Source organism: Oncorhynchus nerka, linkage group LG17 (genome assembly GCF_034236695.1).
Source record: "Oncorhynchus nerka isolate Pitt River linkage group LG17, Oner_Uvic_2.0, whole genome shotgun sequence".
In the NCBI taxonomy this organism is placed as follows: Eukaryota; Metazoa; Chordata; class Actinopteri; order Salmoniformes; family Salmonidae; genus Oncorhynchus; species Oncorhynchus nerka.
The window spans coordinates 11,164,254-11,230,055 of record NC_088412.1 but is presented as its reverse complement, the minus strand read 5'-3'; the positions used below and the strand labels follow the sequence as shown (position 1 = coordinate 11,230,055).

Sequence of the window (65,802 nt, the reverse complement as noted above, 5' to 3'; positions counted from 1 at the left end):
TATATATTAGTACCAGTCAAAAGTTTGGACACAACTACTCATTCAAAGTTTTTCTACATTGTAGAATAATAGTGAAGACATCAAAACTATGAAATAACACATATGGAATCATGTAGTAACCAAAAATTGTTTAACAAATCAAAATATATTCTATATTTGAGATTCTTCAAAGTAGCCACCCTTTGCCTTGATGACAGCTTTGCACACTCTTAAATCTCGGTAATCACTCTTAAATCTATTGATTTAGTGTGAGTTCAAGCCCTGGTCAGGATGGAATATGAATTTTGTCAGATAGGGTAATTTGGGGCTTGAACCCAAGAGGTTGGTACCCTGGGTGCTGGTACCCAAAATCATGCAGGGTTTCTGTGCAAAACAGTCCTGTAGTTTAGCATCTTCTTCCTCTGACCACTTTTTTATTGATCTAGTCACTGGTGCTTCCTGCTGAATTTTTAAATTTTTTTGCTTGTAAGTTGTAAGCAGGAATCAGGAGAATACAATTATGGTCAGATTTGCCAAATGGAGGATGAGGGAGAGCATTGTATGTGTCTCTGTGTGTGGAGTATAGGTGGTCCAGAGTTCCTTTTCCTCTAGCTGCACATTTAACATGCTGATAGAAATTTGGTAAAACGGATTTAATTTTCCCTGCATTAAAGTCTCCGGCTACTAGGAGTGCCGCCTCTGGGTGAGCGTTTTCTTTTTTGCTTATGGTGGAATACAGCTCATTCAATGCTGTCTTAGTGCCAGCCTCTGACTGTGGTGGTATGTAAACAGCTACGAAAAATACAGATATTAACTCTAGGTAGATAGAATATCTCATGATAAGCTGTAGTCCGTGGTGAGTAATCGCAGTCCTGATGTCTAGAAGTTATTTTTCTGGTCATAAGAGACGGTAGAGGCAACATTATTAACATTACATTAAGTTATGGTCTCGGTAATCCCCTTGCCTGACCCGGTAAAACTACCTGACTCACTCTAAGCCCTGTGCGGTTCAGACGATCACCATGATTCCCTGTCCTTGCCTAAGTCCCACCAGGATTGTACCTCCATCCAAGAATCCTTTTCCCCGCATCAAATCAAATCAAATCAAAGTGTATTTGTCACGTGCGCTGAATACAACAGGTATTTTAATTACAGTGAAATGCCTACTTACAGGCTCTAACCAATAGTGCAAAGTAGGTATTAGATGAACAATAGGTAAGTAAAGAAATAAAACAACAGTAAAAAGACAGGCTATATACAGTAGTGAGGCTATATACAGTAGTGAGGCTACATACAGACAGCGGTTAGTCAGGCTGATTGAGGTAGTATGTACGTGTAGATATGGTTAAGGTGACTATGCATATATAATGAACAGAGAGTAGTGAGGCTACATACAGACACCGGTGAGTCAGGCTGATTGAGGTAGTATGTACGTGTAGATATGGTTAAGGTGACTATGCATATATGATGAACAGAGAGTAGCAGTAGCGTAAAAGAGGGGTTGGCAGGTGGTGGGTGGGACACAATGCAGATCTCCCGCACATTGGCTAACCGGGCTCACTGGTTGGTCGGCCCAATTGAGGTAGTATGTACATGAATGTATAGTTAAAGTGACTATGCATATATGATTAACAGAGAGTAGCAGCCTTCGGCCTTGTCGTCCGACCACTGTCCAAGAGTCCCTCTTCCTCTCCCTGCCCTCAGCCATGTCGTCTGACCACTGTCCAAGAGTCCCTCTTCCTCTCCCAGCCCTCAGCCATGTTGTCTGACCACTGTCCAAGAGTCCCTCTTCCTCTCCCTGCCCTCATCCTTGTCGTCTGACCACTGTCCAAGAGTCCCTCTTCCTCTCCCTGCCCTCAGCCTTGTCGCCTGACCACTGTCCAAGAGTCCCTCTTCCTCTCCCAGCCCTCAGCTATGTCGTCTGACCACTGTCCAAGAGTCCCTTTTCCTCTCCCAGCCCTCAGCCATGTCGTCTGACCACTGTCCAAGAGTCCCTCTTCCTCTCCCAGCCCTCAGCCATGTCGTCTGACCACTGTCCAAGAGTCCCTCTTCTTCTCCCTGCCCTCAGCCTTGTCGTCTGACCTCTGTCCAAGAGTCCCTCTTCCTCTCCCTGCCCTCAGCCATGTCGTCTGACCTCTGTCCAAGAGTCCCTCTTCCTCTCCCAGCCCTCAGCCATGTCGTCTGACCACTGTCCAAGAGTCCCTCTTCCTCTCCCAGCCCTCAGCCATGTCGTCTGACCTCTGTCCAAGAGTCCCTCTTCCTCTCCCTGCCCTCAGCCATGTTGTCTGACCACTGTCCAAGAGTCCCTCTTCTTCTCCCTGCCCTCAGCCATGTTGTCTGACCTCTGTCCAAGAGTCCCTCTTCCTCTCCCAGCCCTCAGCCATGTTGTCTGACCTCTGTCCAAGAGTCCCTCTTCTTCTCCCTGCCCTCAGCCATGTTGTCTGACCTCTGTCCAAGAGTCCCTCTTCTTCTCCCTGCCCTCAGCCATGTTGTCTGACCTCTGTCCAAGAGTCCCTCTTCTTCTCCCTGCATGTGAGCCATGTTGTCTGACCTCTGTCCAAGAGTCCCTCTTCCTCTCCCAGCCCTCAGCCATGTCGTCTGACCTCTGTCCAAGAGTCCCTCTTCCTCTCCCTCCCCTCAGCCTTGTCGTCTGACCACTGTCCAAGAGTCCCTCTTCTTCTCCCTGCATGTGAGCCATGTCGTCTGACCACTGTCCAAGAGTCCCTCTTCTTCTCCCTGCATGTGAGCCATGTTGTCTGACCTCTGTCCATGAGTCCCTCTTCTTCTCCCTGCATGTGAGCCATGGCGAATCCCAAGAAGTTTCAGAACTCCCCTCCTTCACTCGCATTTCAAGAACGCCTGCTGCCAGTCTAGGGATTGTACCTCGTCATTTATTACAAAGTCTCTCAAACGGGGCGTCAAAAGATATGCACAGACACCTGGCTGGAGGAACCTGAAATTGAGTAGTTAAAGGCAAGTTCAGAGAGGCATTGTGTATTTCCTTTTCACAGGTTTGGCAGCAAGATAACATAAGATCATTTTGGATTTAGACAACATTTTGTATCGAGGCCATTATTAATATCAACAGCCCACATAGCCTATGGCTCGTAGGTCTACTTGTCTCCTGAGAGAGGGCCATCTGGTGTTGGGGAAATGGCTGTCTGGAGGCTGTGTTTTTGAGGGGAGCGGGACGCAAGGTGAGCGTGGTGAACAACTCAGCAGTCCCCATCCTCATCACACCTCATGTCCCTCACTGTGTGAGTGACCCAGAAAAGGAAAGGGATTTGGCACATTATCAATTAGTAAGATGATTGTACTCAAGTTCTTCATTTTACTTGGTTAGTAGTAACATACTGGAAAAACGTAGTTTGATATTTGTCAGAACATACGAGTCTTTCATCTTTCTCTTTTCTGGTGAGGAACCACACTCTTAGAAATAAAAGGTACTAAGTAGAACCATACAGGGTTCTTCAGTTTGTACCCATAGGGGACCTCTTTTTGGTGCTGGGTAGAACCCTTTGCACAGGGTTCTATCTAGAACCGTCTATGTAGGGTTCTTCAAATAACCCCCTGTATATGGTTCTTCCCAGAACCCTCTATGTAGGGTTCTACCGGAAAAACCTTTAATCTTTGGAGGGTTCTTCCTAGAACCTTTTTCCCCCTAAGAGTTCACCTATCACTTCACCTTTAATAAAGGCACTGTTCTAGTTCAGCTATCACTTCACCTTTAATGGCACTGTTTTGTTCAGCTATCACTTCACCTTTAAGGGCACTGTTCTAGTTCAGCTATCACTTCACCTTTAAGGGCACTGTTCTAGTTCAGTTATCACTTCACCTTTAAGGGCACTGTTCTATAGCACAGCCAGAAAATTCATAGATATGAATGTCTCCACTTACAACCCATTTGATGTCTTTATCTACAATATAGCCAAGCTATTGTTCTGCTTCCTTATCCAATAGTATGCAATACTCGCTAGAGTAGTAGAGTGATTTGACATGAAGCAGTTGCTGTGGCCCTCATATGGAAAAGGTACAGTGTTATAATGCTGAAATTATTCCTCACAGAATACACACACACACACACACACACACACACACACACACACACACACACACACACACACACACACACACACACACACACACACACACACACACACACACACACAGACACACATACACACAGACACACACACACACACATACACACGGCTAACTACGTGTCTGTATCTCCTCCTTGTGGACATTGATGACACTCCACTGTCCTGTGAAATGGGAGCACCTGGTATATGGCACGTACTGTACACTATCTCCATGACAGCCTGCAGTGCTGAGCATCCCCACCTTGTGGCAGAGCACTGAAATGGTTCAGTCCGTAGGTTAGAGAGACTGGGTCTCAGTAGTGATTAAATGGTTCAGTCCGTAGGTTAGAGAGACTGGGTCTGAGTAGTGATTAAATGGTTCAGTCCGTAGGTTAGAGAGACTGGGTCTGAGTAGTGATTAAATGGTTCAGTCCGTAGGTTAGAGAGACTGGGTCTGAGTAGTGATTAAATGGTTCAGTCCGTAGGTTAGAGAGACTGGGTCTGAGTAGTGATTAAATGGTTCAGTCCGTAGGTTAGAGAGACTGGGTCTGAGATTAAATGATTAAATGGTTCAGTCCGTAGGTTAGAGAGACTGGGTCTGAGTAGTGATTAAATGGTTCAGTCCGTAGGTTAGAGAGACTGGGTCTGAGTAGTGATTAAATGGTTCAGTCCGTAGGTTAGAGAGACTGGGTCTGAGTAGTGATTAAATGGTTCAGTCCGTAGGTTAGAGAGACTGGGTCTGAGTAGTGATTAAATGGTTCAGTCCGTAGGTTAGAGAGACTGGGTCTGAGTAGTGATTAAATGGTTCAGTCCGTAGGTTAGAGAGACTGGGTAGTGTATATGGATTTTCACTGATTTAACAAGTAATGGTTAAACAATCCGCCAAATTTTAATACAAAAAATATGGTCATAAGAAATGATTATAAAAGTTTTGCACAAGAATAGTCATGTTCTGATACAAACCACTGTTCGCTGTATTGTGATATATGTCAAATCCATTGTTTTGTTTTTTTAGAGGCAGTTGCATGATGACCAATGTGCAAAGCCTAATCGTGTTATAATCACATTATAATATTCATAATGGAAAATCCCTCCACATCTGTCACATAGCAAATCCTATTGCCTCTAATGACAATGAAATATGACATTCCCTTGGAGGTCAATAGTGATCAGGTCTCCATGTGAAATTGTGTGACTGCCTTTTGTAAGGACACCTTTCTTTCTTTCTTTCTGTGTGGAGCTCCCTATTGGTCCATGCAGTCCGTAGGTTACTGGGTCTGATTAAATGGTTTCCCCATTGGTCCCGTAGGTTAGAGAGACTGGGTCGATAAATTCCAAGTTAGAGAGACTGGGTCTGAGTAGTGATTTGGTTCATATGATATTCTGAGTAGTGATTAAAGAGTTCCCCATTGGTTCATATGATATTCAGAGTTCCCCATTGGTTCATATGATATTCAGAGTTCCCCATTGGTCCATGTGATATTCAGGGTTGGTCCATACGATGTTCCAAGTTCCCCATTGGTTCATATGATATTCAGAGTTCCCCATTGGTTCACATGATATTCAGAGCTCCCCATTGGTTCATATGATATTCAGAGTTCCCCATTGGTTCATGTGATATTCAGGGTTGGTCCATACGATGTTCCAAGTTCCCCATTGGACCATATATGATATTCAAAGTACCTCATTGGTCCATACGATATTCAGATACCTGATTTATGTGGTCCATGTGTAACCAGGCCAGTGCAGCACAGCTCTGCGGCATTGTAGTAGTGTTTCAGTAGTGTTTAAATGGCAAGAGTCCCCTATTCTCCCTGGGTCCATCTGTGTATCCCCAGCCAGACCCATACTGTACATATAGCTGTGTATCTCCTGACAGATCTATACTTTACATATAGCTGTGTATCCCTGGCCAGAGCTTTACTCTACATATAGCTGTCTCCAGCCATACTGTACTTAAAGCTTTGTCTCACATGTCCTCCTCAGATAGGCTTAGTCTCAATCGCCCGTATTATGTCTTGCTCAATCCTTATGTCCTGGGTGTTGATGTCGGCATCTCCCACCTGGCCGTTCTCATACCTAAAGAGAGAGAGAGAAAAAGAGAGAAAGAGAGAGAGCGAGATAGAGAGAGAGAGAGATTTTGGGTTGTGTTCATTAGGGCACGAAACATTTTTAAACAGAAAATGTGTTTTTGGACAAGTCCATGGTAGTCGCTCCCTGTTTCAGTCTGTTTTCTTTAATTTGGTGTCTAATAAACACAACCCTGATGTATGTAGTCCTAATAGCTGTGTTGTGTTTCAGTGAAAGGGGATTGAAAGGTCAGTGAATTTTTGTTTTCGTGTTTAGTTTACTGAAGCTCCATGCTCACACAAAGAAGAATCGTGTACAGACGTGGTCGGATATTGGACACACCCACGTGTCCCCATGTTTCTGAAGGTCCTTTGATGTTATCACTGAGGAAACAATAATCAATCTATAAGTCAATCGACTGCTTTATGCATTTTATAGACCGGGGGGGGGGGGGGGGGGACTCCACGACAGACAATTGGGAAAAACCTGATTCATAGACCAATCAAATAAGCTTCAGGCTACAAATGCAGGACAGTCGTGTCTGTTTATTTTGATGTCATAATGATAAGTTGTACTGGAAGGTGAAAGGATTGTTTTCTGTACCTTCACAAAGTGCAATGCAGTTTAAATTCCTGCTCTGAAGAAACCTGGACTGGCCCTGTCTTTCCTGGAAGGACAAAGAGTTACTGTAAAAACACATTCAATATAACTTGGAACAAAATCGATTCTTTACTTAGATGTGCCTGTATGTAATTCTGTTCCAGTAGTGTGTTTTGTTGTGCAGTATGTCAATGTCTTCAGATGTACCTGTTGTACGGTGTTGATACGGTTGTAACGTTTGCCCAGCTCCTGTTTGGTGGTCACGTGGTGCTGTCCTTTACCCATTCCTGAGTATCCATATGAGACGCTAGAGACAGGACTCAGGTAGATACCCCTCCCGTACGCAGCACCATGCAGCTTGTACAGGACATTTGAACAAAGGGTGAACTGAAGGACATTTGAACAAAGGGTGTACTGAAGGACATTTGAACAAAGGGTGAACTGAAGGACATTTGAACAAAGGGTGAACTGAAGGACATTTGAACAAAGGGTGAACTGAAAGACATTTGAACAAAGGGTGAACTGAAGGACATTTGAACAAAGGGTGAACTGAAGAACATTTGAACAAAGGGTGAACTGAAGGACATTTGAACAAAGGGTGAACTGAAGGACATTTGAACAAAGGGTGAACTGAAGAACATTTGAACAAAGGGTGAACTGAAGGACATTTGAACAAAGGGTGTACTGAAGAACATTTGAACAAAAGGTGAACTGAAGGACATTTGAACAAAGGGTGAACTGAAGGACATTTGAACAAAGGGTGAACTGAAGAACATTTGAACAAAGGGTGAACTGAAGGACATTTGAACAAAGGGTGAACTGAAGGACATTTAAACAAAGGGTGAACTGAAGAACATTTGAACAAAGGGTGAACTGAAGGTAACCATTTTATCAGAGTTGAAGGAAAAATAGCTTCTTTTTACTTTTCTTTTTTTAACGTTTTAAAAGATAGACAGGAGATTTAGAATTGTCGTCCCTTGGTACAATTATCTAAGATTACATTTTTAGAAATGATTGTTACTTTGAGTGTTACATACCTGCAGTTTTGTGCATGAGGCGTTGACAAGTCCATTTCTCAGAATAGAATGCCAGTTCTCTATGTGGGAACCACTGGATAAACAGAATGACAGAGATGTTCGAGTGACTATAAAATGGTGTGTGTATCTGAGCAGCTAACCGATCGCTGCAGCTGTACATAGTCTATCGGTAAATAGCCCACCCATTTTTACCTACCTCATCCCCATACTGTTTTTATTTATTTACTTTTCTGCTCTTTTGCACACCAATATCTCTACCTGTACATGACCATCTGATCATTTATCACTCCAGTGTTAATCTGCAAAATTGTAATTATTCGCCTACCTCCTCATGCCTTTTGCACACAATGTATATAGACTCCCCTTTTTTTTCCTACTGTGTTATTGACTTGTTAATTGTTTACTCCATGTGTAACTCTGTGTTGTCTGTTCACACTGCTATGCTTTATCTTGGCCAGGTCGCAGTTGCAAATGAGAACTTGTTCTCAACTAGCCTACCTGGTTAAATAAAGGTGAAATAAAAATAAATAAATAAATAAATGTGTGTGTGTGTGTGTGAGTGAGAGACTTACTGGAATGCGAAGGTGCTGCCATATAGTTTCCTAGCGACCCGGAAGCGTGCTTCTTTAGCAGGAGGGCTACTGGTCAACAGGAACTGATGTGGAGTGTGCATGAACTTCAGTTGCTATGTAGGAGGCAGAATGAAAATAATTAGGGAAAAGAAAAACGCACGAGAGAATGTCCGGTGTATAAGGGTGAAGCTGGACATGTGGCTGACACTTTGAGCAGAACAAAATGTGACTGGAGTACAGTCAGGGGAGCAACTTTCACTGGGGACATGTCCCCCCCCCCACCCAACATTCTGAAATTGCATTTTTTGTCCCACCCCCCAGTTTTATCATAGGAATGTGATACAAAACGAGGCAACGGTGTGCTTTAGGACCATGCGGACGCCTCCGAGCGGTCGGGTAGGCTGTTTGGAGTGTTTATCCGATCGGATAAAATAAAAATAAAAATTATTTTTTTAAAGTTATGTCCCCCTCACTTCTAAAATCAAAGTTGCGCCCCTGGGTACACACAACCAAAAAGTTGAGTATTGTCCCCGCGTACCCTGTTCAGCGGGAGCTTGACAATATGCGATCTGTTGCTTGATGTGATCCATTGAAGCAGAGGGTGAGCAAGAGGATCTATGGTGTCCATCTGTTTCTTGATTGATGAATACGGACCCTGAAAAACAGTTTGTGATCATACATAGTAAAGTGAATGAGTCGGTAGATGAAGAGACATTTGAAAACGTTTGAATGTGTGATTTCGTTGGTTGCGTTAGTCACCTGGGTCATCTCCCTGATGGTCATGATGCTGTCCAGAGCTTTCTGCAGTCGATCGTAGCTCTTCTTCTGTGACAGAAGAAAACACGTTATACAGGTTAGTTTCAGTAAAAAGGAAGACCTGTAAGATATACTTTTAATGGTCAGACATTCGGTGCGTACTGTAAAGTCTGATTTATCAGCCAGGTCTCACACCACTGTAAAGTCTGATTTATCAGCCAGGTCTCACACCACTGTAAAGTCTGATTCATCAGCCAGGTCTCACACCACTGTAACGTCTGCTTCATCAGCCAGGTCTCACACCACTGTAAAGTCTGATTTATCAGCCAGGTCTCACACCACTGTAAAGTCTGCTTCATCAGCCAGGTCTCACACCACTGTAAAGTCTGATTTATCAGCCAGGTCTCACACCAATCAGCCAGGTCTCACACCACTGTAATGTCTGATTTATCAGCCAGGTCTCACACCACTGTAAAGTCTGATTTATCAGCCAGGTCTCACACCACTGTAAAGTCTGATTTATCAGCCAGGTCTCACACCAATCAGCCAGGTCTCACACCACTGTAATGTCTGATTTATCAGCCAGGTCTCACACCACTGTAAAGTCTGCTTCATCAGCCAGGTCTCACACCACTGTAAAGTCTGCTTCATCAGCCAGGTCTCACACCACTGTAACGTCTGATTTATCAGCCAGGTCTCACACCACTGTAACGTCTGATTTATCAGCCAGGTCTCACACCACTGTAAAGTCTGCTTTATCAGCCAGGTCTCACACCACTGTAAAGTCTGCTTCATCAGCCAGGTCTCACACCACTGTAAAGTCTGATTTATCAGCCAGGTCTGCAGTGAGATGATGAGGTCATGTGGCCTGAACAGTGTGCTAGTCAAGTACCTTGGGACTGAAGGCCAGAGACTTGGGGTTTTATGGGTCGACCTCAATACCTTGGGACTGAAGGACCAGAGACTTGGGGTTGAATGGGGTCGACAACAGTACCTTGGGACTGAAGGCCAGAGACTTGGGGTTGTATGGGTCGTCCCTCAATACCTTGGGACTGAAGGCCAGAGACTTGGGGTTGTATGGGTCGACCTCAGTACCTTGGGACTGAAGGCCAGAGACTTGGGGTTGAATGGGGTCGACATCAGTACCTTGGGACTGAAGGCCAGAGACTTGGGGTTGTATGGGTCGACCCTCAATACCTTGGGACTGAAGGCCAGAGACTTGGGGTTTTATGGGTCGATCTCAATACCTTGGGACTGAAGGCCAGAGACTTGGGGTTGTATGGGTCGACAACAGTACCTTGGGACTGAAGGCCAGAGACTTGGGTTTGTATGGGTCGACCTCAGTACCTTGGGACTGAAGGCCAGAGACTTGGGGTTGTATGGGTCGACCTCAATAACTTGGGACTGAAGGCCAGAGACTTGGGGTTGTATGGGTCGACCTCAATACCTTGGGACTGAAGGCCAGAGACTTGGGGTTGTATGGGGTCGACCTCAGTACCTTGGGACTGAAGGCCAGAGACTTGGGGTTGAATGGGTCGACCACAGAGGGGTATGGCTCGAAGATGATGCTCTTCCGGGAGGACTCCAGAGCTGCCCGGCACATGGCTACCAACAAGTCCACTACCTGGAGGTCAAAACCCAGTACGGTAGTTATAATCACTGATGTGTGTGTGTGTATGTGTGTGTGTGTGTATTTGTCTTACCTCTGCTCCATTCGACACCTCCTCTGCAGCTCCTGCCATCACTCCCAAGGTGTAGAAAGAAAACACGCACAGTTCCCTGCTACACACTGCAGGCTGTAAACACACACAGTTCCCTGCTACACACTGCAGGCTGTAAACACACACAGTTCCCTGCTACACACTGCAGGCTGTAAACACACACAGTTCCCTGCTACACACTGCAGGCTGTAAACACACACAGTTCCCTGCTACACACTGCAGGCTGTAAACACACACAGTTCCCTGCTACACACTGCAGGCTGTAAACACACACAGTTCCCTGCTACACACTGCAGGCTGTAAACACACACAGTTCCCTGCTACACACTGCAGGCTGTAAACACAGACAGTTCCCTGCTACACACTGCAGGCTGTAAACACACACAGTTCCCTGCTACACAATGCAGGCTGTAAACACACACAGCTCCCTGCTACACAATGCAGGCTGTAAACACTCAGATAAAATCCAACTATTATAGTAACTACTATATTTCTGTAGTAAAGCCATCCAGTTAACAGAATATTTGAATTCACTTTACTTATATATACTGCATGTATAATTCCTTGTTATGTGGTTGTAGTAAGCATGTATTGTCCCCCAATAATGTCTCAGAATTACCCGGACTAAATAACAGACGTTTTAAGAGAGCGTACCTTCAACATAGAGGCGTATTGAAAGATGTGTCGTTCGTCACAGACCACACAGTATTCATTCAGAGTGGGGATTCTCTGTTCTGCGTATTTCATTACCTACAATCCACACAGAAAGGAATCAGTCAATGTTATGACGCATTACTATAGCAGATGAGAAAATGATAATATCCCCCGTTACTGTGGTTATATTTCTGCCTCAGTAAACACATCGGAAAAATTGCCTTGCCTCAAGCCGTTCAAGGGTTTGTTTTGCCGTCTGGCAACATGAGATTAACCTGGATACTGTATGAAACCTGAGATTAACCTGGATACTGTATAAAACTAATCTGGATACTGTATAAAACATGAGATTAACCTGGATACTGTATGAAACCTGAGATTAACCTGGATACTGTATAAAACTAACCTGGATACTGTATAAAACATGAGATTAACCTGAATACTGTATAAAACATGAGATTAACCTGAATACTGTATAAAATATGAGATTAACCTGGATACTGTATAAAACCTGAGATTAACCTGGATACTGTATAAAACGTGAGATTAACCTGGATACTGTATAAAACATGAGATTAACATGAATACTGTATAAAACATGAGATTAACATGAATACTGTATAAAACCTGAGATTAACCTGGATACTGTATAAAACATGAGATTAACCTGGATACTGTATAAAACATGAGATTAACCTGGATACTGTATAAAACCTGAGATTAACCTGAATACTGTACGAAACCTGAGATTAACCTGAATACTGTATAAAACCTGAGATTAACCTGGATACTGTATAAAACCTGAGATTAACCTGGATACTGTATAAAACATGAGATTAACCTGAATACTGTATAAAACATGAGATTAACCTGAATACTGTATAAAACATGAGATTAACCTGGATACTGTATAAAACCTGAGATTAACCCGAATACTGTATAAAACGTGAGATTAACCTGAATACTGTATAAAACCTGAGATTAACCTGGATACTGTATAAAACTAATCTGGATACTGTATAAAACATGAGATTAACCTGGATACTGTATACAACCTGAGATTAACCTGAATACTGTATAAAACATGAGATTAACCTGGATACTGTATAAAACCTGAGATTAACCTGGATACTGTATAAAACCTGAGATTAACCTGGATACTGTACAAAACTAATCTGGATACTGTATAAAACCTGAGATTAACCTGAATACTGTATAAAACCTGAGATTAACCTGGATACTGTATAAAACTAATCTGGATACTGTATAAAACATGAGATTAACCTGGATACTGTATAAAACCTGAGATTAACCTAAATACTGTATAAAACATGAGATTAACCTGGATACTGTATAAAACCTGAGATTAACCTGGATACTGTATGAAACCTGAGATTAACCTGAATACTGTATAAAACCTGAGATTAACCTGAATACTGTATAAAACATGAGATTAACCTGGATACTGTATAAAACCTGAGATTAACCTGGATACTGTATAAAACTAATCTGGATACTGTATAAAACCTGAGATTAATCTGGATACTGTATAAAACTAATCTGGATACTGTATAAAACCTGAGATTAACCTGGATACTGTATGAAACCTGAGATTAACCTGGATACTGTATAAAACCTGAGATTAACCTGAATACTGTATGAAACCTGAGATTAACCTGGAATACTGTATAAAACCTGAGATTAACCTGAATACTGTATAAAACCTGAGATTAACCTGGATACTGTATAAAACTAATCTGGATACTGTATAAAACATGAGATTAACCTGGATACTGTATAAAACCTGAGATTAACCTGAATACTGTTTAAAACATGAGATTAACATGAAAACTGTATAAAACATGAGATTAATCTGGATACTGTATAAAACATGAGATTAACCTGGATACTGTATAAAACATGAGATTAACCTGGATACTGTATAAAACTAATCTGGATACTGTATAAAACATGAGATTAACCTGGATACTGTAAAAAACCTGAGATTAACCTGAATACTGTTTAAAACCTGAGATTAACATGAAAACTGTATAAAACATGAGATTAATCTGGATACTGTATAAAACATGAGATTAACCTGGATACTGTATAAAACATGAGATTAACCTGGATACTGTATAAAACCTGAGATTAACCTGGATACTGTATAAAACTAATCTGGATACTGTATAAAACCTGAGATTAACCTGGATACTGTATAAAAATGAGATTAACCTGGATACTGTATAAAACCTGAGATTAACCTGAATACTGTACGAAACCTGAGATTAACCTGAATACTGTATAAAACCTGAGATTAACCTGGATACTGTATAAAACCTGAGATTAACCTGGATACTGTATAAAACATGAGATTAACCTGAATACTGTATAAAACCTGAGATTAACCTGGATACTGTATAAAACTAATCTGGATACTGTATAAAACATGAGATTAACCTGGATACTGTAAAAAACCTGAGATTAACCTGAATACTGTTTAAAACCTGAGATTAACATGAAAACTGTATAAAACATGAGATTAATCTGGATACTGTATAAAACATGAGATTAACCTGGATACTGTATAAAACATGAGATTAACCTGGATACTGTATAAAACCTGAGATTAACCTGGATACTGTATAAAACTAATCTGGATACTGTATAAAACCTGAGATTAACCTGGATACTGTATAAAACATGAGATTAACCTGGATACTGTATAAAACCTGAGATTAACCTGAATACTGTACGAAACCTGAGATTAACCTGAATACTGTATAAAACCTGAGATTAACCTGGATACTGTATAAAACCTGAGATTAACCTGGATACTGTATAAAACATGAGATTAACCTGAATACTGTATAAAACATGAGATTAACCTGAATACTGTATAAAACATGAGATTAACCTGGATACTGTATAAAACCTGAGATTAACCCGAATACTGTATAAAACGTGAGATTAACCTGAATACTGTATAAAACCTGAGATTAACCTGGATACTGTATAAAACTAATCTGGATACTGTATAAAACATGAGATTAACCTGGATACTGTATACAACCTGAGATTAACCTGAATACTGTATAAAACATGAGATTAACCTGGATACTGTATAAAACCTGAGATTAACCTGGATACTGTATAAAACCTGAGATTAACCTGGATACTGTACAAAACTAATCTGGATACTGTATAAAACCTGAGATTAACCTGAATACTGTATAAAACCTGAGATTAACCTGGATACTGTATAAAACTAATCTGGATACTGTATAAAACATGAGATTAACCTGGATACTGTATAAAACCTGAGATTAACCTAAATACTGTATAAAACATGAGATTAACCTGGATACTGTATAAAACCTGAGATTAACCTGGATACTGTATGAAACCTGAGATTAACCTGAATACTGTATAAAACCTGAGATTAACCTGAATACTGTATAAAACATGAGATTAACCTGGATACTGTATAAAACCTGAGATTAACCTGAATACTGTATAAAACTAATCTGGATACTGTATAAAACCTGAGATTAATCTGGATACTGTATAAAACTAATCTGGATACTGTATAAAACCTGAGATTAACCTGGATACTGTATGAAACCTGAGATTAACCTGGATACTGTATAAAACCTGAGATTAACCTGAATACTGTATGAAACCTGAGATTAACCCGAATACTGTATAAAACCTGAGATTAACCTGAATACTGTATAAAACCTGAGATTAACCTGGATACTGTATAAAACTAATCTGGATACTGTATAAAACATGAGATTAACCTGGATACTGTATAAAACCTGAGATTAACCTGAATACTGTTTAAAACCTGAGATTAACATGAAAACTGTATAAAACATGAGATTAATCTGGATACTGTATAAAACATGAGATTAACCTGGATACTGTATAAAACATGAGATTAACCTGGATACTGTATAAAACTAATCTGGATACTGTATAAAACCTGAGATTAACCTGAATACTGTATAAAACCTGAGATTAACCTGGATACTGTATAAAACTAATCTGGATACTGTATAAAACATGAGATTAACCTGGATACTGTAAAAAACCTGAGATTAACCTGAATACTGTTTAAAACCTGAGATTAACATGAAAACTGTATAAAACATGAGATTAATCTGGATACTGTATAAAACATGAGATTAACCTGGATACTGTATAAAACATGAGATTAACCTGGATACTGTATAAAACCTGAGATTAACCTGGATACTGTATAAAACTAATCTGGATACTGTATAAAACCTGAGATTAACCTGGATACTGTATAAAACCTGAGATTAACCTGGATACTGTATAAAACTAATCTGGATACTGTATAAAACCTGAGATTAACCTGGATACTGTATGAAACCTGAGATTAACCTGAATACTGTTTAAAACCTGAGATTAACCTGGATACTGTATAAAACCTGAGATTAACCTGGATACTGTATGAAACCTGAGATTAACCTGGATACTGTATAAAACCTGAGATTAACCTGGATACTGTATAAAACCTGAGATTAACCTGGATACTGTATAAAACATGAGATTAACCTGGATACTGTATAAAACCTGAGATTAACCTGGATACTGTATGAAACCTGAGATTAACCTGAATACTGTATAAAACTAATCTGGATACTGTATAAAACCTGAGATTAACCTGAATACTGTTTAAAACCTGAGATTAACCTGGAAACTGTATAAAACCTGAGATTAACCTGAATACTGTATAAAACCTGAGATTAACCTGAATACTGTTTAAAACCTGAGATTAACCTGGATACTGTATAAAACATGAGATTAACCTGGATATTGTATAAAACATGAGATTAACCTGGATACTGTATAAAACCTGAGATTAACCTAGATACTGTATAAAACATGAGATTAACCTGAATACTGTATAAAACCTGAGATTAACCTGGATACTGTATAAAACCTGAGATTAACCTGGATACTGTATAAAACCTGAGATTAACCTGGATACTGGATACTGTATAAACCTGAGATTAATACTGTATAAAACTAATCTGGATACTGTATAAAACCTGAATACTGTATAAACCTGAGATTAACCTGAATATTAACCTGAATACTGTATAAAACCTGAGATTAACCTGAATACTGTAAAATAAAACCTAATTAACCTGGATACTGTATAAAACCTGAGATTAACCTGGATACTGTATGAAACTAATCTGGATACTGTATAAAACCTGAGATTAACCTGGATACTGTAAAAAACCTGAGATTAACCTGGATACTGTATAAAACTAACCTGGATACTGTATAAAACCTGAGATTAACCTGGATACTGTATGAAACCTGAGATTAACCTGAATACTGTTTAAAACCTGAGATTAACAGAAAACTGTTTAAAACATGAGATTAAGATACTGTATAAAACATGAAATTAACCTGGATACAGTATAAAACATGAGATTAACCTGGATACTGTATAAAACCTGAGATTAACCTGACTGTATTAATCTGGATACTGTATAAAACCTGAGATTAACCTGGATACTGTATAAAACCTGAGATTAACCTGGATACTGTATAAAACTAATCTGGATACTGTATAAAACCTGAGATTAACCTGGATACTGTATAAAACCTGAGATTAACCTGAATACTGTATAAAACCTGTATAAAAGATTAACCTGGATACTGTATAAAACCTGAGATTAACCTGGATACTGTATAAAACCTGAGATTAACCTGGATACTGTATAAAACCTGAGATTAACCTGGATACTGTATAAAACATGAATTCTGGATACTGTATAAAACCTGAGATTAACCTGGATACTGTATAAAACCTGAGATTAACCTGAATACTGTATAAAACTAATCTGGATACTGTATAAAACCTGAGATTAACCTGAATACTGTTTAAAACCTGAGATTAACCTTAACTGTATAAAACCTGAGATTAACCTGAATACTGTATAAAACCTGAGATTAACCTGAATACTGTATAAAACCTGAGATTAACCTGGATACTGTATAAAACATGAGATTAACCTGGATATTGTATAAAACATGAGATTAACCTGGATACTGTATAAAACCTGAGATTAACCTGGATACTGTATAAAACCTGAGATTAACCTGAATACTGTATAAAACCTGAGATTAACCTGGATACTGTATAAAACCTGAGATTAACCTGGATACTGTATAAAACCTGATTAAGATTAACCTGGATACTGTATAAAACTAATTAACCTGATACTGTATAAAGATACTGTATAAAACCTGAGATTAACCTACTGTATAAAACCTGATTAACCTGAATATTAAAACCTGGATTAACTGTATAAAACCTGAGATTCTGGATACTGTATAAAACCTGAGATTAACCTGGATACTGTATAAAACTGAGATTAACCTGGATACTGTATAAAACCTGAGATTAACCTGGATACTGTATAAAACATGAGATTAACCTGGATATGTATAAAACCTGGATACTGTATAAAACCTGAGATTAACCTGGTATACTGAGATTGAATACTGTTTAAAACCTGAGATTAACCTGGATATAAAACTGAGATTAACCTGGATACTGTATAAAACATGAGATTAACCTGGATACTGTATAAAACTAATCTCGATACTGTATAAAACATGAGATTAACCTGGATACTGTATAAAACCTGAGATTAACCTGGATACTGTATAAAACCTGAGATTAACCTGAATACTGTATAAAACCTGAGATTAACCTGGATACTGTATAAAACATGAGATTAACCTGGATACTGTATAAAACATGAGATTAACCTGGATACTGTATAAAACTAATCTGGATACTGTATAAAACATGAGATTAACCTGGATACTGTATAAAACCTGAGATTAACCTGAATACTGTTTAAAACCTGAGATTAACCTGGATACTGTATAAAACCTGAGATTAACCTGAATACTGTATAAAACCTGAGATTAACCTGGATACTGTATAAAACCTGAGATTAACCTATATCTGGATAAAACCTGAGATTAACCTGGATACTGTATAAAACCTGAGATTAACCTGAATACTGTTTAAAACCTGAGATTAACCTGGATACTGTATAAAACCTGAGATTAACCTGAATACTGTATAAAACCTGAGATTAACCTGGATACTGTATAAAACCTGAGATTAACCTGGATACTGTATAAAACTAATCTGGATACTGTATAAAACCTGAGATTAACCTGAATACTGTTTAAAACCTGAGATTAACCTGGATACTGTATAAAACATGAGATTAACCTGGATACTGTATAAAACATGAGATTAACCTGGATACTGAATAAAACATGAGATTAACCTGGATACTGTATAAAACTAATCTGGATACTGTATAAAACATGAGATTAACCTGGATACTGTATAAAACCTGAGATTAACCTGGATACTGTATAAAACCTGAGATTAACCTGAATACTGTATAAAACCTGAGATTAACCTGGATACTGTATAAAACCTGAGATTAACCTGGATACTGTATAAAACTAATCTGGATACTGTATAAAAACCTGATACTGTATGAAACTAATCTGGATACTGTATAAAACCTGAGATTAACCTGGATACTGTATAACACCTGAGATTAACCTGGATACTGTATAAAACCTGAGATTAACCTGGATACTGTATAAAACCTGAGATTAACCTGGATACTGTATAAAACTAATCTGGATACTGTATAAAACCTGAGATTAACCTGGATACTGTATAAAACATGAGATTAACCTGGATACTGTATAAAACATGAGATTAACCTGGATACTGTATAAAACTAATCTGGATACTGTATAAAACCTGAGATTAACCTGGATACTGTATAAAACATGAGATTAACCTGGATACTGTATAAAACCTGAGATTAACCTGGATACTGTATAAAACTAATCTGGATACTGTATAAAACCTGAGATTAACCCGAATACTGTATAAAACATGAGATTAACCTGGATACTGTATAAAACATGAGATTAACCTGGATACTGTATAAAACTAATCTGGATACTGTATAAAACCTGAGATTAACCTGAATACTGTTTAAAACCTGAGATTAACCTGGATACTGTATAAAACATGAGATTAACCTGGATACTGTATAAAACATGAGATTAACCTGGATACTGTATAAAACCTGAGATTAACCTGGATACTGTATAAAACATGAGATTAACCTGAATACTGTATAAAACCTGAGATTAACCTGGATACTGTATAAAACCTGAGATTAACCTGGATACTGTATAAAACCTGAGATTAACCTGGATACTGTATAAAACTAATCTGGATACTGTATAAAACCTGAGATTAACCTGAATACTGTTTAAAACCTGAGATTAACCTGGATACTGTATAAAACCTGAGATTAACCTGAATACTGTATAAAACCTGAGATTAACCTGGATACTGTATAAAACCTGAGATTAACCTGGATACTGTATAAAACTAATCTGGATACTGTATAAAACCTGAGATTAACCTGGATACTGTATGAAACTAATCTGGATACTGTATAAAACCTGAGATTAACCTGGATACTGTATAAAACCTGAGATTAACCTGGATACTGTATAAAACCTGAGATTAACCTGGATACTGTATAAAACCTGAGATTAACCTGGATACTGTATAAATGCTCTCAACAAAGTTTCAACAAGAGCCCATTACATCACTCACTCATTCACTACATTTGCTGACGGTTCAGGAAGAATTGCATATTATGTCAGTTAGAGCAAAAGTATTGGTCCTTACCTGTACTAAGAACCCATGTTGCAGGGTGGGGGCTGACTTGCACTGAATAAAGGCTTGGGATGAGAACAGCAGCTCAACCAGCTGTTTAGTTGTGATGTGAGCCGGAGACTTGACAGCAGACACCGCCACCCTCTGAGGAGAGAAGACAGGACGTGATGTCACATGGGATGGATAGAAACCAAAACATGATGATGGCTGATTTGAATGAGCAAATACACAAATAAGTTACAACAATTTCAAGCATTTTAGTAACCATATATGGCATTAGCTCGGTTCTGTATTCATTTGTGTTTTGTTGCCACAGCAATCATAGGAGTACAGAAACCAGGCTAACATGGCATTAATGAGACCTGCACTCAGAAAAAAAGATGCTATCTAGAACCAGCTGTCCCAATAGGAGAACCCTTAGAAGAACCCTTTTTGGTTCCAGAACACTTTTAGTTTCAGGTAGAACACTTTTGGGTTCCATGTAGAACCCTTTCAACAGAGGGTTCTACATGGAACTTAAAAGGGTGCCACATGGAACCAAAAAAGGTCCTACCTAGCTGATGATGAGGTCCTGGCCATACCTTGCCATTAGTTGTGTACGTGAGGAGTTCTCCTCTGGTGTTCTTGATGGTGTAAGCCATTGTCCGATTCATAAGGCGATTCACTTTCAGCTCCGGTCCAATCATCTTCACCTTCAGAACATGCTCTTGGCCACTGGACCTGGGTCACACAGGGAAGGGAGCAGAGAATGCGATGACACTGAGAACGAAAGATCCATGAAACTACAAGCCTTTGGAGAAACAACCCTTAGACCTAACATTAACCACTCTTGTATATCTGACGATTTGATAGGTTTGTGAAATTTGGCAATTCCTTCACCTTGTCTTCTAATAGGTTGGGTGGAATTGATGCCATATTGCTTAAACCTATTCAGAATATACCACTGGGCTAATGATACAGAAGTGCACTGAGGCTGAGTGTGGACTGCAGCTGTGTACTTGGACATGGGCGAGAGGATGCTGAGTCCAGCCCTGAACCTCTTGATGGTTCCTCCAGATTTGAACCAAGTGTGTCTGGTCTTCTGTTGGGCCGTGAGGGTTTCATTACTCAGGTACTTCCACTGCTGGGACACAAAGCTAGAGATGACCCTGAGAGAGAGAGAGGAGAAGGAGGAGGAGGAGGAGGAGGAGGAGGAAGAAGGAGAGAGAGAGAGAGAGATAGAGATGTCATCACTCACGTCCATTGCTTTGCTTTTTGTTCTGTCCACTCCATTGCCTCCAAAGATGTATCTTTTCACATTCTTAGTAGTTTTAATATTAAAACCTAGCAGATGTAATATCTTTAGCAGATATTATAGAGTGTGGCGGGGGGGTAAGCCCTGCCTAAATCAATAGTTTCCAGACAGATATTATAGCATGTATAATGGGAGGTTGGGGGGGTTAGCCCTGCCTAAATGTACCAACAATAGTCCTTCCAGACAGCATATAATGGGGGGGGGGGAGTAGCCCTGCCTAAATGTATAATAGTCCTTCCAGGGAGCATGTAATGGGGGGGGTAGCCCTGCCTAAATGTACCAACAATAGTCCTTCCAGACAGAGATTATAGCATGTATAATGGGGGGGGGGGGGGGGAGTAGCCCTGCCTAAATGTACCAACAATAGTCCTTCCAGACAGAGATTATAGCATGTATAATGGGGGGGGTGGCCCTGCCTAAATGTACCAACAATAGTCCTTCCAGACAGATATTATAGCATGTATAATAGCGTAGTTATAATGCTTTCCAGTGAATGGTTTGAGCAGAAAATTACACTTCTACTGTGTTGGTGAGATATAGACTAAGCTAAACAAGGCTAATCTAAACTAGACTAGACTAATCTAGACTAGACTGGACTAATCTAAACTAGACTAATCTAGACTAAACTAAACTAGACTAGACTAATCTAAACTAGACTAGACTAATCTAGTCTAGACTAAACTAGACTATTCTAAACTAGACTAGACTAATCTAGTCTAGACTAGACTAATCTAGACTAGCCTAAACTAAACTAGACTAGACTAATCTAGACTAGACTAGACTAATCTAAACTAGACTAGACTACTCTAGACTAGACTAGACTAATCTAAACTAGACTAATCTAGTCTAGACTAAATTAGACTAGACTAATCTAGTCTAGACTAGACTAATCTAGACTAGACTAAAACTAAACTAGACTAGACTAATCTAGTCTAGACTAGACTAATCTAGACTAGACTAAACTAAACTAGACAAGACTAATCTAAACAAGACTAAACTAATCTAAACTAGACTACTCTAGACTAGACTAACCTAATCTAGACTAGACTAATCTAAACTAGACTAATCTAGACTAGACTAATCTAGACTAGACTAGACTAAACTAGACTAGACTAGACTAGACTAGAATAGAACTCTAGGTCTATAGTCAGAGGGGGAGTCTTATGATGCTCACTTCTGCAGCTGTAGTCCCAGGCTGAATCCTTCTCTGTTAGAAGGTTGGAAGACCTCTACAGAGGGTGCTGGTCCATTCAGGTATTGGGACAGTGAGAAGCGCAGCCGGACAATAATAGGCTCTGTTGGGATGATCTTCCAGGCCCTGGCTACTTCATCCTGGAGACAAGACAGGAAACTGTGTCAGAAACATGGGAAGATGCCCAGGGACATCCTAGACAACATGGGAAGATCCCCAGGGACATCCTAGACAACATGGGAAGATCCCCAGGGACATCCTAGACAACATGAGAAGATCCCCAGGGACATCCTAGACAACATGGGAAGATCCCCAGGGACATCCTAGACAACATTTAAAAAAAAAATTAATTTCACCTTTATTTAACCAGGTAGGCTAGTTGAGAACAAGTTCTCATTTGCAACTGCGACCTGGCCAAGATAAAGCATAGCAGTGTGAACAGACAACACAGAGTTACACATGGAGTAAACAATTAACAAGTCAATAACACAGTAGAAAAAAAAGGGGGGAGTCTATATACAATGTGTGCAAAAGGCATGAGGTAGGCGAATAATTACAATTTTGCAGATTAACACTGGAGTGATAAATTATCAGATGGTCATGTACAGGTAGAGATATTGGTGTGCAAAAGAGCAGAAAAGTAAATAAATAAAACAGTATGGGGATGAGGTAGGTGAAAATGGGTGGGCTATTTACCAATAGACTATGTACAGCTGCAGCGATCGGTTAGCTGCTCAGATAGCTGATGTTTGAAGTTGGTGAGGGAGATAAAAGTCTCCAACTTCAGCGATTTTTGCAATTCGTTCCAGTCACAGGCAGCAGAGTACTGGAACGAAAGGCGGCCGAATGAGGTGTTGGCTTTAGGGATGATCAATGAGATACACCTGCTGGAGCGCGTGCTACGGATGGGTGTTGCAATCGTGACCAGTGAACTGAGATAAGGCGGAGCTTTACCTAGCATGGACTTGTAGATGACCTGGAGCCAGTGGGTCTGGCGACGAATATGTAGCGAGGGCCAGCCGACTAGAGCATACAAGTCGCAGTGGTGGGTGGTATAAGGTGCTTTAGTGACAAAACGGATGGCACTGGGATAGACTGCATCCAGTTTGCTGAGTAGAGTGTTGGAAGCCATTTTGTAGATGACATCGCCAAAGTCGAGGATCGGTAGGATAGTCAGTTTTACTAGGGTAAGCTTGGCGGCGTGAGTGAAGGAGGCTTTGTTGCGGAATAGAAAGCCGACTCTTGATTTGATTTTTCGATTGGAGATGTTTGATATGAGTCTGGAAGGAGAGTTTGCAGTCTAGCCAGACACCTAGGTACTTATAGATGTCCACATATTCAAGGTCGGAACCATCCAGGGTGGTGATGCTAGTCGGGCATGCGGGTGCAGGCAGCGATCGGTTGAAAAGCATGCATTTGGTTTTACTAGCGTTTAAGAGCAGTTGGAGGCCACGGAAGGAGTGTTGTATGGCATTGAAGCTCGTTTGGAGGTTAGATAGCACAGTGTCCAATGACGGGCCGAAAGTATATAGAATGGTGTCGTCTGCGTAGAGGTGGATCAGGGAATCGCCCGCAGCAAGAGCAACATCATTGATATATACAGAGAAAAGAGTCGGCCCGAGAATTGAACCCTGTGGCACCCCCATAGAGACTGCCAGAGGACCGGACAGCATGCCCTCCGATTTGACACACTGAACTCTGTCTGCAAAGTAATTGGTGAACCAGGCAAGGCATTCATCCGAAAAACCGAGGCTACTGAGTCTGCCGATAAGAATATGGTGATTGACAGAGTCGAAGGCCTTGGCAAGGTCGATGAAGACGGCTGCACAGTACTGTCTTTTATCGATGGCGGTTATGATATCGTTTAGTACCTTGTGTGTGGCTGAGGTGCACCCGTGACCGGCTCGGAAACCAGTTTGCACAGCGGAGAAGGTACGGTGGGATTCGAGATGGTCAGTGACCTGTTTGTTGACTTGGCTTTCGAAGACCTTAGATAGGCAGGGCAGGATGGATATAGGTCTGTAACAGTTTGGGTCCAGGGTGTCTCCACCTTTGAAGAGGGGGATGACTGCGGCAGCTTTCCAATCCTTGGGGATCTTGGACGATATGAAAGAGAGGTTGAACAGGCTGGTAATAGGGGTTGCGACAATGGCGGCGGATAGTTTCAGAAATAGAGGGTCCAGATTGTCAAGCCCAGCTGATTTGTACGGGTCCAGGTTTTGGAGCTCTTTCAGAACATCTGCTATCTGGATTTGGGTAAAGGAGAACCTGGAGAGGCTTGGGCGAGGAGCTGCGGGGGCGGAGCTGTTGGCCGAGGTTGGAGAAGCCAGGCGGAAGGCATGGCCAGCCGTTGAGAAATGCTTGTTGAAGTTTTCGATAATCATGGATTTATCGGTGGTGACCGTGTTACCTAGCCTCAGTGCAGTGGGCAGCTGGGAGGAGGTGCTCTTGTTCTCCATGGACTTCACAGTGTCCCAGAACTTTTTGGAGTTGGAGCTACAGGATGCAAACTTCTGCCTGAAGAAGCTGGCCTTAGCTTTCCTGACTGACTGCGTGTATTGGTTCCTGACTTCCCTGAACAGTTGCATATCACGGGGACTCTTCGATGCTATTGCAGTCCGCCACAGGATGTTTTTGTGCTGGTTGAGGGCAGTCAGGTCTGGAGTGAACCAAGGGCTGTATCTGTTCTTGGTTCTGCATTTTTTGAACGGAGCATGCTTATCTAAAATGGAGAGGAAGTTGCTTTTAAAGAATGACCAGGCATCCTCAACTGACGGGATGAGGTCAATGTCCTTCCAGGATACCCGGGCCAGGTCGATTAGGAAGGCCTGCTCACAGAAGTGTTTTAGGGAGCGTTTGACAGTGATGAGGGGTGGTCGTTTGACTGCGGCTCCGATACAGGCAATGAGGCAGTGATCGCTGAGATCCTGGTTGAAGACAGCGGAGGTGTATTTGGAGGGCCAGTTGGTCAGGATGACGTCTATGAGGGTGCCCTTGTTTACAGAGTTAGGGTTGTATCTGGTGGGTTCCTTGATGATTTGTGTGAGATTGAGGGCATCTAGCTTAGATTGTAGGACTGCCGGGGTGTTAAGCATATCCCAGTTTAGGTCACCTAACAGAACAAACTCTGAAGCTAGATGGGGGGCGATCAATTCACAAATGGTGTCCAGGGCACAGCTGGGAGCTGAGGGCGGTCGGTAGCAGGTGGCAACAGTGAGAGACTTATTTCTGGAGAGAGTAATATCAAAATTAGGAGTTCGAACTGTTTGGGTATGGACCTGGAAAGTATGACATTACTTTGCAGGCTATCTCTGCAGTAGACTGCAACTCCTCCCCCTTTGGCAGTTCTATTTTGACGGAAGATGTTATAGTTGGGTATGGAAATCTCTGAATTTTTGGTGGCCTTCCTGAGCCAGGATTCAGACACAGCATGGACATCAGGGTTAGCAGAGTGTGCTAAAGCAGTGAGTAAAACAAACTTAGGGAGGAGGCTTCTGATGTTGACATGCATGAAACCAAGGCTTTTTCGATCACAGAAGTCAACAAATGAGGGTGCCTGGGGACATGCAGGGCCTGGGTTTACCTCCACATCACCCGCGGAACAGAGAAGGAGTAGTATGAGGGTGCGGCTAAAGGCTATCAAAACTGGTCGCCTAGAGCGTTGGGGACAGAGAATAAGAGGAGCAGGTTTCTGGGCATGGTAGAATATATTCAGGGCATAATGCGCAGACAGGGGTATGGTGGGGTGCGGGTGCAGCGGAGGTAAGCCCAGGCCCCGGGTGATGATGAGAGAGGTTGTATCTCTGGACATGCTGGTTGTAATGGGTGAGGTCACCGCATGTGTGGGAGGTGGGACAAAGGAGTTATCAGGGGTATGAAGAGTGGAACTAGGGGGTCCATTGTGAACTAAAACAATGATAACGAACCTGAACAACAGTATACAAGGCATATTGACATTTGAGAGAGACATACAGCGAGGCATACAGTAATCACAGGTGTTGAATTGGGAAAGCTAGCTAAAACAGTAGGTTAGACAACAACAGCTAATCAGCTGGCACGACAACAGCAGGTAAAATGGCGTTGACTAGTCAAAACTGTTCGCTGCTCTGGCCCCCCAATGGTGGAACAAACTCCCTCACGACGCCAGGACAGCGGAGTCAATCACCATCTTCCGGAGACACCTGAAACCCCACCTCTTTAAGGAATACCTAGGATAGGATAAAGTAATCCTTCTCACCCCCCCCCCCCTTAAAATATTTAGATGCACTATTGTAAAGTGGCTGTTCCACTGGATGTCTTAAGGTGAACGCACCAATTTGTAAGTCGCTCTGGATAAGAGCGTCTGCTAAATGACTTAAATGTAAATGTAAATGACTAGGCAACGGGGCCAACAGATAAAACAAACAAGCAGAATGGAGTACCGTGATTAATGGACAGTCCAGCGTGCATCAGCTATGTGGCCAAGAGATCAGTGTCCAGGGGGCAGCGGTGAATGGGGCAGGGAAGCTGGACTGGCGAGTGTTATCCAGGTTAAAAAAAAACGAACAATGACTAAATAGCTTGTAGCTAGTTAGCTTCTGGAGGTTCTTGAGTGTGTTCTAAAAAAAATAAAAAATAATATCGATTCCGTATCACATTGGGTGAGGCAGGTTTCCGGAAGGTATAAACAAATTAAAAATCAAAAAGAGATAGAAAGTAAATATGGGTGTTTGGGACACGGCGATGCAGACGGTTAGCAGGCCTGTGCTAGCAAGCTAACAGTTCGTAGATAGCTAGATAGCTAGTTGTGAAGATCCAGCTGAAATTTTTCCATTTGCGGTGGGAATCCGGGGAAGAAATCGGTGGATGAAAAAATAAATAGGTCCGTTATGCTCTGGTTAGAGTCACGTTGTTCGAACTGGCGAGAGCTTTTCGGGCTGAAGGTTAGCTGATGACCGGTTAGCTGAAGACCGCTAGCATGGCTAGTGGTTTGCTGGCTAGCTTCAGTTGAGCTTCAGTTGAGGGGTTCCGGTTCCGAAGTAAATATAAATATAAATACTTTAGGAAAAATAGCTACATTGGGTGAGGCGGGTTGCAGGAGAGTATTTGGAAGCTTAGGTTTAGCAAAAAGTTTTTAAAGAGATATGCGAAGAAAAATATGTAAAAAACGAAAGAGATATATACAGGGGACACGACACGACAGGACTTACTGCTACGCCATCTTGGATTAAACATGAGAAGATCCCCAGGGACATCCTAGACAACATGAGAAGATCCCCAGGGACATCCTAGACAACATGAGAAGATCCCCCAGGGACATCAACATGGGAAGATCCCCCAGGGACATCAACAAGGGAAGATCCCCAGGGACATCTTAGACAACATGGGAAGATCCCCCAGGGACATCCTAGACAACATGAGAAGATCCCCCAGGGACATCAACATGGGAAAATCTCCCAGGGACATCTTAGACAACATGGGAAGATCCCCAGAGACATCCTAGACAACATGGGAAGATCCCCCAGGGACATCCTAGACAACATGGGAAGATCCCCAGGGACATCCTAGATAACATTAGAAGATCCCCAGGGACATCCTAGACAACATGGGAAGATCCCCAGGGACATCAACATGAGAAGATCCCCAGGGACATCCTAGACAACATGAGAAGATCCCCAAGGACATCAACAAGGGAAGATCCCCAGGGACATCAACATGAGAAGATCCCCAGGGACATCAACATGAGAAGATCCCCAGGGACATCAACAAGGGAAGATCCCCAGGGACATCCTAGACAACATGAGAAGATCCCCAAGGACATCAACAAGGGAAGATCCCCAGGGACATCCTAGACAACATGAGAAGATCCCCAGGGACATCAACAAGGGAAGATCCCCAGGGACATCAACATGGGAAAATCCCCAGAGACATCAACATGGGAAGATCCCCAGGGACATCCTAGACAACATGAGATGATCCCCAGGGACATCCTAGACAACATGAGAAGGTCCCCAGGGATATCAACAAGGGAAGATCCCCAGGGACTTCAACATGGGAAGATCCCCAGGGACATCAACAAGGGAAGATCCCCAGGGACATTCTAGACAACATGAGAAGATCCCCAGGGACATCCTAGACAACATGAGAAGATCCCCAGAGACATCCTAGACAACATGAGAAGATCCCCAGGGACATCCTAGACAACATGGGAAGATCCCCAGGGACATCAACAAGGGAAGATCCCTAGGGACATCAACATGGGAAGATCCCCAGGGACATCAACAAGGGAAGATCCCCAGGGACATCTATATATAGAACTTAAAATATATACTTGTATGTGATGCATATCATGATCATGGTGAGTAGTGTAGTCGACTCACATCCAGGAAGCTGACATTGATTAGCATGTCAACGTCCACATCGTCAATGGACCCATGCTCTCTGGAGAGGAGGAAAAAGAAGACAGGAAGAAGGTCGTGAGTCATTTACACTCTAGTCATTTACACTCTGGTCATTTTGCAGACGTTCTTATCCAGACATCTGTGTATTTTCGTACTCTTTCGTACTTTTCCATACGTGTGAAACGATAACAAGCATTTCATTGAGAGCAGATGACTTCCCATTGTACCCCCCGTTAACTCAAACCACATCATACTATCTCTGTCAGTAAGTGAAGCAATGCCAAGGTTTCTATGTAACTTGTCGTACCTGACGGAGACAGCCGTGTCAGCGTAGATGGCCTTCACCGAATCTATGTCTTTGTCCAGCTGAGGATGTCTGTAGGGGTCAGTAGCACAGCCCTCCTACAGAGAGAGACAACAACACATGTACCTTAGAGACAAACCCTGTTAGTTAACTACCTTAAACAGTACTAGACAGAATAGCTTCAAAAAGAACACAGAGAGCGGGGAGAGAGAGAGAGAGAGAGAGAGAGAGAGAGAGAGAGAGAAAAGAACCAGTTAACACCACAGCATTGACACACAACCACACACAACATATTCACCTAATGAACAAAACCAGATGGCCATGACAGAGAGTAAAATAGAATATTACACTGAACACAATACCTTCAAATACAACAGGGAGTCCAACAGAGAATACAACAGGGAGCACAACATACAACAGAGAGTACAACAGAGAGTACAACAGGGAGTACAACAGAGAGTACAACAGGAAGTACAACAGAGAGTACAACAGGGAGTCCAACAGAGAATACAACAGGGAGTACAACAGAGAATACAACAGGGAGTCCAACAGAGAATACAACAGAGAATACAACAGAGAATACAACAGGGAGTCCAACAGAGAATACAACAGGGAGTACAACAGAGAATACAACAGGGAGTCCAACAGAGAATACAACAGGGAGTACAACAGAGAATACAACAGGGAGTACAACAGAGAATACAACAGGGAGTACAACAGAGAATACAACAGGGAGTACAACAGAGAATACAATAGAGAATACAACAGAGAATACAACAGGGAGTACAACAGAGAATACAACAGGGAGTACAACAGAGAATACAACAGGGAGTACAACAGAGAGTACAACAGGGAGTACAACAGGGAGTCCAACAGAGAATACAACAGAGAATACAACAGGGAGTACAACAGAGAATACAACAGGGAGTCCAACAGAGAATACAACAGGGAGTACAACAGAGAGTACAACAGGGAGTCCAACAGAGAATACAACAGGGAGTACAACAGAGAATACAACAGGGAGTCCAACAGAGAATACAACAGGGAGTCCAACAGAGAGTACAACAGAGAGTACAACAGGGAGTCCAACAGAGAATACAACAGGGAGTACAACAGAGAATACAACAGAGAGTACAACAGAGAATACAACAGGGAGTACAACAGAGAATACAACAGGGAGTACAACAGAGAATACAACAGGGAGTCCAACAGAGAATACAACAGGGAGTACAACAGAGAGTACAACAGGGAGTCCAACAGAGAGTACAACAGGGAGTCCAACAGAGAATACAACAGGGAGTACAACAGAGAATACAACAGAGAGTACAACAGAGAATACAACAGGGAGTACAACAGAGAATACAACAGGGAGTACAACAGAGAATACAACAGGGAGTCCAACAGAGAATACAACAGGGAGTACAACAGAGAGTACAACAGGGAGTCCAACAGAGAATACAACAGGGAGTACAACAGAGAATACAACAGGGAGTCCAACAGAGAATACAACAGGGAGTCCAACAGAGAGTACAACAGAGAGTACAACAGGGAGTCCAACAGAGAATACAACAGGGAGTACAACAGAGAATACAACAGAGAGTACAACAGAGAATACAACAGGGAGTACAACAGAGAATACAACAGGGAGTACAACAGAGAATACAACAGGGAGTCCAACAGAGAATACAACAGGGAGTACAACAGAGAATACAACAGGGAGTCCAACAGAGAATACAACAGGGAGTACAACAGAGAGTACAACAGGGAGTACAACAGAGAATACAACAGGGAGTCCAACAGAGAATACAACAGGGAGTACAACATACAACAGAGAGTATAACAGAGAGTACAACAAGGAGTCCAACAGAGAATACAACAGGGAGTCCAACAGAGAATACAACAGGGAGTACAACAGAGAATACAACAGAGAGTACAACATACAACAGAGAGTACAACAGAGAATACAACAGGGAGTCCAACAGAGAATACAACAGGGAGTACAACATACAACAGAGAGTACAACAGAGAATACAACAGGGAGTACAACATACAACAGAGAGTATAACAGAGAGTACAACAAGGAGTCCAACAGAGAATACAACAGGGAGTACAACAGGGAGTACACCAGGGAGCACAACATACAACAGAGAGTACAACAGGAAGTACAACAGAGAGTACAACAGGGAGTCCAACAGAGAATACAACAGGAAGTACAACAGAGAATACAACAGGGAGTCCAACAGAGAATACAACAGGGAGTACAACATACAACAGAGAGTATAACAGAGAGTACAACAGGAAGTACAACAGAGAATACAACAGGGAGTCCAACAGAGAATACAACAGGAAGTACAACAGGGAGTACAACAGGGAGTACAACAGAGAATACAACAGAGAATACAACAGGGAGTCCAACAGAGAATACAACAGGGAGTACAACAGAGAGTACAACAGGGAGTACAACAGAGAATACAACAGGGAGTACAACAGAGAATACAACAGAGAATACAACAGGGAGTCCAACAGAGAATACAACAGGAAGTACAACAGAGAATACAACAGGGAGTCCAACAGAGAATACAACAGAGAATACAACAGGAAGTACAACAGAGAATACAACAGGGAGTCCAACAGAGAATACAACAGAGAATACAACAGGGAGTCCAACAGAGAATACAACAGGGAGTACAACAGAGAATACAACAGGGAGTACAACAGAGAATACAACAGGGAGTACAACAGAGAATACAACAGGGAGTCCAACAGAGAATACAACAGGAAGTACAACAGAGAATACAACAGGGAGTCCAACAGAGAATACAACAGAGAATACAACAGGGAGTCCAACAGAGAATACAACAGGGAGTACAACAGAGAATACAACAGGGAGTACAACAGAGAATACAACAGGGAGTCCAACAGAGAATACAACAGGAAGTACAACAGAGAATACAACAGGGAGTACAACAGAGAATACAACAGGGAGTACAACAGAGAATACAACAGAGAGTACAACAGGAAGTGCAACAGGGAGTACAACAGGGAGTACACAAAATTCCACTAATGCGTTACAGTCCATTGGAAGTTCTGATCAGATGTTTCACGGGGTCAGTGCCTCCTAACAAACCTACAAAACAACGAAGCAGGCTACTTGTGTTTCCGTTACTAACGCTGATTTTGTACGTATGTCAAAGAAGATTTAGCTTGTAAGGATTCTGATATGTGGTTATTTTTGCTACTATAGCTGAATGGACTGATCGTGAGCGGCCTGCTAAATTACTTAAAATATGCATGTACTCTGAGGAGAGCTCAGGGGCTGTACTGTAGGATCAGCTGGCTAACAGAGTCAAGGGGCTGTACTGTAGGATCAGCTGGCTAACAGAGTCAAGGGGCTGTACTGTAGGATCAGCTGGCTAACGGAGTCAAGGGGCTGTACTGTAGGATCAGCTGGCTAACGGAGTCAAGGGGCTGTGCTGTAGGATCAGCTGGCTAACGGAGCCAAGGGGCTGTGCTGTAGGATCAGCTGGCTAACGGAGTCAAGGGGCTGTGCTGTAGGATCAGCTGGCTAACGGAGCCAAGGGGCTGTGCTGTAGGATCAGCTGGCTAACGGAGTCAAGGGGCTGTGCTGTAGGATCAGCTGGCTAACGGAGTCAAGGGGCTGTGCTGTAGGATCAGCTGGCTAACGGAGTCAAGGGGCTGTGCTGTAGGATCAGCTGGCTAACGGAGTCAAGGGGCTGTGCTGTAGGATCAGCTGGCTAACGGAGTCAAGGGGCTGTACTGTAGGATCAGCTGGCTAACGGAGTCAAGGGGCTGTACTGTAGGATCAGCTGGCTAACGGAGTCAAGGGGCTGTACTGTAGGATCAGCTGGCTAACGGAGCCAAGGGGCTGTACTGTAGGATCAGCTGGCTAACGGAGTCAAGGGGCTGTACTGTAGGATCAGCTGGCTAACGGAGCCAAGGGGCTGTACTGTAGGATCAGCTGGCTAACGGAGCCAAGGGGCTGTACTGTAGGATCAGCTGGCTAACGGAGCCAAGGGGCTGTACTGTAGGATCAGCTGGCTAACGGAGCCAAGGGGCTGTACTGTAGGATCAGCTGGCTAACGGAGTCAAGGGACTGTACTGTAGGATCAGCTGGCTAACGGAGTCAAGGGGCTGTACTGTAGGATCAGCTGGCTAACAGAGCCAAGGGGCTGTACTGTAGGATCAGCTGGCTAACGGAGTCAAGGAGCTGTACTGTAGGATCAGCTGGCTAACAGAGCCAAGGGGCTGTACTGTAGCATCAGGATCTGTGGCTAACAGTTAGCCAAGGGGCTGTACTGAATCATTCCTAATCTCCACACAGGATCACATAGATAGGCTACACTGAGAGTCACAACACATAGATAGAATCATTCCTAATCTCCACACACTGAGAGCCACAACACATAGATAGAATCATTCCTAATCTCCACACAGTGAGAGTCACAACACATAGATAGAATCATTCCTAATCTCCACACACTGAGAGTCACAACACATAGATAGAATCATTCCTAATCTCCACACACTGAGAGTCACAACACATAGATAGAATCATTCAGAGCCAAGGACGTACAAGCAAAGTTGCTTTGGGTCTCTGCTACATACTGTATAGCCCAATGGTGCTTGTGTTAGGACTTGTTTTGAAAGAGGACCTCTGTTGTATACAAACCAGAATACAGTGCTGTGAAAAGGGATTTGCCTCCTTTCTAATCTTCTCTACTTGACATATTTCTGATACTGAATGTTATCAGATCTTCAACCAAAACCTAATATTATATAAAGGAAGCCAGAGTGAACAAATAACACAACAATTACATACTTGTTTCATTCATTTCATGAAGCTATACAATACCCAATTCTCCCCGTGTGAAAAAAGTAATTGCCCCTTTACACTCAATAACTGGCTGTGTCATCTTTACACTCATTCTTTACACTACCACCCCCATGCTTGACCATTGGTATGAGGCGGCAGGTGCCGTTAGGGTCAGCAGGTAGCCTAGTGATTAGAGCGTTGGACTAGTAACCGGAAGGTTGCAAGATCGAATCCCCGAGCTGACAAGGTCAAATTTGTCATTCTCCCCCTGAACAAGGCAGTTAACCCACTGCTCCTAGGTCATCATTAAAAATAAGAATTGTTCTTAACTGACTTGCCTACTAGTTCAATAAAGGTTCAATTAAAAAATATATACAAAATGAGGATCTTACTGTGGAATGCAGTGCTTGGTTTTCACCAGGCATAATGGGACCCATTACGTTATACTTTTGACTCATCTGTCCATATAGAACATTCTCCCAAGAGTCTTGATGATCATCCAGGTGCTTTTTGTAAAACAGGACTATTTAAGGACGAGACGGGTCCCATTATGTCTGGCGAAAACCAGTCATTGCAGCTAAAGGTGGCACAACCAGTTACTGAGCGTAAGGAGGCATTATAATGTTCTCACACAGGTTAATTGGGTGTTGCATAACTTTGTTCATTACAATTTTTTTTAACTAAGTATACATGTTTTTGGAGTTATTTGTGAACTCAGGTTCCCTTTATCTGATATTAGGTTTTTGGTTGAAGATCTGACAACATTTAGTATCAGAAATAAACAAAAATAGAGAAAATCAGAAAGGGGACAAATACATTTTCACGGCTCTACATCAACCCATATAGCTCCATTGTGAGCTACTGTACATCAACCCATATAGCACCATTGAGAGCTACGGTACATCAACCCATATAGCTCCATTGAGAGCTACGGTACATCAACCCATATAGCTCCATTGAGAGCTACGGTACATCAACCCATATAGCTCCATTGAGAGCTACTGTACATCAACCCATATAGCTCCATTGAGAGCTACGGTACATCAACCCATATAGCTCCATTGAGAGCTACGGTACATCAACCCATATAGCTCCATTGAGAGCTACTGTACATCAACCCATATAGCTCCATTGAGAGCTACGGTACATCAACCCATATAGCTCCATTGAGAGCTACGGTACATCAACCCATATAGCTCCATTGAGAGCTACTGTACATAAACCCATATAGCACCATTGAGAGCTACGGTACATCAACCCATATAGCTCCATTGTGAGCTACTGTACATCAACCCATATAGCTCCATTGAGAGCTACGGAACATCAACCCATATAGCACCATTGAGAGCTACGGTACATCAACCCATATAGCTCCATTGTGAGCTACGGTACATCAACCCATATAGCTCCATTGAGAGCTACGGTACATCAACCCATATAGCTCCATTGAGAGCTACGGTACATCAACCCATATAGCTCCATTGAGAGCTACTGTACATCAACCCATATAGCTCCATTGAGAGCTACGGTACATCAACCCATATAGCTCCATTGAGAGCTACGGTACATCAACCCATATAGCTCCATTGAGAGCTACTGTACATAAACCCATATAGCACCATTGAGAGCTACTGTACATCAACCCATATAGCTCCATTGAGAGCTACGGTACATCAACCCATATAGCACCATTGAGAGTTACTGTACATCAATCCATATAGCACCTTTGTGAGCTACTGTACATCAACCCATATAGCACCATTGAGAGCTACGGAACATCAACCCATATAGCTCCATTGAGAGCTACTGTACATCAACCCATATAGCTCCATTGAGAGCTACGGTACATCAACCCATATAGCTCCATTGTGAGCTACTGTACATCAACTCATATAGCTCCATTGAGAGCTACGGTACATCAACCCATGTAGCTCCATTGAGAGCTGTGGTACATCAACCCATATAGCTCCATTGTGAGCTACTGTACATCAACCCATATAGCTCCATTGTGAGCTACTGTACATCAACCCATATAGCACCATTGAGAGCTACGGTACATCAACCCATATAGCACCATTGAGAGCTACGGTACATCAATCCATATAGCACCATTGAGAGCTACGGTACATCAACCCATATAGCTCCATTGTGAGCTACTGTATGAACATGTTTACATGGATTTCGCATAAGAACTCCTCCAACTCCTCGGTCCAACTCTCCACTTCATCCGATTGGTTGTCCGTCCAGTCACACTCTTCTGATTGGTTGTCAGTACAGTGGCACTCATCGGATTGGTTGTTGGTCCAGCGCTGACACTCAATGTCCTGCTGTCGGTCAAAAATGGAAGGACGCTTTGAGTCATATAGGTTAACTGTACTGTAGTCATATAGGTTAACTGTACTGTAGTCATATAGGTTAACTGTACTGTAGTCATACAGGTTAACTGTACTGTAGTCATACAGGTTAATACAGGTTAACTGTACTGTAGTCATACAGGTTAACTGTACTGTAGTCATATAGGTTAACTGTACTGTAGTCATACAGGTTAACTGTACTGTAGTCATACAGGTTAACTGTACTGTAGTCATACAGGTTAACTGTACTGTAGTCATACAGGTTAATACAGGTTAACTGTACTGTAGTCATATAGGTTAACTGTACTGTAGTCATACAGGTTAACTGTACTGTAGTCATACAGGTTAACTGTACTGTAGTCATACAGGTTAACTGTACTGTAGTCATACAGGTTAACTGTACTGTAGTCATACAGGTTAATACAGGTTAACTGTACTGTAGTCATATAGGTTAACTGTACTGTAGTCATACAGGTTAACTGTACTGTAGTCATACAGGTTAACTGTACTGTAGTCATAGAGATGGAAAGAGGGAGGAGGGATGAGAAAGTAACAGACAGAGGGAGGAGGCTGTACATGACATATTTACACAATAGAAACATGGACTCGCCATCTGGTCAGTTCTTGGCTCCTCTTCAACGACAGTCTTCACTCTCCAGTCCAGGAGTGATCGATGATGTAAAACAACAGGTTGTTGTGGTCGTCAACACATATGATCTTAAACACTTTACCTGTCCCCATGGTGATCGCATCTGCAACAATAAATGAGTGTACATTAGTACTTATATATACACTGAGTGTACATTAGTTCTCTCAGTACTTATATATACACTGAGTGTACATTAGTTCTCTCAGTACTTATATATACACTGAGTGTACAAAACATTAAGAACACCTGCTCTTTCCATGACATAGACTGACCAGGTGAATCCAGGTGAAAGCTATGATCCCTTATTGATGTCAATTGTTAAATCCACTTCAATCAGTGTAGATGAAGGAGGAGGAGACAGGTTAACTTTTTACTGCAGTGAGCTAAATCAGGATCACACAAAGTGTTTCCTGGTAGTCTTTAACAAATCTATTTTGAAACAAAAGTAAACACCTCACACACACATGGATATGGGCTTAAAGAAGAGAAGACACCTGGACCAAGTCAGATATAGAGAAATGTATTACATCCCAATATTACACTTTATATACATCACATTCTGAAATATAACAAAACTGTTTTCACATAGAAACACTGGATTTTCCATGTCATTTTTATATATTAATTATGAAATTATGAAAAATATGAATAGCATTCCACCCATGAGGCCACTAGGTCATTTGATTGCAGGAAAGGGCAGGAGAGGGATTTTTAAGCCTTGAGACATGGTCTGCCATCCAGAAGGTGAATGGGCAAGACAAACTATTTCATTGCCATTGAACGGGACCTGGACAGCTGATGAAAGTGAGGAGTATTTCTGTATGTAATAAAGCCCTTTTGTGGGGAAAATCTCATTCTGATTGTGGGTGGGCCTTTGCCCTCCCAGGCCCACCCCAGTCATGTGAAATCTATAGATTAGGGCATAATGAATTTGGACTGATTTTCCTTTTTGTTCAGTATACAATCTTTTGTTTGTTTTTGAAAATAAATATATTTGATTGAGGTTTAGATTGTGCAAGGATTCTCTACACTTGCTTGTTTTGTCACATACAGTATAGTGACATTTGGCAAACTATTAGAATTAGAATATTAGAATACTATTAGAATTAGAATATTAGAATACTATTAGAATTAGAATATTAGAATACTATTAGAATTAGAATATTAGAATACTATTAGAATTAGAATATTAGAATACTATTAGAATTAGAATATTAGAATACTATTAGAATTTTGGCAACCATAAATTTGCGGAGCGATTTCTGCATTTTGACGATTTCCCTCTGTGTACCCTAGGTGACTTCTAGGAAGATTTTAACCCACTAAACCCCCAAAAACATTTCTCCAAGTTTCACCATCATTGTAAAGCCCTAGTTATTTTGTATCTTAGACAAAGTCATTTATGTAAATTATTATGTATTTAATGTGATTAGTGATTCAACCCTGTTACGTGAACTGAACTCTTATTTTAATACTGTAAAACTTTATATATATATATATATATATATATATATATATATCTGTGTTCAATATTTCTTTCAAAATAAATATTGAACATCTAATAGTCAATTCTGGTGTTTTGTGGGTAAAAACTGAGCGGGCTGAGCATAACACATCAACCCTTTTACCCTGTTAGACAGGCTAGAAATGTATTAACAATGTCATTTATTTTGTTGTTGTGAATCTTGCATTCAATTTGCCCCTCCCTGCTGCACACAACAAGCCTCCATTCCCTGTGGGGTACATGGCTGATTTAACTAGTAATTACCAGTTGGGGGGAATTCCCACTTTCCACTTGGTTACGAGGTTACGAATGCACCAATACCACTGGTAACCGTCCACTGTTGGGCTGTATACTATCACTCATTGGAAGTAGAGGTCGTAGACCTACACTTTTGAAAAAACCTGGAGCGTAACATTTTTTTTTTGTTTAAATCGATACAAACTCAAATAAGACAATTATAAAAACAGCACTATTTTTCATTATTAAATGAAGCTGAAATGAGGCACTTACTATTGTATTTTTGATCTCTTGAGATGGAAAACTTGCTTTTTTTTAAATGAAGTTGAATATTTGCTCTTTATGACAGAACGTTAAAATTAGATGAAATCAAATTTTCATTTTTTTTTACTCACCATTCACAATCAAAATTCTTTTTAACCTCTTGAGATGGAAAACTTGCTTTTTTAATGAAGTTTTTATGAAGTTGAATATTTGCTCTTTATGACAGAACATTAAAATTAGATGAAATCAAACTTTCTTTTTTTTTTACTCACCATTCACAATCAAAATTATACCACGGCCAAAGTTTTGGCTTTGTGGCCCCCCAAAAATTCTCCACTGATCAATACCTAAAGAGTCCTTTAAGAAGCCGAATTAGGAACCACTTCGGCCATCCTGTAGACTAGATGTTATAGCCATGCATTTCTGGAATACTGTCGGGCATTATATGCATTTCAGCAAAGATGGAAATGTATCTACGTGTATTTGAAATACATTTTACGCAATGTTTTTTTGCCCCATACGGGATACCTAGGCTTAGTTCAACAAGTTGATTCTGAGTCCACCTGTTGATTCTGCTAAGGGATCTAATGTTTTTTATTTGACCTTTATTTAACTAGGCAAGTCAGTTAAGAACAAATTCTTATTTTCAATGACAGCCTAGGAACAGTGGGTTAACTGCCTGTTCAGGGGCAGAATGACAGATTTGTACCTTGTCAGCTCGGGGGTTTGAACTTGCAACCTTTCAGTTACTAGTCCAACGCTCTAACCACTAGGCTACCCTGCCGCCTCTACACTCTAACCACTAGGCTACCTGCCGCCTCTACACTCTAACCACTAGGCTACCCTGCTGCCCCTAACCACTAGGCTCATATGTACCAACAGAAGGATGTGATCAAGAAATACCAGGATTTAGCCTCTCGAGTGGCGCAGCGGTCAAGGCATTACTATAGACACAGTTTTAAATCCTGGGCTGTGCCACAACCGGCCGTGGCCTGGAGTCCCATAGGATGATGCACAATTGGGCCAGCGTCGTCCGGGTTAGGGGAGGATTTGGCCTGGGAGGCTTTACTTGGCTCATCACAATCTAGCGACTCCTTGTGGCGGTCCAGGTGCCTGCAGGCTGACCTCGATCGCCAGTTGAACGGTGTTTCCTCCGACCCATTGGTGCGGCTGGATTTGGTGTTAAGCTGGCGGGTGTTAAGGAGCGAGGTTAGGCGGGACACGTTTCTGGAGGACACATGACTCCACCTTTGTCTCTCCCGAGCCCGTTGGGGAGTTGCAGCAATGAGATAAGATTGAAATTGGGGAGAAAAAGGAGGGGTAAAATACCCCAAAATAAAAATAAAAGACATGCCAGGATGTACTATAAAAGATAAGATAAATAATCCACTGTCACTGTGGTGCATTTAAGGAATTATAGATTTTTATACAACGGGTTACCAAAATATTCAAATAAGGATGAATTTATTCACTGGTTTTAACCAATCAGCATGCAGGATTAGACCCACCCTTTGTATAAATAACAATAATTCCATTCTTACCTTTTCGAGAACAGGAGAACCCGCAGTGTCCAATGGGTTAATTTATAAAAAGTCGCTGGAATTCCAATGTAAAAAAGAAAAAGAAAAGAAAAACAGAAATAGGAAAAAAAGGACAAAAAGAAAAGACAAAGAAAAGTAATATGAACAGGATCCAATCAAAAGGAGTAACCCTTAACACATTTGTAAAGGCATCTGTTCCATTGTTCATAGGAAGCAGGTTCCAGTCCGTATGGAGCGACTGTCGGCGTGCAGTAATCCAGGTAATCCACACTAAACTGGATCTGTGACTCCCAATGGTAATGCGAAAGGTCTGTGGGTGTCTGTCTGTCTGCTTGCTTGCCTGCCCTGCCCTGCCTGCCAGTCTGTCTGCTCGTCTGTCTGTCTGTCTGTCTGTCTGTCTGTCTGTCTGTCTGTCTGTCTGTCTGTCTGTCTGTCTGTCTGTCTGTCTGTCTGCCTGCCTGCCTTCCTGCCTGCCTTTTCTTTCTGATTGTCCTTCTGTCTGTCTGCCCTTTCTGTCTGCCCGTCTGTCTGTCTGTCTGTCTGTCTGTCTGTCTGTCTGTCTGTCTGTCTGTCTGTCTGTCTGTCTGTCTGTCTGTCTTTCTTTCTGTCTGTCTGCCTGCCTGCCTGCCTGCCTGCCTGCCTGTCTGTCTGTCTGTCTGTTTGTCAGCTGTAGGTCCTGTAGGAGGCTGATCGCAAAAACCTGATCCATGAGGAGAGGAGAGGAGAGGAGAGGAGAGGAGAGGAGAGGGTTATTAGGGAGATTGAGGTATCAAGAGAAAACATCAAAACACTTTAGGTCTCTCTGTTATTCTATTCAAGTCATAGTTAGTTTATTGTAAGGTTTGGATAGAAGACCATTTCAACACATACCTTCAATTTGGTTCAACGTGATTTGTATGTGCCATGCCGGAGACCTTCGTGTACTATAAATAATTTACAGAATGAGGGGTAGTCTGGTAGCCTGTAGCCTGGTCCCAAATCTATTTGTGCTATCTTGCCAACACGGGAGGGGCTAATACATGAATAGACATTGACCAGTTGCTAAGACAGCACAAACAGATCTGGGACCAGGCTAGGGCAGCTACAGTGTGGTGGGGAGGGGCGTGAAGAAACAGAGACAGATGCAGCCTCCAGTCTTAGTCTCCTTGGAGCTGATTGGTACTGTATCATGCTAATCTCAAAGGGCTGGCCATTGTTACAAGAGACACCACACAGTCAACTCAAAATAACATACAAAAATACTTAGTATCATCTCACACTTACATGGCGTGCAGGGAAGCTAAAGTAATTCCACTGCCTAATAGTAAAACACACTGCTGGCTCTAACTGCGCGTCCAATCAGTTTGCTACCTGCTCTTAGTAAACTGATGGAGAGGATTGTGTTTGACCAATACAATTTGCTCCCATTGGAAATTACAGGCTCTGGCCTATCTTGGTTTATAATTAAAACTCTTTGGTGAGGTGTCCCTCAGGGCACTTCCTTGGTCCGTTAACTCTTCTCTATTTTTATAAATGATTTGCCACTGGTCTTACACGAAGCTAGAATGACTATGTATGCGGATGATTCCACACTCTACATGTCAGCACCCAAATAAGGAGTTACAGTCAGTACCAGAATGGTTGATTAATAATAAACCCGTCTGCGGCAGGGTAGCCTAGTGGTTAGAGCATTGGACTAGTAACCAAAAGGTTGCAAGTTCAAATCCCTGAGCTGACAAGGTACAAATCTGTCATTCTGCCCCTGAACAGGCAGTTAACCCACTGTTCCTAGGCCGTCATTGAAAATAAGAATTTGTTCTTAACTGACTTGCCTAGTAAAATTAAAAATTCTAATTAAAAAATACATCTACAACTTAAATAATTGCATTTAGTTCAAAACATTCTCTAAGACCTAAACCTCAACTGGAGTTGTACATAAAGGGTGTGAGTGACTGTTGCACATCCAGACATAATATCCTCAACAACGTGCCAGTCTTTCCTGGTTGAGGGTTGATGAGAAATTAACTGCTTATCTTCTATTTTTTAATGAGAAATATTACTGTGATGAAAATTCCAGATTGTCTGCATAAATCAAAATAACATTCAGCTCACACACCCATACATACCCCACAAGACATGCCACCAGGGGTCTCTTCAGACACCCATACATACTCCACAAGACATGCCACCAGGGGTTTCTTCAGAGTCCCATGCATACTCCACAAGACATGCCAACAGGGGTCTCTTCAGACACCCATACATACCCCACAAGAAATGCCACCAGGGGTCTCTTCAAACACCCATGCATACTCCACAAGAAATGCCACCAGGGGTCTCTTCAGACACCCAAACAGACTCAGCAAAACATGCCACCAGGGGTCTCTTCAGACACCCATGCATACCCCACAAGAAATGCCACCAGGGGTCTCTTCAGACACCCATACATACCCCACAAGACATGCCACAAGGGGTCTCTTCAGAGTCCCAAAGTTCAAAACGAATTCACAGCAGCAACGCACAGTTTTATACAGAGCCATGGTGGTGTGGAACTCCTTTCCGTCCTCAATTACTCAAATAAACAGCAAAATTACCTTTAAAAACGTCTTTTAAAAACAACTCACGGAACAGCAGTGAAGCAACGCAAACATAGACACAGTCTAACGCACACATTATTTTGAGGTTGAATTGTTTGTATTATTTTTTTTTGTTGCATTGTTTTGTGTATCATTGTATTTTTTTTCATTTGGGTAACTGTCCTTCAGTGTATCAGTGTTTCTGTTACTTGTCATGATTTGTGTGTTTTTTTTCTTGTGTGGACCCCAAGAAGATTAGATGCTGCTGCTTCTGCAAATACTTATGGAGATCCTAATAAACACACAATAAATATAGTACTGAACTCTGGCGCTTACAGCTACATCAACTGAATACAGCGTGTGCTACAGTGTCTCAGTAATAGCGTTTGTGTATAAACCCAGGAAGAGTCCTAAGTAACTACTCGAAGGGACTAATTTTCTATCCTACCTCCCTCCCCTCCCCCAGAAAAGAAAAAAGAAAGTGTCCCTGTCTGTGGCTGTGAATGCATCCCAAAAGGCACCCTGTTGTCTTTATAGTGCACTACCTTTGACCAGGGCCAATAGAGTTCTAGTCAAAAGTAATGCACTTCAAGGAGTAGGGTTCCATTTGGGACGCAAGCACCCTGACCTTAATTAGCATTAGCCCTGTTAGCCGGTCGCCACCTGCTGTTGTTCTGATGCTCTGAGGGCTGACCAGCTTACAGACACTTCCATGACTGCATTGACCTGTGACCTGCAAGCAGGCACTCTTTCCAAAGCCTCCTATAGTACCAACAACTAGTGTCTTCAATGTAGGCCTAATCTACTTACTCCTGTGTGTGGGGGAGTAGTTCCCATTCAGTTCTCAGCAAAGGTGTTTCCAAATGACACTTTAAACTGGATTGGCATTGAATTCCCTTGGTTTGATTACTGTTATTTTGTCATTTAACATTTTAGGATGGAATATAATATAATAAAATGGAATATATTAAAATATAATATAAAAAATTGAATATAATAAAATATAATAAAATAGAATAGAATATAATAAAATAGAATAAAATAGAATAGAATAAAATAAAATAGAATATATAGTAAAATAGAATAAAATAGAATAGAATAAAATAGAATAGAATATAGTAAAATAGAATAAAATAGAATATAGTAAAATAGAATAAAATAGAATAGAATAAAATAGAATAGAATAAAATAGAATAGAATATAGTAAAATAGAATACAATAGAATAAAATAGAATAGAATATAGTAAAATAGAATACAATATAATAAAATAGAATAGAATATAGTAAAATAGAATACAATAGAATAAAATAAAATAGAATATAGTAAAATAGATTACAATAGAATAGATATAAATAGAATATAGTAAAATAGAATAAAATGTAATAGAATAAAATAGAATAGAATAAAATAGAATAGAATATAGTAAAATAGAATACAATAGAATAAAATAGAATATAAGAAAATAGAATATAAGAAAATAAGAATAGAACCCTGCCCTACTTGGCTGTTGCTGTCCGTATTAGTTTATTATTTTAAGAGGTGGGGCAGTGATTTTGCAATTTTATTTGATAGGACAGTGAAAGACTGACAGAAAAAGTAGGAGGAGAGGGTATGCCAGAGGCTTGGATTTGAACGCACACTCACACAGGTATTTTTGTGTGAAAATGATTGCCTGTCTGTCTATGGAAAACAGGTTTGAGGTGTTACAGTATATGTATTGAGATCTGGACACCGCTGTGAGAACCACTGAAGCTAGCCAGCTAACTACCAGTTATCAGTCAGCAAACCATTGCTAGCGGTCATCAGCTAACCTTTAGCTCGGAAAGCTCTCGCCAGTTTGAACAACGTGACTCAAACCAGAGCATAACGGACCTATTATTATTTTTATTTTTTTCCCACCATATCCCCGGATTCCTACCGGAAACTCTGAACATTTCATCTGGATCTTCGCAACTAGCTAACCGCAATCCCGGTTGACTACTCCTGGCTAGCGTTTCCATCAAGCACCAATTAGCCTGAAGCTAGCCCGGCCAGGGCTCCTGTGCTACCACCAAAGCCCACTCCTGGGCTACAATATCCGGACTCCTTCTACTGCCGGTATGGGGCACGGAACCACGCCGATCCTCTACGACTGGAATACCGACAGAATCTGGCCGAGGATTCCAACAGGCCCCTCAGACGCGAGGTCCGCTGAAGGTCCATTCTGCTAACCGCGGCCTACTAGCTACCTAGAGCTACTTGGAACCCTACTAATTCCACGACTGGTCTATTGATGTCACCGCACGAAGAGGCAAAAACAGACTTACCCCCAAAGGCTAACTTGCTAGCCCCGGTCTGTTAACTGCTAGCTTGCTTTCCCCGGTCTGCCAACTGCTTGCTTGCTGCCTAACTGCTAGCTTGCCAGCCCCGGTCTGCTAACTGCTAGCTTGTTTAGCCCGGGCCTACTAACTGTTAGCTTGTTAGCATCGGCCTGCTAACTGTCTGAATCACTGTGTCCCCAGTCAGCCCAACCTCTCACTGGACCCATATGTTCACTTGGCTACGCATGCCTCTCTCTAATATCAATATGCCTCGCCCATTACTGTCCTGGTTAGTGATTACTGTCTTATTTCACTGTAGAGCCTCTAGCCCTGCTCAATATGCCTTAACCAACCATGTTGTTCCACCTCCTACATATGCGATGACATCACCTGGTTTAAACGTCTCTAGAGACTATATCTCTCTATATCTCTACTCAATGCCTAGGTTTACCTCCAATGTACTCACATCCTACCTTACCTTTGTCTGTACACTATGCCTTGAATCTATGCTATCGTGCCCAGAAATCTGCTCCTTTTACTCTCTGTTCTGAACATGCTAGACGGCCAGTTCTTATAGCATTTAGCTGTACCCTTATCCTACTTCTTCTCTGTTCCTCTGGTGATGTAGAGGTTAATCCAGGCCCTGCAGTGCCTAGCTCCACTCCCACTCCCCAGGAGCCCTCATTTGTTGACTTCTGTAACCGTAAAAGCCTTGGTTTCATGCATGTTAACATTAGAAGCCTACTCCCTAAATTGGTTTTACTAAGCTGTTACAGCTAGTAAAGGTTACATACAGGTAGTAAAGGTTACAGCTGGTAAAGGTTACATCTTGTAAAGGTTACATCTGGTAAAGGGTACAGTTGGTAAAGGTTACATCTGATAAAGGTTACAGTTGGTAAAGGTTACAGTTGGTAAAGGATACAGTTTGTAAAGGTTAGAGTTGGTAAAGGTTACAGTTGGTAAAGGTTACATCTGGTAAAGGTTACAGTTGGTAAAGGTTACAGTTTGTAAAGGTTAGAGTTGGTAAAGGTTACAGTTGGTAAAGGTTACAGCTAGTAAAGGTTACAGCTTGTAAAGGTTACAGCTGGTAAAGGTTACAGTTGGTAAAGGTTACATCTGGTAAAGGTTACAGTTGGTAAAGGTTACAGTTGGTAAAGGTTACAGCTTGTAAAGGTTACAGTTGGTAAAGGTTACAGTTGGTAAAGGTTACATCTGGTAAAGGTTACATGTTGTAAAGGTTACAGCTAGTAAAGGTTACAGTTGGTAAAGGTTACAGTTGGTAAAGGTTACATCTGGTAAAGGTTACAGCTAGTAAAGGTTACAGTTGGTAAAGGTTACATCTGGTAAAGGTTACAGCTGGTAAAGGTTACATACAGCTTGTAAAGGTTACATCTTGTAAAGGTTACAGTCGGTAAAGGTTACATCTGATAAAGGTTACAGTTGGTAAAGGTTACAGTTGGTAAAGGTTACATCTGGTAAAGGTTACAGCTGGTAAAGGTTACATACAGCTTGTAAAGGTTACATCTTGTAAAGGTTACAGTCGGTAAAGGTTACATCTGGTAAAGGTTACAGTTGGTAAAGGTTACAGCTAGTAAAGGTTACAGCTGGTAAAGGTTACATACAGCTTGTAAAGGTTACATCTTGTAAAAGTTACAGTCGGTAAAGGTTACATCTGGTAAAGGTTACAGTTGGTAAAGGTTACAGCTAGTAAAGGTTACAGTTGGTAAAGGTTACATCTGGTAAAGGTTACAGCTGGTAAAGGTTACATACAGCTTGTAAAGGTTACATCTTGTAAAGGTTACAGTCGGTAAAGGTTACATCTGGTAAAGGTTACAGTTGGTAAAAGTTACAGCTGGGAAAGGTTACAGTTGGTAAAGGTTACAGTTGGTAAAGGTTACAGCTAGTAAAGGTTACAGCTTGTAAAGGTTACAGTTGGTAAAGGTTACAGTTGGTAAAGGTTACAGTTGGTAAAGGTTACAGCTAGTAAAGGTTACAGTTGGTAAAGGTTACACCTAGTAAAGGTTACAGTTGGTAAAGGTTACAGCTAGTAAAGGTTACAGTTGGTAAAGGTTACAGTTGGTAAAGGTTACAGCTTGTAAAGGTTACAGTTGGTAAAGGTTACAGTTCGTAAAGGTTATCCTAAAGACATTCTACCCACCTGCTACTTTCCACTCTTCTTTCATAACATTATCTGGCTATCAAAACCTGCACCTCCATTATCTTTTTATCTAGTGATTTTCAATGATGTTTCTGCTAGCTTTGATTTGCTACGGCCTTGCTGCGACTTTGGGTTAGTAGAGTATGTCTCTAATGCATGGCTGAAGGCTGGCAGGATATAATGCATCATTCTCCCCACTCCTCTTCTGACATCTACCAAGAGCCCCCTTCTGGTTGAAGAGTCTTTGATGAACCTTTGGCAAAACGTTCCTTTTTATCAGAATGGTGAATAACTTGTGTAGGTTATTCATAGTATGGTAGTTTTAATCACCTTTTTATCCCACTGCTCACAGCTCATCCAATCTCTGCACTCTTCAAGCCGGATACATCACCACAATGCTAAGTGATACGCACGTCACTAACACACCTCCACACCTCCACACACACACACACACACACACACACACACACACACACACACACACACACACACACACACACACACACACACACACACACACACACACACACACACACACACACACACACACACACACCTCCACACACACACACCTATACACACACACACACACACACACCTATACACACACACACACACACACACACACACACACAGACACACACACACACACAGACACACACACACACACACATACACACAACACACACACACACACACACACACACACACACACACACACACACACACACACACAGACACACACACACACACCTCACACACACACACACCTCCCACACACACCTCCACACACACACCTATACACACGCAACACACACCTCCACACACACACACCTATTCACACACACACACACACACAGACACACAGACACACACACACACACACACACACAGACACACACACACACACACATACACACGCAAGCACACACACACACACACACACACACACACACACACACACACACACACACACACACACAGACACACACACACACACATACACACGCAAGCACACACACACACACCTCCCCACACACACCTCCACACACACACCTATACACACACCACACACCTCCACACACACACACCTATTCACACACACACACACACACACACACACACACACACACACACACACACACACACACACAGACACACACACACACACACATACACACGCAAGCACACACACACACACACACACACACACACACACACACACACACACACACACACACACACACACACACCACCTCCACACACAGACACACACACACACCTATACACACACACACCTCCACACACACACACTGCAAGCACGCACGCACACACACACACACACACACACACACACACACACACACACACACACACACACACACACACACACACACACACACACACACACACACACACACACACCACACACACACACACACACACACAGACACACACACACACACACACATACACACGCAAGCACACACACACACACACACACACACACATACACACACACAGACACACACACATACACACATACACACGCAAGCACACACACACACACCTCCACACACACACCTATACACACACCTCCACACACACCTCCACACACACACACCTATTCACACACACACACACACACACACACACACACACACACACACACACACACACACACACACACACACACACACACACACAGACACACACACACACATACACACGCAACACACACACACACACACACACACACACACACACACACACACACACACACACACACACACACACACACACACACACACAGACACACACCTCCACACACAGACACACACACACACCTATACACACACTCGCAAGCACGCACACACACACACACACACACACACACACACACACACACACACACACACACACACACACACACACACACACACACACACACACACACACACCTATACACACACCTATACACACACCTATACACACACACACACACACACACTCATCCTACAGTGGTTACCACGTTCCCACTATCTGTGTGGCCGGGGCTTTATGACTGGGGAGCCAATCATCAGGGAGAAGACAGTTCAGTAGGCCAGTAGAAGTCCTGCTTTATAACTGGGGAACCAATCATCAGGGAGTAGACCTGCTTTATGACTGGGGAACCAATCATCTGGGAGGAGACAGTCCAGTAGGCCAGTAGAAGACCTGCTTTATGACTGGGGAACCAATCCTCAGGGAGGAGACCTGCTTTATGACTGGGGAACCAATCATCAGGGAGGAGACAGTCCAGTAGACCAGTAGAATACCTGCTTTATGACTGGGGAACCAATCATCAGGGAGGAGACCTGCTTTATGACTGGGGAACCAATCATCAGGGAGGAGACCTGCTTTATGACTGGGGAACCAATCATCAGGGAGGAGACCTGCTTTATGACTGGGGAACCAATCATCAGGGAATGGACTTGATCAACTAGCCAACCTACTACTATAACTTTTCCAATCCAGTATACTGTGCACTGAAGACTATAGAATTGTTAGACCATTGTATGTAATATGTAAACTACAATCGTCACGTGCATCATTCTATCTCGCATCTTGCATCTGTTAGTTGTAAGTCTAAATAGGTCAAGTATGACTGAGGATTACAGGAATGTTTGAAGAGCAGTGACTAACATTGGTTTGAAGGAAAATGGACATTTTCTTCAGTATCTTGTCTTCCATAGTGTGGGCCCTTTTTCTGAAATGATGCATTATGTTTATCGACAGCAATGATATTTCATTAACGCAGATTACGGATAGAGTGCTTGTTTCAGGAATGCAGATTTGGGTAGCTCATATGATGGGATATGACAACACAGACAGGAATATCAGGAATCTGTCTGTGTAGTTGGGAGATCATACATTTTGTTTTTCAATGGTTAAATTTTTTTTTTTTAAACGCTTTGAATATCTGTCCACTTGTAGTGGGCATCGTGTACGAAAGGCATCAATCGAGCATAAACAACATGATCACACCATCTAGTGGCTGTTTGTAGAAGTACCAGAGCAGCTTTCAACCCATCTGGATGACGATAATGTATTTTGTTTGTCCATCAAAGCCACAGAGGGAAATATAATAGAGTGTGTATGATAGCGTGTTAGGGACACACGACCTTGATAACCATACGGTACGGTACGTTCTGAACTGGTCTAACAGCTGCCTTACAGGCACAGGATTAGAGAAAATGGTACTAGCAATCACACAATTACCAAAGGTCATCAAACAATAGCATATTTTATGTTGGACAGAAACAAATCGCTAAAGTACGAAACCATTAAAAAAATTCAGTGATGTATATGTCAGATCATGCTCTTTTATATTACATGACAGAAAGAACGGCCTGAAATAAAAATGAAAGAATATAATCCTGTCCGTTTGCAACACTAGATAACAGTTATAAACATCATTATAATCCAGATTAAAGCTCTGTGACTTTCCAGTGGCATTTCCAACAGATGTCAAAATCTCACGTCATAACCACGACTCACATTCATACCCGAGAAAACAATCACGACAGCAAAGACAGCCGCTAGTCGTTCACCAGAAGTGTGATTTTATTATTGCATCCAATTCAATAACCCTCCCCCAAAAAAAGAAAAAAAAATTGATACATATTTATGATTTTGTTCAACATTGGTCATCATGGAATTATGAGGATTATGAGGTACGGGAAGCCAAAAGCAACAAATTAAATAATAATTAATGATTTAAATCACACTGCAACACAGTAAAGCGTCCATCTTAAAGGTACAATCTGGGATCAAGATGGGAATCTGTTCAATAGGCTTTCTAAATTCATCATACATCCAATGGATCTTAGAACACAATATAATGAGTCCCAGATTGTAGCCTCAATAACCAGAGAGAGTGCACTCAAGGCTGAGACCTGGTCTGATATTAAATCCGATGCTACGCGACACCTCTGTTGTAGGGCGTTGTAGTGGGAGAGAGAGGAGAGGAGAGGGAGGAATAGTAATGGGAGATTGTTCCACCACCAGTATCAGTGACTGGGTAAGTGACTGTTGCTATCTATATCCCCTGGAAGATTGATACACCAGTGTGTGTGTGTGTGTGTGTGTGTGTGTGTGTGTGTGTGTGTGTGTGTGTGTGTGTGTGTGTGTGTGTGTGTGTGTGTGTGTGTGTGTGCGTGTGTGTGCGTGTGCGTGCGTGTGTGTGTGCGTGTGTGTGTGCGTGTGCCCAGGACCCAGTAACTAGGCAACTGAGGCCTTTGGATTGGATTCTCACGGGCATGACCTTATGATTAGTTCAATCTAAATCACAAGGTCATGCCCAGGTCAGAGGTCAGATAAAAAGGTCAGAGGTCAGATAAAAAGGTGAGAGGTGCAGATAAATACAAGTCAAACATAAATACATGAAATGATATACACAACAAGCAGGATGTATAGATATGCAGAGATGGGGGGAAATCGAAGGGCCTAGGTTTGTCAAACTTTTCAGAACAAGAGTCCCCTTTTCAAAATAAGAGTCAATTGTTGATAACTCTTGATCAATTCAATAGATGTCTCATTCCTATGTCGGTGGACAATATGATTTACAGAACGTTGTCAAGAAGACCAGAACGATCTTTTCATCATAAGGAATATAGTAAACCTTGTACGAAAATACCTGACAATAAGACGGCAAAATGACCCCCAGGAGATTTATCATATCATCTCAGTGTTCTCAAAGTAACAGCCTCTAGCCCATCGGCAGGTCAGTACCAGCGCATCGTTGTTTCTCAGACATTTTATTCAATGACCTCATGTCGCTGAACCTGGGTCTTATACATTAGGGCACGCAATGGAAAACAGTTCAAAACAGAAAACAAAAATGTGCTTTTTTTTTTTTGGGGGGGTTGTCCTCCAAGTTTCAGTCCGTTCTCTTCTGTTTGGTGCCTGATGAACAAACTACTAAGCTTTTCACTGCCATGTCGGCCAAGGTCGGGTGAAGCGGGCGTGTGTTTGCTATGGCCTGTTCTCCCTAAGGACTGGCTGACTGGGGAGGGGCGTGTGTTTGCTATGGCCTGTTTTCCCTAAGGACTGGCTGACTGGGGAGGGGCGTGTGTTTGCTATGGCCTGTTCTCCCTAAGGACTGGCTGACTGGGGAGGGGCATGTGTTTGCTATGGCCTGTTCTCCCTAAGGACTGGCTGACTGGGGAGGGGCGTGTGTTTGCTATGGCCTGTTTTCCCTAAGGACTGGCTGACTGGGGGGGCGTGTGTTTGCTATGGCCTGTTTTCCCTAAGGACTGGCTGACTGGGGAGGGCGTGTGTTTGCTATGGCCTGTTCTCCCTAAGGACTGGCTGACTGGGGAGGGGCGTGTGTTTGCTATGGCCTGTTTTCCCTAAGGACTGGCTGACTGGGGAGGGGCGTGTGTTTGCTATGGCCTGTTTTCCCTAAGGACTGGCTGACTGGGGAGGGGCGTGTGTTTGCTATGGCCTGTTCTCCCTAAGGACTGGCTGACTGGGGAGGGGCGTGTGTTTTCTATGGCCTGTTCTCCCTAAGGACTGGCTGACTGGGAGGGGCGTGTGTTTGCTATGGCCTGTTCTCCCTAAGGACTGGCTGACTGGCGAGGGGCGTGTGTTTCCTATGGCCTGTTCTCCCTAAGGACTGGCTGACTGGGAGGGGCGTGTGTTTGCTATGGCCTGTTCTCCCTAAGGACTGGCTGACTGGGGAGGGGCGTGTGTTTGCTATGGCCTGTTCTCCCTAAGGACTGGCTGACTGGGGAGGGGCATGTGTTTGCTATGGCCTGTTCTCCCTAAGGACTGGCTGACTGGGGAGGGCGTGTGTTTGCTATGGCCTGCTCTCCCTAAGGACTGGCTGACTGGGGAGGGCGTGTGTTTGCTATGGCCTGTTCTCCTAAGGACTGGCTGACTGGGGAGGGGCGTGTGTTTGCTATGGCCTGTTCTCCTAAGGACTGGCTGACTGGGGAGGGCGTGTGTTTGCTATGGCCTGTTCTCCCTAAGGACTGGCTGACTGGGGAGGGCGTGTGTTTGCTATGGCCTGTTCTCCCTAAGGACTTGCTGACTGGGGAGGGGCGTGTGTTTGCTATGGCCTGTTCTCCCTAAGGACTGGCTGACTGGGGGGGGCGTGTGTTTGCTATGGCCTGTTCTCCCTAAGGACTGGCTGACTGGGGAGGGCGTGTGTTTGCTATGGCCTGTTCTCACTAAGGACTGGCTGACTGGGGAGGGGCGTGTGTTTGCTATGGCCTGTTCTCACTAAGGACTGGCTGACTGGGGAGGGGCGTGTGTTTGCTATGGCCTGCTCTCCCTAAGGACTGGCTGACTGGGGAGGGGCGTGTGTTTGCTATGGCCTGTTCTCCCTAAGGACTGGCTGACTGGGGAGGAGCGTGTGTTTGCTATGGCCTGTTCTCCCTAAGGACTGGCTGACTGGGGAGGGCGTGTGTTTGCTATGGCCTGTTCTCCCTAAGGACTGGCTGACTGGGGAGGGCGTGTGTTTGCTATGGCCTGTTCTCCCTAAGGACTGGCTGACTGGGGAGGGCGTGTGTTTGCTATGGCCTGTTTTCCCTAAGGACTGGCTGACTGGGGAGGCGTGTGGCTGGCCTGTTTTCCCTAAGGACTGGCTGACTGGGGAGGGGCGTGTGTTTGCTATGGCCTGTTTTCCCTAAGGACTGGCTGACTGGGAGGGCGTGTGTTTGCTATGGCCTGTTCTCCCTAAGGACTGGCTGACTGGGGAGGGGCGTGTGTTTCTATGGCCTGTTCTCCTAAGGACTGGCTGACTGGGGAGGGGGCGTGTGTTTCTATGGCCTGTTCTCCCTAAGGACTGGCTGACTGGGGAGGGCGTGTGTGGCCTGTTCTCCTAAGGACTGGCTGACTGGGGAGGGCGTGTGTTTGCTATGGCCTGTTCTCCTAAGGACTGGCTGACTGGGGAGGGCGTGTGTTTGCTATGGCCTGTTTTCCCTAAGGACTGGCTGACTGGGGAGGGGCGTGTGTTTGCTATGGCCTGTTTTCCCTAAGGACTGGCTGACTGAGGAGGGCGTGTGTTTGCTATGGCCTGTTCTCCCTAAGGACTGGCTGACTGGGGAGGGCGTGTGTTTTCTATGGCCTGTTCTCCCTAAGGACTGGCTGACTGGGGAGGGGCGTGTGTTTGCTATGGCCTGTTCTCCCTAAGGACTGGCTGACTGGGGAGGGGCGTGTGTTTCCTATGGCCTGTTCTCCCTAAGGACTGGCTGACTGGGGAGGGGCGTGTGTTTGCTATGGCCTGTTCTCCCTAAGGACTGGCTGACTGGGGAGGGGCGTGTGTTTGCTATGGCCTGTTCTCCCTAAGGACTGGCTGACTGGGGAGGGCGTGTGTTTGCTATGGCCTGTTCTCCCTAAGGACTGGCTGACTGGGGAGGGCGTGTGTTTGCTATGGCCTGTTTTCCTAAGGACTGGCTGACTGGGGAGGGGCGTGTGTTTTCTATGGCCTGTTCTCCCTAAGGACTGGCTGACTGGGGAGGGGCGTGTGTCTGCTATGGCCTGTTCTCCCTAAGGACTGGCTGACTGGGGAGGGGCGTGTGTTTGCTATGGCCTGTTCTCCCTAAGGACTGGCTGACTGGGGGGGCGTGTGTTTGCTATGGCCTGCTCTCCCTAAGAACTGGCTGACTGGGGAGGGGCGTGTGTTTGCTATGGCCTGTTCTCCCTAAGGACTGGCTGACTGGGGAGGGCGTGTGTTTGCTATGGCCTGTTCTCCCTAAGGACTGGCTGACTGGGGAGGGGCGTGTGTTTGCTATGGCCTGTTTCTCCCTAAGGACTGGCTGACTGGGGAGGGGCGTGTGTTTGCTATGGCCTGTTCTCCCTAAGGACTGGCTGACTGGGAGGGCGTGTGTTTGCTATGGCCTGTTCTCCCTAAGGACTGGCTGACTGGGGAGGGGCGTGTGTCTGCTATGGCCTGTTCTCACTAAGGACTGGCTGACTGGGGAGGGCGTGTGTTTGCTATGGCCTGCTCTCCCTAAGGACTGGCTGACTGGGGAGGGGCATGTGTTTGCTATGGCCTGTTCTCCCTAAGGACTGGCTGACTGGGGAGGAGCGTGTGTTTGCTATGGCCTGTTCTCCCTAAGGACTGGCTGACTGGGGAGGGGCGTGTGTTTGCTATGGCCTGTTTTCCCTAAGGACTGGCTGACTGGGGAGGGGCGTGTGTTTGCTATGGCCTGTTTTCCCTAAGGACTGGCTGACTGGGGAGGGGGCGTGTGTTTGCTATGGCCTGCTCTCCCTAAGGACTGGCTGACTGGGGAGGGGCGTGTGTTTGCTATGGCCTGTTCTCCCTAAGGACTGGCTGACTGGGGAGGAGCGTGTGTTTGCTATGGCCTGTTCTCCCTAAGGACTGGCTGACTGGGGAGGGGCGTGTGTTTGCTATGGCCTGTTCTCCCTAAGGACTGGCTGACTGGGGAGGGCGTGTGTTTGCTATGGCCTGTTCTCCCTAAGGACTGGCTGACTGGGGAGGGGCGTGTGTTTGCTATGGCCTGTTCTCCCTAAGGACTGGCTGACTGGGGAGGGCGTGTGTTTGCTATGGCCTGTTCTCCCTAAGGACTGGCTGACTGGGGAGGGGCGTGTGTTTGCTATGGCCTGTTTTCCCTAAGGACTGGCTGACTGGGGAGGGGCATGTGTTTGCTATGGCCTGTTTTCCCTAAGGACTGGCTGACTGGGGAGGGGCGTGTGTTTGCTATGGCCTGTTCTCCCTAAGGACTGGCTGACTGGGGAGGGGCGTGTGTTTTCTATGGCCTGTTCTCCCTAAGGACTGGCTGACTGGGGAGGGGCGTGTGTTTGCTATGGCCTGTTCTCCCTAAGGACTGGCTGACTGGGGAGGGCGTGTGTTTCCTATGGCCTGTTCTCCCTAGGGACTGGCTGACTGGGGAGGGCGTGTGTTTGCTATGGCCTGTTCTCCCTAAGGACTGGCTGACTGGGGAGGGGCGTGTGTTTGCTATGGCCTGTTCTCCCTAAGGACTGGCTGACTGGGGAGGGGCGTGTGTTTGCTATGGCCTGTTCTCCCTAAGGACTGGCTGACTGGGGAGGGGCGTGTGTTCGCTATGGCCTGTTTTCCCTAAGGACTGGCTGACTGGGGAGGGGCGTGTGTTTTCTATGGCCTGTTCTCCCTAAGGACTGGCTGACTGGGGAGGGCGTGTGTCTGCTATGGCCTGTTCTCCCTAAGGACTGGCTGACTGGGGAGGGCGTGTGTTTGCTATGGCCTGTTCTCCCTAAGGACTGGCTGACTGGGGAGGGGCGTGTGTTTGCTATGGCCTGCTCTCCCTAAGGACTGGCTGACTGGGGAGGGGCGTGTGTTTGCTATGGCCTGTTCTCACTAAGGACTGGCTGACTGGGGAGGGGCGTGTGTTTGCTATGGCCTGTTCTCCCTAAGGACTGGCTGACTGGGGAGGGGCGTGTGTTTGCTATGGCCTGTTCTCCTAAGGACTGGATGACTGGGGAGGGCGTGTGTTTGCTATGGCCTGTTCTCCCTAAGGACTGGCTGACTGGGGAGGGGCGTGTGTTTGCTATGGCCTGTTCTCCCTAAGGACTGGGACTGGCCTGTTCTCACTAAGGACTGGGACTGGGGGGGCGTGTGTTTGCTATGGCCTGCTCTCCCTAAGGACTGGCTGACTGGGGAGGGGCATGTGTTTGCTATGTCCTGTTCTCCCTAAGGACTGGCTGACTGGGGAGGAGCGTGTGTTTGCTATGGCCTGTTCTCCCTAAGGACTGGCTGACTGGGGAGGGGCGTGTGTTTGCTATGGCCTGTTTTCCCTAAGGACTGGCTGACTGGGGAGGGGCGTGTGTTTGCTATGGCCTGTTTTCCCTAAGGACTGGCTGACTGGGGAGGGCGTGTGTTTGCTATGGCCTGTTCTCCCTAAGGACTGGCTGACTGGGGAGGGGCGTGTGTTTTCTATGGCCTGTTCTCCCTAAGGACTGGCTGACTGGGGAGGGGCGTGTGTTTGCTATGGCCTGTTCTCCCTAAGGACTGGCTGACTGGGGAGGGGCGTGTGTTTCCTATGGCCTGTTCTCCCTAAGGACTGGCTGACTGGGGAGGGGCGTGTGTTTGCTATGGCCTGTTCTCCCTAAGGACTGGCTGACTGGGGAGGGGCGTGTGTTTGCTATGGCCTGTTCTCCCTAAGGACTGGCTGACTGGGGAGGGGCGTGTGTTTGCTATGGCCTGTTCTCCCTAAGGACTGGCTGACTGGGGAGGGGCGTGTGTTTGCTATGGCCTGTTTTCCCTAAGGACTGGCTGACTGGGGAGGGGGCGTGTGTTTGCTATGGCCTGTTTTCCCTAAGGACTGGCTGACTGGGGAGGGCGTGTGTTTGCTATGGCCTGTTCTCCCTAAGGACTGGCTGACTGGGGAGGCGTGTGTTTGCTATGGCCTGTTTTCCCTAAGGACTGGCTGACTGGGGAGGGGCGTGTGTTTGCTATGGCCTGTTCTCCCTAAGGACTGGCTGACTGGGGAGGGGCGTGTGTTTTCTATGGCCTGTTCTCCCTAAGGACTGGCTGACTGGGGGGGCGTGTGTCTGCTATGGCCTGTTCTCCCTAAGGACTGGCTGACTGGGGAGGGGCATGTGTTTGCTATGGCCTGTTCTCCCTAAGGACTGGCTGACTGGGGAGGGCGTGTGTTTGCTATGGCCTGCTCTCCCTAAGGACTGGCTGACTGGGGGGGGCGTGTGTTTGCTATGGCCTGTTCTCCCTAAGGACTGGCTGACTGGGGAGGGCGTGTGTTTGCTATGGCCTGTTTTCCCTAAGGACTGGCTGACTGGGGAGGGCGTGTGTTTCCTATGGCCTGTTCTCCCTAAGGACTGGCTGACTGGGGGAGGGCGTGTGTTTGCTATGGCCTGTTCTCCCTAAGGACTGGCTGACTGGGGAGGGGCGTGTGTTTGCTATGGCCTGTTCTCCCTAAGGACTGGCTGACTGGGGAGGGGCGTGTGTTTGCTATGGCCTGTTCTCCCTAAGGACTGGCTGACTGGGGAGGGGCGTGTGTTTGCTATGGCCTGTTTTCCCTAAGGACTGGCTGACTGGGGAGGGGCGTGTGTTTTCTATGGCCTGTTCTCCCTAAGGACTGGCTGACTGGGGAGGGGCGTGTGTCTGCTATGGCCTGTTCTCCCTAAGGACTGGCTGACTGGGGAGGGGCATGTGTTTGCTATGGCCTGTTCTCCCTAAGGACTGGCTGACTGGGGAGGGCGTGTGTTTGCTATGGCCTGCTCTCCCTAAGGACTGGCTGACTGGGGAGGGGCGTGTGTTTGCTATGGCCTGTTCTCCTAAGGACTGGCTGACTGGGGAGGGGCGTGTGTTTGCTATGGCCTGTTCTCCCTAAGGACTGGCTGACTGGGGAGGGGCGTGTGTTTGCTATGGCCTGTTCTCCCTAAGGACTGGCTGACTGGGGAGGGGCGTGTGTTTGCTATGGCCTGTTCTCCCTAAGGACTGGCTGACTGGGGGGGCGTGTGTCTGCTATGGCCTGTTCTCCCTAAGGACTGGCTGACTGGGGAGGGGCATGTGTTTGCTATGGCCTGTTCTCCCTAAGGACTGGCTGACTGGGGAGGGGCATGTGTTTGCTATGGCCTGCTCTCCCTAAGGACTGGCTGACTGGGGAGGGGCGTGTGTTTGCTATGGCCTGTTCTCCCTAAGGACTGGCTGACTGGGGAGGGGCGTGTGTTTGCTATGGCCTGTTCTCCCTAAGGACTGGCTGACTGGGGAGGGGCGTGTGTTTGCTATGGCCTGTTCTCCCTAAGGACTGGCTGACTGGGGAGGGGCGTGTGTTTGCTATGGCCTGTTCTCCCTAAGGACTGGCTGACTGGGGAGGGGCGTGTGTTTGCTATGGCCTGTTCTCCCTAAGGACTGGCTGACTGGGGAGGGGCGTGTGTTTGCTATGGCCTGTTCTCACTAAGGACTGGCTGACTGGGGAGGGGCGTGTGTTTGCTATGGCCTGCTCTCCCTAAGGACTGGCTGACTGGGGAGGGGCGTGTGTTTGCTATGGCCTGTTTTCCCTAAGGACTGGCTGACTGGGGAGGGCGTGTGTTTTCTATGGCCTGTTCTCCTAAGGACTGGCTGACTGGGGAGGGGCGTGTGTCTGCTATGGCCTGTTCTCCCTAAGGACTGGCTGACTGGGGAGGGGCATGTGTTTGCTATGGCCTGTTCTCCCTAAGGACTGGCTGACTGGGGAGGGGCGTGTGTTTGCTATGGCCTGCTCTCCCTAAGGACTGGCTGACTGGGGAGGGGCGTGTGTTTGCTATGGCCTGTTCTCCCTAAGGACTGGCTGACTGGGGAGGGGCGTGTGTTTGCTATGGCCTGTTCTCCCTAAGGACTGGCTGACTGGGGAGGGCGTGTGTTTGCTATGGCCTGTTCTCCCTAAGGACTGGCTGACTGGGGAGGGGCGTGTGTTTGCTATGGCCTGTTCTCCCTAAGGACTGGCTGACTGGGGAGGGGCGTGTGTTTGCTATGGCCTGTTCTCCCTAAGGACTGGCTGACTGGGGAGGGCGTGTGTTTGCTATGGCCTGTTCTCCCTAAGGACTGGCTGACTGGGGAGGGGCGTGTGTTTGCTATGGCCTGTTCTCCCTAAGGACTGGCTGACTGGGGAGGGGCGTGTGTTTGCTATGGCCTGCTCTCCCTAAGGACTGGCTGACTGGGGAGGGGCGTGTGTTTGCTATGGCCTGTTCTCCCTAAGGACTGGCTGACTGGGGAGGGGCGTGTGTTTGCTATGGCCTGTTCTCCCTAAGGACTGGCTGACTGGGGAGGGGTGTGTGTTTGCTATGGCCTGTTCTCCCTAAGGACTGGCTGACTGGGGAGGGGCGTGTGTTTGCTATGGCCTGTTCTCCCTAAGGACTGGCTGACTGGGGAGGAGCGTGTGTTTGCTATGGCCTGTTCTCCCTAAGGACTGCTGACTGGGGAGGGGCGTGTGTTTGCTATGGCCTGTTTTCCCTAAGGACTGGCTGACTGGGGAGGGGCGTGTGTTTGCTATGGCCTGTTCTCCCTAAGGACTGGCTGACTGGGGAGGGGTGTGTGTTTGCTATGCTATGGCCTGTTCTCCCTAAGGACTGGCTGACTGGGGAGGGGCGTGTGTTTGCTATGGCCTGTTCTCCCTAAGGACTGGCTGACTGGGGAGGGGCGTGTGTTTGCTATGGCCTGCTCTCCCTAAGGACTGGCTGACTGGGGAGGGGTGTGTGTTTGCTATGGCCTGTTCTCCTAAGGACTGGCTGACTGGGGAGGGGCGTGTGTTTGCTATGGCCTGTTCTCCCTAAGGACTGGCTGACTGGGGAGGGGCGTGTGTTTGCTATGGCCTGTTCTCCCTAAGGACTGGCTGACTGGGGAGGGGCGTGTGTTTGCTATGGCCTGTTCTCCCTAAGGACTGGCTGACTGGGGAGGGGCGTGTGTTTGCTATGGCCTGTTCTCCCTAAGGACTGGCTGACTGGGGAGGGGCGTGTGTTTGCTATGGCCTGTTCTCCCTAAGGACTGCTGACTCTGGAGGGGCGTGTGTTTGCTATGGCCTGTTCTCCCTAAGGACTGGCTGACTGGGGAGGGGCGTGTGTTTGCTATGGCCTGTTCTCCCTAAGGACTGGCTGACTGGGAGGGGCGTGTGTTTGCTATGGCCTGTTCTCCCTAAGGACTGGCTGACTGGGGAGGGGCGTGTGTTTGCTATGGCCTGTTCTCCCTAAGGACTGGCTGACTGGGGAGCGTGTGTTTGCTATGGCCTGTTCTCCCTAAGGACTGGCTGACTGGGGAGGGGCGTGTGTTTGCTATGGCCTGTTCTCCCTAAGGACTGGCTGACTGGGGAGGGGCGTGTGTTTGCTATGGCCTGTTCTCCCTAAGGACTGGCTGACTGGGGAGGGGCGTGTGTTTGCTATGGCCTGTTCTCCCTAAGGACTGGCTGACTGGGGGGGCGTGTGTTTGCTATGGCCTGTTCTCCCTAAGGACTGCTGACTGGGGAGGGGCGTGTGTTTGCTATGGCCTGTTCTCCCTAAGGACTGGCTGACTGGGGAGGGGCGTGTGTTTGCTATGGCCTGTTCTCCTAAGGACTGGCTGACTGGGGAGGGTGTGTGTTTGCTATGGCCTGTTCTCCTAAGGACTGGCTGACTGGGGGGGCGTGTGTTTGCTATGGCCTGTTCTCCCTAAGGACTGGCTGACTGGGGAGGGGCGTGTGTTTGCTATGGCCTGCTCTCCCTAAGGACTGGCTGACTGGGGAGGGGTGTGTGTTTGCTATGGCCTGTTCTCCCTAAGGACTGGCTGACTGGGGAGGGGCGTGTGTTTGCTATGGCCTGTTCTCCCTAAGGACTGGCTGACTGGGGAGGGGCTTGTGTTTGCTATGGCCTGTTCTCCCTAAGGACTGGCTGACTGGGGAGGGGCGTGTGTTTGCTATGGCCTGTTCTCCCTAAGGACTGGCTGACTGGGGAGGGGCGTGTGTTTGCTATGGCCTGTTCCCCCTAAGGACTGGCTGACTGGGGAGGGGCGTGTGTTTGCTATGGCCTGTTCTCCCTAAGGACTGGCTGACTGGGGAGGGGCGTGTGTTTGCTACGGCCTGTTCTCCCTAAGGACTGGCTGACTGGGGAGGGGCGTGTGTTTGCTATGGCCTGTTCTCCCTAAGGACTGGCTGACTGGGGAGGTGCTCCTTAATTTAATGTGATGCTATTAATTTCTTTTAGTTGCTACCAATGAAAAATTACAATTTAGAGCCCAGTGTTTAGGCACTTGCAGGAAATGTGATAGACTATCAATAGCCAAAGCTGATTGAGTTAACATTTTCTTTTAAGATTTTTTTCCCCCTCTATCCTCACAAGGTTTACTGTATTCTCACAAGGTTTACTGTATTCTCACAAGGTTTACTGTATTCTCACAAGGTTTACTGTATTCTCACAAGGTTTACTGTATTCTCACAAGGTTTACTGTATTCTCACAAGGCTCACTATATTTTTGTTTTACCTTTATTTAACCAGGCAAGTCAGTTAAGGCCAAATACTTATTTTCAATGACAGCCTAGGAACAGTGGGTTAACTGCCTTGTTCAGGGGCAGAACGCAACCTTGCAGTTACTAGTCCAAAGCTCTAACCACTAGGCTACCCTGCCACCCCAGGTATTCTCACAAGGCTTACTGTATTCTCGCAAGGTTTACTGTATTCAATTCCAGACTGTTACTTTAAAATCCAGTCATTTGTCAAAAACATACATTCATGTCTTTTGATAAAATAATATGTTTGATAACTAGGCTAGCAAAAACATTTTGTATATAGTATGTAAGCGTAAATATTCATGTAAAACATACACGAGGATCCGTCCAATATGGCTGAAACAAGACAGTGGTAGACATACCATCAACATCTCTGAAATTACAACATAAAAAGTGCAGTTCAGTCAAAGTTCTTTAGCTTGTTATCAAGTCTCTTTAGGAGGCCTCACGTTCACCACACCTTTTAACCTTTATCTAACTAGGCAAGTCAGTAAAGAACAAATTATTATTTTCAACAACGGCCTAGGAACAGTGCATTCAGGGGCAGAACGACAGATTTTTACCTTGTCAGCGCAGGGATTTGAACTTGCAACCTTGCGGTTACAACTCCTACGCTCTAACCACTAGGCTACCCTGCCACCTTATCACAATACACTGAGAGAAAATATAATAATATTTAAAAAAGGAAAAATATTGTTGGTGTTATTCTGAACTTAAAAATAATCTCTATTGGGTAAAATGTTAGATGAATACACTACATGATCAAAAGTATATGGACACCCGCTCGTCAAAAACATCTCATTCCAAAATCATGGGCATTTATATGGAGTTGGTCCATCCTTTTTTGCTGCTATAACAGCCCCCACTCTTCTGGGAGGGCTTTCCACTAGATGTGGGAACATTGCTGCTATAACAGCCTCCACTCTTCTGGGAGGGCTTTCCACTAGATGTGGGAACATTGCTGCTATAACAGCCTCCACTCTTCTAGGAAGGCTTTCCACTAGATGTGGGAACATTGCTGCTATAACAGCCTCCACTCTTCTGGGAAGGCTTTCCACTAGATGTGGGAACATTGCTGCTATAACAGCCTCCACTCTTCTGGGAGGGCTTTCCACTAGATGTGGGAACATTGCTGCTATAACAGCCTCCACTCTTCTGGGAAGGCTTTCCACTAGATGTGGGAACATTGCTGCTATAACAGCCTCCACTCTTCTGGGAAGGCTTTCCACTAGATGTGGGAACATTGCTGCGGGGACTTGCTTCCATTCAGCCACAAGAGCATTAGTGAGGTCGGGCACTGATGTTGGACGATTAGCCCTGGCTGCGTTCCAATTCATTCCAAAGGTGTTCGATGGGCTTGAGGTCAGGGCTCTGTGCAGGCCAGTTTTTTCACACCGATCTCGACAAACCATTTCTGTATGGACCTCACTAGACGTTTCCAGTTCACAATAACAGCACTTACAGTTGACTGGGGCAGCTCTAGCAGGGCAGAAATTTGACTGACTTGTTGGAAAGATGGCATCCTATGATGATGGCATGTTGAATGTCACTGAGCTCTTCAGTACGGGCCATTCTACTGCCAATGTTTGTCTATGGAGATTGCATGGCGGTGTGCTCGATTTTATACACCTGTCCGCAACAGGTGTGGCTGAAATAGCCAAATTCACAAATTTGAAGGGGTGTCCACATACTTTTGTATATATAGTGTATGTCTGAACAACAGCTTTTAAACAAATACCTTAACACAACATTACAATGTGAGGATATAGGCTACAATACATATTGTACATTATTGGAAATTGATCAGTATACTTTCTTGTAGTTTAACATTATCAAACAATCCACATTGGTACATTATCTCCACATTCAACATTGTACAGTAGTAACAGTGTACTGTAGAAAAATACTTAACCCAGCGGGCAAAGATGGCTGAAATGTCATCATTACCACTCGTTTACAACCAGAACTGGTTTCGCCCGCTGGGAACTCTGTCCTTTTACGTTAGGTCATTCACTCTGCATTAAAAATACATCTCTGTCCTAAGTTTTTTTCCTCCAATATGGATATGCACTCATTCACACCCTCCTTGAATTAAAAAAAAAACGATACTAGCGATTAAAAAAAACAATGCCAATACCGAAGACAATTTCCCCATAGTTTAGACATCGCAGGAGGGTGTGTTTCAACCTCACAGGTTGGAGGGGAGTTCGGGGAGTCTGTACTCTGCCTCGGATGTCTTGGCTGGGGTAGCAGGATGACTGGGGTTGGGATGTGAAGAGGTCGGTGCTCCTTGGTTCACAGGAGTTGGAAGTTCAGATCCCGAGGGAGTGTAGTGACTCAGAGGTGTGACGTGGGAGTTTATTACTGCTACCCTCTGTCATGGGAGGAGAGGAGAAGTGAGAAGAACCAGACCCCCCTGAAGGTATGGAGAGAGACGGTCTGGATAGAGACCCTTCTTGGGGCAGGTAGCTGACTGAACCAGAGGTGGAAACAGTAGAGATAGTCCTGACATCCTGGGTGAAGAGATCCACTAAGGACTCTGCCCTCTGCCCCCTTTCGTCTACCCTAACGGGGCATGACGTCTGTGGGGTGAGGGAACTGTGAGAGCCCATGGCGCTGGAGGGTTGGCTGTGGAGCTGGCTGAGATGGCTGAGTTGGCTGTGGTGATGATGGTGAAGCACCGTCCTTCCTGTCAGTGGGCTCTGGATGGTGGGGCTGAGTGCCACCGGTGGGGTGCAGGACGGGGAGCCATCCCCTGATCCGTACTGGGCCAGCGAGGCGAGGGCAGAGTGGGATGAATGGGCAGAGTCCACCGGGAGAACCTGAGGGAGGAGGCCGGCGTGGAGGCCAGGGTGGAGGCTGGACTGCAGACCCGCCAGACTGTGATGCACCAGGGAGGATGAGGCTCCACCACCTCCAAAGCTGGCCTGTTGTGGGATAGGTATTGATAGAAACCCACTGGAGCTGTGGTTTTGGGTGGTGTAGCTAGGGCTGGTGCTGGCGTAGGAACAGTGGG

The 65,802-nt window shown here is 44.5% G+C and overlaps 2 protein-coding genes across 3 annotated transcripts in view; both read right to left on the bottom strand.

Moving 5' to 3' along the window:
* Positions 1-5,465: 5,465 nt before the first annotated feature.
* On the bottom strand, positions 5,466-41,738 carry LOC115145426 (protein mono-ADP-ribosyltransferase PARP6-like). 2 transcript variants are annotated; one of them, XM_065002959.1, is made up of 21 exons: positions 41,689-41,738; positions 40,819-41,518; positions 37,234-37,375; positions 36,444-36,593; positions 29,439-29,533; positions 29,111-29,171; positions 22,734-22,891; positions 21,264-21,413; positions 20,847-20,985; positions 20,278-20,409; positions 11,472-11,567; positions 10,800-10,892; positions 10,595-10,720; positions 9,100-9,165; positions 8,879-8,995; positions 8,341-8,453; positions 7,769-7,841; positions 6,939-7,088; positions 6,735-6,798; positions 6,430-6,514; positions 5,466-6,140 (listed from the first exon to the last, which is right to left on the bottom strand). In XM_065002959.1, exons 3-21 carry the CDS (start codon positions 37,234-37,236, stop codon positions 6,044-6,046), a joined length of 1,968 nt encoding a protein of 655 aa, XP_064859031.1. In that variant the 5' UTR covers positions 37,237-37,375; positions 40,819-41,518; positions 41,689-41,738; the 3' UTR covers positions 5,466-6,043. The 2 variants fall into 2 exon arrangements, with proteins under 2 accessions (XP_064859031.1, XP_064859032.1); XM_065002960.1 differs by lacking the exon at positions 10,595-10,720.
* A 23,236-nt stretch (positions 41,739-64,974) lies between these two features.
* Positions 64,975-65,802, bottom strand: part of LOC115144670 (potassium/sodium hyperpolarization-activated cyclic nucleotide-gated channel 3-like) — a 59,058-nt gene continuing 58,230 nt past the window's right edge. The window contains 2 exon segments of the mRNA XM_065002771.1: positions 64,975-65,140; positions 65,142-65,802. The exon segment at positions 65,142-65,802 is cut by the window's right edge and continues 897 nt beyond it. Coding sequence (XP_064858843.1) covers positions 64,975-65,140; positions 65,142-65,802 — 827 coding nt within the window.

Bases quoted from the DNA above. Each gene is read 5' to 3' on its own strand.
- LOC115145426 (XM_065002959.1), bottom strand. The intron at 10,721-10,799 runs GTAAGACAAATA...TTTGACCTCCAG, and splicing joins AGGTGTCGAATGGAGCAGAG to GTAGTGGACTTGTTGGTAGC. The intron at 9,166-10,594 runs GTACTGAGGTCG...CTTCTGTCACAG, and splicing joins CTCTGGCCTTCAGTCCCAAG to AAGAAGAGCTACGATCGACT.